Source organism: Eschrichtius robustus, chromosome 1, assembly GCF_028021215.1.
Source record: "Eschrichtius robustus isolate mEscRob2 chromosome 1, mEscRob2.pri, whole genome shotgun sequence".
Classification (NCBI taxonomy): domain Eukaryota; kingdom Metazoa; phylum Chordata; class Mammalia; order Artiodactyla; family Eschrichtiidae; genus Eschrichtius; species Eschrichtius robustus.
Genome location: NC_090824.1, coordinates 112,316,110 through 112,388,198, shown reverse-complemented (window position 1 = coordinate 112,388,198; position 72,089 = coordinate 112,316,110).

Genomic DNA, 72,089 nt, shown 5'->3' with positions numbered 1-72,089 from the left:
AGGGCATTTCCACTCATGGGCGTATAAATTGGGAAAACTAAAAATCAGCAAGACACAGGCACCCCAAAGTTTAGGGCTGCTCTGCTGACAAGAACCTCCACTTCGTTACTCCTTAAATATCCCAGGAAAGAGAAAAATGGATAAAGACGTTGTGGTCCTTATGTACAATGGAATATCACTCAGCCATGAAATCAACGTCATAAGGCTAGTGGCAGCATGATGAGTGGATTTAGGTACGACGATTCTAAGTGAAATAAGTCAAACAGAAAACGACACTTATCATAAGATATCACTTATAGAGGGAATGTAAAAACCGCTACACTTGAACTGAATTACAAAACAGAACAGAGTCACACGTTTAGAAAACACACTATGGCTGCTTAACGGGAAAGGTGAGGTGGGGTGATGCGTAAAAGAAGGGTTTCAAATTAGCTCAGATACCGTTCCATAAACCCAATATGTAATAGACAAGACCTACTCCTTGCTCAGTGAACTTGACTCAACACCCCCTATTCAACGCCCAAGAATATATCTGACTAGTAAGAATCTTAAAACCTATGTGTTGATATCCCTCTGTAAGTGAGTCAAGTGGGTGTAAAGCGGCCTAAACACAGCAGTGAAAAGCAGCTAAACCCCATTATAAAAATCAACTACTTTTAAAAAGCCGTGAAACAAAGACAGTGAAAGAGAGAGAAATTCTTACAAAATTCGTTCAGGGGCTGTGATGCCACCTGGATTGACCATATCTAGACCCACTGATGATTGAGACATAAGGGTGAACACTCTTGGGGCTGAGAGGTTTGGTGAGGTTGGGTGAGCAAACACAGACCCTTTAAAGTAATACTGCGTGGTGCCCATCCCATGGGTCCCAAATCTCCAGGTTCAAGGGCATTTTCCTACATCGAAAACATGCATGAGACACCCAGAAGATGGCACACCGTGTGATCGGGAAAGGTTTCTAAAACGCACGTCATTTCTCATCTCCTTGTGCTCGGGTTCGCCATTCCAGCCGCTTTACTAGCAATCTCCCTCCTTGGAGAATCAGCACCTTTAACCTCCTGTTCCGTCCAGGTTGCCATTTGTCCTGAGGATGAACGGGAAGAGGGTGAAACAATGAGAGACTAGCTCAAGAAGTTGGGGCAGGCACAGGTCACTCTATTTTCCCATCAGGAAGAAGAATTAACCACAGGCTCAGCCTGCCGCCCGGAACCAGAATAGGGCCTGAAGCAATCCTGCGCTTTTGCGGCCAGCTCCCAAAAAAGCGAGTTGAAAAATGGAGCTCAGGGGCACTGCAATTCACAAACCTGCAGAGTTATAACTGATAACTCTCGTCCACAAATATATTGAGGGAAGGCAACGAAGAGGATTTGAAAGCAAGGCAGAATTGCAGGAAACTGATTTCAGGAGGTAGATTCGAATCGCCTTTAAAGCACAGGAAAAGCGGCAAAACCTCGACAATGATGCCCTTGGCCAAAAAGGGCGTATGCGTTTTTTCCTGAATATATTCAGGAAAAAACGCATACGCCCTTTTTGGCCAACCAACCAACCTGAAAAGGCAAATCAGCGCTACAAAGAAGTCTCGCTTCCCATCGGTCAAAAGGACCATGCTGAATAAAGTGTCAAAACCAGAAATGCAGGGCAGGCCATGGAGAAACGGGAGCCTTGCTACGCTGATGGGCGGGAGGTAAATTGCCAACAGCCACTCTGGAGAAGTGTACGGTGTGTCCTGAAACACCTAAAAAACGCAGCTTAGAGAGCGAAGGGCACTTCCACTCATGGGCGTATAAATTGGGAAAACTAAAAATCAGCAAGACACAGGCACCCCAAAGTTTAGGGCTGCTCTGCTGACAAGAACCTCCACTTCGTTACTCCTTAAATATCCCAGGAAAGAGAAAAATGGATAAAGACGTTTTGGTCCTTATGTACAATGGAATATCACTCAGCCATGAAATCAACGTCATAAGGCTAGTGGCAGCATGATGAGTGGATTTAGGTACGACGATTCTAAGTGAAATAAGTCAAACAGAAAACGACACTTATCATAAGATATCACTTATAGAGGGAATGTAAAAACCGCTACACTGGAACTGAACTACAAAACAGAACAGAGCCACACGTTTAGAAAACACACTATGGCTGCTCAACGGGAAAGGGGAGGTGGGGAGATGCGTAAAAGAAGGGTTTCAAATTAGCTCCGATACCGTTCCATAAACCCAATATGTAATAGACAAGACCTACTCCTTGCTCAGTGAACTTGACTCAACACCCCCTATTCAACGCCCAAGAATATATCTGACTAGTAAGAATCTTAAAACCTATGTGTTGATATCCCTCTGTAAGTGAGTCAAGTGGGTGTAAAGCGGCCTAAACACAGCAGTGAAAAGCAGCTAAACCCCATTATAAAAATCAACTACTTTTAAAAAGCCGTGAAACAAAGACAGTGAAAAAGAGAGAAATTCTTACAAAATTCGTTCAGGGGCTGTGATGCCACCTGGATTGACCATATCAAGACCCACTGCTGATTGAGACATAAGGGTGAACACTCTTGGGGCTGAGAGGTTTGGCGAGGTTGGGTGAGCAAACGCAGACCCTTTAAAGTAATACTGCGTGGTACCCATCCCATGGGTCCCAAATCTCCAGGTTCAAGGGCATCTTCCTACATCGAAAACATGCATGAGACACCCAGAAGGTGGTACACCGTGTGATCGGGAAAGGTTTCTAAAACGCACCTCATTTCTCATCTCCTTGTGCTCGGGTTCGCCATTCCAGCCGCTTTACTAGCAATCTCCCTCCTTGGAGAATCAGCACCTTTAACCTCCTGTTCCGTCCAGGTTGCCATTTGTCCTGAGGATGAACGGGAAGAGGGTGAAACAATGAGAGACTAGCTCAAGAAGTTGGGGCAGGCACAGGTCACTCTATTTTCCCATCAGGAAGAAGAATTAACCACAGGCTCAGCCTGCCGCCCGGAACCAGAATAGGGCCTGAAGCAATCCTGCGCTTTTGCGGCCAGCTCCCAAAAAAGCGAGTTGAAAAATGGAGCTCAGGGGCACTGCAATTCACAAACCTGCAGAGTTATAACTGATAACTCTCGTCCACAAATATATTGAGGGAAGGCAACGAAGAGGATTTGAAAGCAAGGCAGAATTGCAGGAAACTTATTTCAGGAGGTAGATTCGAATCGCCTTTAAAGCACAGGAAAAGCGGCAAAACCTCGACAATGATGCCCTTGGCCAAAAAGGGCGTATGCGTTTTTTCCTGAATATATTCAGGAAAAAACGCATACGCCCTTTTTGGCCAACCAAGCAACCTGGAAAGGCAAATCAGCGCTACAAAGAAGTCTCGCTTCCCATCGGTCAAAAGGACCATGCTGAATAAAGTGTCAAAACCAGAAATGCAGGGCAGGCCATGGAGAAACGGGAGCCTTGCTACGCTGATGGGCGGGAGGTAAATTGCCAACAGCCACTCTGGAGAAGTGTACGGTGTGTCCTGAAACATCTAAAAAACGCAGCTTAGAGAGCGAAGGGCATTTCCACTCATGGGCGTATAAATTGGGAAAACTAAAAATCAGCAAGACACAGGCACCCCAAAGTTTAGGGCTGCTCTGCTGACAAGAACCTCCACTTCGTTACTCCTTAAATATCCCAGGAAAGAGAAAAATGGATAAAGACGTTGTGGTCCTTATGTAGAATGGAATATCACTGAGCCATGAAATCAACATCATAAGGCTACTGGCAGCATGATGAGTGGATTTAGGTACGACGATTCTACGTGAAATAAGTCAAACAGAAAACGACACTTATCATAAGATATCACTTATAGAGGGAATGTAAAAACCGCTACACTTGAACTGAATTACAAAACAGAACAGAGCCACACGTTTAGAAAACACACTATGGCTGCTTAACGGGAAAGGGGAGGTGGGGTGATGCGTAAAAGAAGGGTTTCAAATTAGCTCAGATACCGTTCCATAAACCCAATATGTAATAGACAAGACCTACTCCTTGCTCAGTGAACTTGACTCAACACCCCCTATTCAACGCCCAAGAATATATCTGACTAGTAAGAATCTTAAAACCTATGTGTTGATATCCCTCTGTAAGTGAGTCAAGTGGGTGTAAAGCGGCCTAAACACAGCAGTGAAAAGCAGCCAAACCCCATTATAAAAATCAACTACTTTTAAAAAGCCGTGAAACAAAGACAGTGAAAGAGAGAAATTCTTACAAAATTCGTTCAGGGGCTGTGATGCCACCTGGATTGACCATATCTAGACCCACTGCTGATTGAGACATAAGGGTGAACACTCTTGGGGCTGAGAGGTTTGGTGAGGTTGGGTGAGCAAACGCAGACCCTTTAAAGTAATACTGCGTGGTACCCATCCCATGGGTCCCAAATCTCCAGGTTCAAGGGCATCTTCCTACATGGAAAACATGCATGAGACACCCAGAAGATGGTACACCGTGTGATCGGGAAAGGTTTTTAAAACGCACCTCATTTCTCATCTCCTTGTGCTCGGGTTCGCCATTCCAGCCGCTTTACTAGCAATCTCCCTACTTGGAGAATCAGCACCTTTAACCTCCTGTTCCGTCCAGGTTGCCATTTCTCCTGAGGATGAACGGGAAGAGGGCGAAACAATGAGAGACTAGCTCAAGAAGTTGGGGCAGGCACAGGTCACTCTATTTTCCCATCAGGAAGAAGAATTAACCACAGGCTCAGCCTGCCGCCCGGAACAAGAAGAGGGCCTGAAGCAATCCTGCGCTTTTGCGGCCAGCTCCCAAAAAAGCGAGTTGAAAAATGGAGCTCAGGGGCACTGCAATTCACAAACCTGCAGAGTTATAACTGATAACTCTCGTCCACAAATATATTGAGGGAAGGCAACGAAGAGGATTTGAAAGCAAGGCAGAATTGCAGGAAACTGATTTCAGGAGGTAGATTCGAATCGCCTTTAAAGCACAGGAAAAGCGGCAAAACCTCGACAATGATGCCCTTGGCCAAAAAGGGCGTATGCGTTTTTTCCTGAATATATTCAGGAAAAAACGCATACGCCCTTTTTGGCCAACCAACCAACCTGAAAAGGCAAATCAGCGCTACAAAGAAGTCTCGCTTCCCATCGGTCAAAAGGACCATGCTGAATAAAGTGTCAAAACCAGAAATGCAGGGCAGGCCATGGAGAAACGGGAGCCTTGCTACGCTGATGGGCGGGAGGTAAATTGCCAACAGCCACTCTGGAGAAGTGTACGGTGTGTCCTGAAACACCTAAAAAACGCAGCTTAGAGAGCGAAGGGCACTTCCACTCATGGGCGTATAAATTGGGAAAACTAAAAATCAGCAAGACACAGGCACCCCAAAGTTTAGGGCTGCTCTGCTGACAAGAACCTCCACTTCGTTACTCCTTAAATATCCCAGGAAAGAGAAAAATGGATAAAGACGTTTTGGTCCTTATGTACAATGGAATATCACTCAGCCATGAAATCAACGTCATAAGGCTAGTGGCAGCATGATGAGTGGATTTAGGTACGACGATTCTAAGTGAAATAAGTCAAACAGAAAACGACACTTATCATAAGATATCACTTATAGAGGGAATGTAAAAACCGCTACACTGGAACTGAACTACAAAACAGAACAGAGCCACACGTTTAGAAAACACACTATGGCTGCTCAACGGGAAAGGGGAGGTGGGGAGATGCGTAAAAGAAGGGTTTCAAATTAGCTCAGATACCGTTCCATAAACCCAATATGTAATAGACAAGACCTACTCCTTGCTCAGTGAACTTGACTCAACACCCCCTATTCAACGCCCAAGAATATATCTGACTAGTAAGAATCTTAAAACCTATGTGTTGATATCCCTCTGTAAGTGAGTCAAGTGGGTGTAAAGCGGCCTAAACACAGCAGTGAAAAGCAGCTAAACCCCATTATAAAAATCAACTACTTTTAAAAAGCCGTGAAACAAAGACAGTGAAAGACAGAGAAATTCTTACAAAATTCGTTCAGGGGCTGTGATGCCACCTGGATTGACCATATCTAGACCCACTGCTGATTGAGACATAAGTGTGAACCCTCTTGGGGCTGAGAGGTTTGGTGAGGTTGGGTGAGCAAACACAGACCCTTTAAAGTAATACTGCGTGGTGCCCATCCCATGGGTCCGAAATCTCCAGGTTCAAGGGCATTTTCCTACATCGAAAACATGCATGAGACACCCAGAAGATGGTACACCGTGTGATCGGGAAAGGTTTCTAAAACGCACGTCATTTCTCATCTCCTTGTGCTCGGGTTCGCCATTCCAGCCGCTTTACTAGCAATCTCCCTCCTTGGAGAATCAGCACCTTTAACCTCCTGTTCCGTCCAGGTTGCCATTTGTCCTGAGGATGAACGGGAAGAGGGTGAAACAATGAGAGACTAGCTCAAGAAGTTGGGGCAGGCACAGGTCACTCTATTTTCCCATCAGGAAGAAGAATTAACCACAGGCTCAGCCTGCCGCCCGGAACCAGAATAGGGCCTGAAGCAATCCTGCGCTTTTGCGGCCAGCTCCCAAAAAAGCGAGTTGAAAAATGGAGCTCAGGGGCACTGCAATTCACAAACCTGCAGAGTTATAACTGATAACTCTCGTCCACAAATATATTGAGGGAAGGCAACGAAGAGGATTTGAAAGCAAGGCAGAATTGCAGGAAACTGATTTCAGGAGGTAGATTCGAATCGCCTTTAAAGCACAGGAAAAGCGGCAAAACCTCGACAATGATGCCCTTGGCCAAAAAGGGCGTATGCGTTTTTTACTAAATATATTCAGGAAAAAACGCATACGCCCTTTTTGGCCAACCAAGCAACCTGGAAAGGCAAATCAGCGCTACAAAGAAGTCTCGCTTCCCATCGGTCAAAAGGACCATGCTGAATAAAGTGTCAAAACCAGAAATGCAGGGCAGGCCATGGAGAAACGGGAGCCTTGCTACGCTGATGGGCGGGAGGTAAATTGCCAACAGCCACTCTGGAGAAGTGTACGGTGTGTCCTGAAACACCTAAAAAACTCAGCTTAGAGAGCATAGGGCACTTCCACTCATGGGCGTATAAATTGGAAAACTAAAAATCAGCAAGACACAGGCACCCCAAAGTTTAGGGCTGCTCTGCTGACAAGAACCTCCACTTCCTTACACCTGAAATATCCCAGGAAAGAGAAAAATGGATAAAGACGTTGTGGTCCTTATGTACAATGGAATATCACTCAGCCATGAAATCAACGTCATAAGGCTAGTGGCAGCATGATGAGTGGATTTAGGTACGACGATTCTAAGTGAAATAAGTCAAACAGAAAACGACACTTATCATAAGATATCACTTATAGAGGGAATGTAAAAACCGCTACACTTGAACTGAATTACAAAACAGAACAGAGTCACACGTTTAGAAAACACACTATGGCTGCTTAACGGGAAAGGTGAGGTGGGGTGATGCGTAAAAGAAGGGTTTCAAATTAGCTCAGATACCGTTCCATAAACCCAATATGTAATAGACAAGACCTACTCCTTGCTCAGTGAACTTGACTCAACACCCCCTATTCAACGCCCAAGAATATATCTGACTAGTAAGAATCTTAAAACCTATGTGTTGATATCCCTCTGTAAGTGAGTCAAGTGGGTGTAAAGCGGCCTAAACACAGCAGTGAAAAGCAGCTAAACCCCATTATAAAAATCAACTACTTTTAAAAAGCCGTGAAACAAAGACAGTGAAAGAGAGAGAAATTCTTACAAAATTCGTTCAGGGGCTGTGATGCCACCTGGATTGACCATATCTAGACCCACTGCTGATTGAGACATAAGTGTGAACACTCTTGGGGCTGAGAGGTTTGGTGAGGTTGGGTGAGCAAACGCAGACCCTTTAAAGTAATACTGCGTGGTACCCATCCCATGGGTCCCAAATCTCCAGGTTCAAGGGCATTTTCCTACATCGAAAACATGCATGAGACACCCAGAAGATGGTACACCGTGTGATCGGGAAAGGTTTCTAAAACGCACGTCATTTCTCATCTCCTTGTGCTCGGGTTCGCCATTCCAGCCGCTTTACTAGCAATCTCCCTCCTTGGAGAATCAGCACCTTTAACCTCCTGTTCCGTCCAGGTTGCCATTTGTCCTGAGGATGAACGGGAAGAGGGTGAAACAATGAGAGACTAGCTCAAGAAGTTGGGGCAGGCACAGGTCACTCTATTTTCCCATCAGGAAGAAGAATTAACCACAGGCTCAGCCTGCCGCCCGGAACCAGAATAGGGCCTGAAGCAATCCTGCGCTTTTGCGGCCAGCTCCCAAAAAAGCGAGTTGAAAAATGGAGCTCAGGGGCACTGCAATTCACAAACCTGCAGAGTTATAACTGATAACTCTCGTCCACAAATATATTGAGGGAAGGCAACGAAGAGGATTTGAAAGCAAGGCAGAATTGCAGGAAACTGATTTCAGGAGGTAGATTCGAATCGCATTTAAAGCACAGGAAAAGCGGCAAAACCTCGACAATGATGCTCTTGGCCAAAAAGGGCGTATGCGTTTTTTCCTGAATATATTCAGGAAAAAACGCATACGCCCTTTTTGGCCAACCAAGCAACCTGGAAAGGCAAATCAGCGCTACAAAGAAGTCTCGCTTCCCATCGGTCAAAAGGACCATGCTGAATAAAGTGTCAAAACCAGAAATGCAGGGCAGGCCATGGAGAAATGGGAGCCTTGCTACGCTGATGGGCGGGAGGTAAATTGCCAACAGCCACTCTGGAGAAGTGTACGGTGTGTCCTGAAACACCTAAAAAACTCAGCTTAGAGAGCATAGGGCATTTCCACTCATGGGCGTATAAATTGGAAAACTAAAAATCAGCAAGACACAGGCACCCCAAAGTTTAGGGCTGCTCTGCTGACAAGAACCTCCACTTCCTTACACCTGAAATATCCCAGGAAAGAGAAAAATGGATAAAGACGTTGTGGTCCTTATGTACAATGGAATATCACTCAGCCATGAAATCAACGTCATAAGGCTAGTGGCAGCATGATGAGTGGATTTAGGTACGACGATTCTAAGTGAAATAAGTCAAACAGAAAACGACACTTATCATAAGATATCACTTATAGAGGGAATGTAAAAACCGCTACACTTGAACTGAATTACAAAACAGAACAGAGTCACACGTTTAGAAAACACACTATGGCTGCTTAACGGGAAAGGTGAGGTGGGGTGATGCGTAAAAGAAGGGTTTCAAATTAGCTCAGATACCGTTCCATAAACCCAATATGTAATAGACAAGACCTACTCCTTGCTCAGTGAACTTGACTCAAAACCCCCTATTCAACGCCCAAGAATATATCTGACTAGTAAGAATCTTAAAACCTATGTGTTGATATCCCTCTGTAAGTGAGTCAAGTGGGTGTAAAGCGGCCTAAACACAGCAGTGAAAAGCAGCTAAACCCCATTATAAAAATCAACTACTTTTAAAAAGCCGTGAAACAAAGACAGTGAAAGAGAGAGAAATTCTTACAAAATTCGTTCAGGGGCTGTGATGCCACCTGGATTGACCATATCTAGACCCACTGCTGATTGAGACATAAGTGTGAACACTCTTGGGGCTGAGAGGTTTGGTGAGGTTGGGTGAGCAAACGCAGACCCTTTAAAGTAATACTGCGTGGTACCCATCCCATGGGTCCCAAATCTCCAGGTTCAAGGGCATTTTCCTACATCGAAAACATGCATGAGACACCCAGAAGATGGTACACCGTGTGATCGGGAAAGGTTTCTAAAACGCACCTCATTTCTCATCTCCTTGTGCTCGGGTTCGCCATTCCAGCCGCTTTACTAGCAATCTCCCTCCTTGGAGAATCAGCACCTTTAACCTCCTGTTCCGTCCAGGTTGCCATTTGTCCTGAGGATGAACGGGAAGAGGGTGAAACAATGAGAGACTAGCTCAAGAAGTTGGGGCAGGCACAGGTCACTCTATTTTCCCATCAGGAAGAAGAATTAACCACAGGCTCATCCTGCCGCCCGGAACCAGAATAGGGCCTGAAGCAATCCTGCGCTTTTGCGTCCAGCTCCCAAAAAAGCGAGTTGAAAAATGGAGCTCAGGGGCACTGCAATTCACAAACCTGCAGAGTTATAACTGATAACTCTCGTCCACAAATATATTGAGGGAAGGCAACGAAGAGGATTTGAAAGCAAGGCAGAATTGCAGGAAACTGATTTCAGGAGGTAGATTCGAATCGCCTTTAAAGCACAGGAAAAGCGGCAAAACCTCGACAATGATGCCCTTGGCCAAAAAGGGCGTATGCGTTTTTTAATAAATATATTCAGGAAAAAACGCATACGCCCTTTTTGGCCAACCAAGCAACCTGGAAAGGCAAATCAGCGCTACAAAGAAGTCTCGCTTCCCATCGGTCAAAAGGACCATGCTGAATAAAGTGTCAAAACCAGAAATGCAGGGCAGGCCATGGAGAAACGGGAGCCTTGCTACGCTGATGGGCGGGAGGTAAATTGCCAACAGCCACTCTGGAGAAGTGTACGGTGTGTCCTGAAACACCTAAAAAACTCAGCTTAGAGAGCATAGGGCACTTCCACTCATGGGCGTATAAATTGGAAAACTAAAAATCAGCAAGACACAGGCACCCCAAAGTTTAGGGCTGCTCTGCTGACAAGAACCTCCACTTCCTTACACCTGAAATATCCCAGGAAAGAGAAAAATGGATAAAGACGTTGTGGTCCTTATGTACAATGGAATATCACTCAGCCATGAAATCAACGTCATAAGGCTAGTGGCAGCATGATGAGTGGATTTAGGTACGACGATTCTAAGTGAAATAAGTCAAACAGAAAACGACACTTATCATAAGATATCACTTATAGAGGGAATGTAAAAACCGCTACACTTGAACTGAATTACAAAACAGAACAGAGTCACACGTTTAGAAAACACACTATGGCTGCTTAACGGGAAAGGTGAGGTGGGGTGATGCGTAAAAGAAGGGTTTCAAATTAGCTCAGATACCGTTCCATAAACCCAATATGTAATAGACAAGACCTACTCCTTGCTCAGTGAACTTGACTCAAAACCCCCTATTCAACGCCCAAGAATATATCTGACTAGTAAGAATCTTAAAACCTATGTGTTGATATCCCTCTGTAAGTGAGTCAAGTGGGTGTAAAGCGGCCTAAACACAGCAGTGAAAAGCAGCTAAACCCCATTATAAAAATCAACTACTTTTAAAAACCCGTGAAACAATGACAGTGAAAGAGAGAGAAATTCTTACAAAATTCGTTCAGGGGCTGTGATGCCACCTGGATTGACCATATCTAGACCCACTAATGATTGAGACATAAGTGTGAACACTCTTGGGGCTGAGAGGTTTGGTGAGGTTGGGTGAGCAAACGCAGACCCTTTAAAGTAATACTGCGTGGTACCCATCCCATGGGTCCCAAATCTCCAGGTTCAAGGGCATCTTCCTACATCGAAAACATGCATGAGACACCCAGAAGATGGTACACCGTGTGATCGGGAAAGGTTTCTAAAACGCACCTCATTTCTCATCTCCTTGTGCTCGGGTTCGCCATTCCAGCCGCTTTACTAGCAATCTCCCTCCTTGGAGAATCAGCACCTTTAACCTCCTGTTCCGTCCAGGTTGCCATTTGTCCTGAGGATGAACGGGAAGAGGGCGAAACAATGAGAGACTAGCTCAAGAAGTTGGGGCAGGCACAGGTCACTCTATTTTCCCATCAGGAAGAAGAATTAACCACAGGCTCAGCCTGCCGCCCGGAACCAGAATAGGGCCTGAAGCAATCCTGCGCTTTTGCGGCCAGCTCCCAAAAAAGCGAGTTGAAAAATGGAGCTCAGGGGCACTGCAATTCACAAACCTGCAGAGTTATAACTGATAACTCTCGTCCACAAATATATTGAGGGAAGGCAACGAAGAGGATTTGAAAGCAAGGCAGAATTGCAGGAAACTGATTTCAGGAGGTAGATTCGAATCGCCTTTAAAGCACAGGAAAAGCGGCAAAACCTCGACAATGATGCCCTTGGCCAAAAAGGGCGTATGCGTTTTTTCCTGAATATATTCAGGAAAAAACGCCTACGCCCTTTTTGGCCAACCAACCAACCTGGAAAGGCAAATCAGCGCTACAAAGAAGTCTCGCTTCCCATCGGTCAAAAGGACCATGCTGAATAAAGTGTCAAAACCAGAAATGCAGGGCAGGCCATGGAGAAACGGGAGCCTTGCTACGCTGATGGGCGGGAGGTAAATTGCCAACAGCCACTCTGGAGAAGTGTACGGTGTGTCCTGAAACACCTAAAAAACGCAGCTTAGAGAGCATAGGGCATTTCCACTCATGGGCGTATAAATTGGGAAAACTAAAAATCAGCAAGACACAGGCACCCCAAAGTTTAGGGCTGCTCTGCTGACAAGAACCTCCACTTCGTTACTCCTTAAATATCCCAGGAAAGAGAAAAATGGATAAAGACGTTGTGGTCCTTATGTACAATGGAATATCACTCAGCCATGAAATCAACGTCATAAGGCTAGTGGCAGCATGATGAGTGGATTTAGGTACGACGATTCTAAGTGAAATAAGTCAAACAGAAAACGACACTTATCATAAGATATCACTTATAGAGGGAATGTAAAAACCGCTACACTTGAACTGAATTACAAAACAGAACAGAGTCACACGTTTAGAAAACACACTATGGCTGCTTAACGGGAAAGGTGAGGTGGGGTGATGCGTAAAAGAAGGGTTTCAAATTAGCTCAGATACCGTTCCATAAACCCAATATGTAATAGACAAGACCTACTCCTTGCTCAGTGAACTTGACTCAACACCCCCTATTCAACGCCCAAGAATATATCTGACTAGTAAGAATCTTAAAACCTATGTGTTGATATCCCTCTGTAAGTGAGTCAAGTGGGTGTAAAGCGGCCTAAACACAGCAGTGAAAAGCAGCTAAACCCCATTATAAAAATCAACTACTTTTAAAAAGCCGTGAAACAAAGACAGTGAAAGAGAGAGAAATTCTTACAAAATTCGTTCAGGGGCTGTGATGCCACCTGGATTGACCATATCTAGACCCACTGATGATTGAGACATAAGGGTGAACACTCTTGGGGCTGAGAGGTTTGGTGAGGTTGGGTGAGCAAACACAGACCCTTTAAAGTAATACTGCGTGGTGCCCATCCCATGGGTCCCAAATCTCCAGGTTCAAGGGCATTTTCCTACATCGAAAACATGCATGAGACACCCAGAAGATGGTACACCGTGTGATCGGGAAAGGTTTCTAAAACGCACGTCATTTCTCATCTCCTTGTGCTCGGGTTCGCCATTCCAGCCGCTTTACTAGCAATCTCCCTCCTTGGAGAATCAGCACCTTTAACCTCCTGTTCCGTCCAGGTTGCCATTTGTCCTGAGGATGAACGGGAAGAGGGTGAAACAATGAGAGACTAGCTCAAGAAGTTGGGGCAGGCACAGGTCACTCTATTTTCCCATCAGGAAGAAGAATTAACCACAGGCTCAGCCTGCCGCCCGGAACCAGAATAGGGCCTGAAGCAATCCTGCGCTTTTGCGGCCAGCTCCCAAAAAAGCGAGTTGAAAAATGGAGCTCAGGGGCACTGCAATTCACAAACCTGCAGAGTTATAACTGATAACTCTCGTCCACAAATATATTGAGGGAAGGCAACGAAGAGGATTTGAAAGCAAGGCAGAATTGCAGGAAACTGATTTCAGGAGGTAGATTCGAATCGCCTTTAAAGCACAGGAAAAGCGGCAAAACCTCGACAATGATGCCCTTGGCCAAAAAGGGCGTATGCGTTTTTTCCTGAATATATTCAGGAAAAAACGCATACGCCCTTTTTGGCCAACCAACCAACCTGAAAAGGCAAATCAGCGCTACAAAGAAGTCTCGCTTCCCATCGGTCAAAAGGACCATGCTGAATAAAGTGTCAAAACCAGAAATGCAGGGCAGGCCATGGAGAAACGGGAGCCTTGCTACGCTGATGGGCGGGAGGTAAATTGCCAACAGCCACTCTGGAGAAGTGTACGGTGTGTCCTGAAACACCTAAAAAACGCAGCTTAGAGAGCGAAGGGCACTTCCACTCATGGGCGTATAAATTGGGAAAACTAAAAATCAGCAAGACACAGGCACCCCAAAGTTTAGGGCTGCTCTGCTGACAAGAACCTCCACTTCGTTACTCCTTAAATATCCCAGGAAAGAGAAAAATGGATAAAGACGTTTTGGTCCTTATGTACAATGGAATATCACTCAGCCATGAAATCAACGTCATAAGGCTAGTGGCAGCATGATGAGTGGATTTAGGTACGACGATTCTAAGTGAAATAAGTCAAACAGAAAACGACACTTATCATAAGATATCACTTATAGAGGGAATGTAAAAACCGCTACACTGGAACTGAACTACAAAACAGAACAGAGCCACACGTTTAGAAAACACACTATGGCTGCTCAACGGGAAAGGGGAGGTGGGGAGATGCGTAAAAGAAGGGTTTCAAATTAGCTCCGATACCGTTCCATAAACCCAATATGTAATAGACAAGACCTACTCCTTGCTCAGTGAACTTGACTCAACACCCCCTATTCAACGCCCAAGAATATATCTGACTAGTAAGAATCTTAAAACCTATGTGTTGATATCCCTCTGTAAGTGAGTCAAGTGGGTGTAAAGCGGCCTAAACACAGCAGTGAAAAGCAGCTAAACCCCATTATAAAAATCAACTACTTTTAAAAAGCCGTGAAACAAAGACAGTGAAAAAGAGAGAAATTCTTACAAAATTCGTTCAGGGGCTGTGATGCCACCTGGATTGACCATATCAAGACCCACTGCTGATTGAGACATAAGGGTGAACACTCTTGGGGCTGAGAGGTTTGGCGAGGTTGGGTGAGCAAACGCAGACCCTTTAAAGTAATACTGCGTGGTACCCATCCCATGGGTCCCAAATCTCCAGGTTCAAGGGCATCTTCCTACATCGAAAACATGCATGAGACACCCAGAAGGTGGTACACCGTGTGATCGGGAAAGGTTTCTAAAACGCACCTCATTTCTCATCTCCTTGTGCTCGGGTTCGCCATTCCAGCCGCTTTACTAGCAATCTCCCTCCTTGGAGAATCAGCACCTTTAACCTCCTGTTCCGTCCAGGTTGCCATTTGTCCTGAGGATGAACGGGAAGAGGGTGAAACAATGAGAGACTAGCTCAAGAAGTTGGGGCAGGCACAGGTCACTCTATTTTCCCATCAGGAAGAAGAATTAACCACAGGCTCAGCCTGCCGCCCGGAACCAGAATAGGGCCTGAAGCAATCCTGCGCTTTTGCGGCCAGCTCCCAAAAAAGCGAGTTGAAAAATGGAGCTCAGGGGCACTGCAATTCACAAACCTGCAGAGTTATAACTGATAACTCTCGTCCACAAATATATTGAGGGAAGGCAACGAAGAGGATTTGAAAGCAAGGCAGAATTGCAGGAAACTGATTTCAGGAGGTAGATTCGAATCGCCTTTAAAGCACAGGAAAAGCGGCAAAACCTCGACAATGATGCCCTTGGCCAAAAAGGGCGTATGCGTTTTTTCCTGAATATATTCAGGAAAAAACGCATACGCCCTTTTTGGCCAACCAAGCAACCTGGAAAGGCAAATCAGCGCTACAAAGAAGTCTCGCTTCCCATCGGTCAAAAGGACCATGCTGAATAAAGTGTCAAAACCAGAAATGCAGGGCAGGCCATGGAGAAACGGGAGCCTTGCTACGCTGATGGGCGGGAGGTAAATTGCCAACAGCCACTCTGGAGAAGTGTACGGTGTGTCCTGAAACATCTAAAAAACGCAGCTTAGAGAGCGAAGGGCATTTCCACTCATGGGCGTATAAATTGGGAAAACTAAAAATCAGCAAGACACAGGCACCCCAAAGTTTAGGGCTGCTCTGCTGACAAGAACCTCCACTTCGTTACTCCTTAAATATCCCAGGAAAGAGAAAAATGGATAAAGACGTTGTGGTCCTTATGTAGAATGGAATATCACTGAGCCATGAAATCAACATCATAAGGCTACTGGCAGCATGATGAGTGGATTTAGGTACGACGATTCTACGTGAAATAAGTCAAACAGAAAACGACACTTATCATAAGATATCACTTATAGAGGGAATGTAAAAACCGCTACACTTGAACTGAATTACAAAACAGAACAGAGCCACACGTTTAGAAAACACACTATGGCTGCTTAACGGGAAAGGGGAGGTGGGGTGATGCGTAAAAGAAGGGTTTCAAATTAGCTCAGATACCGTTCCATAAACCCAATATGTAATAGACAAGACCTACTCCTTGCTCAGTGAACTTGACTCAACACCCCCTATTCAACGCCCAAGAATATATCTGACTAGTAAGAATCTTAAAACCTATGTGTTGATATCCCTCTGTAAGTGAGTCAAGTGGGTGTAAAGCGGCCTAAACACAGCAGTGAAAAGCAGCCAAACCCCATTATAAAAATCAACTACTTTTAAAAAGCCGTGAAACAAAGACAGTGAAAGAGAGAAATTCTTACAAAATTCGTTCAGGGGCTGTGATGCCACCTGGATTGACCATATCTAGACCCACTGCTGATTGAGACATAAGGGTGAACACTCTTGGGGCTGAGAGGTTTGGTGAGGTTGGGTGAGCAAACGCAGACCCTTTAAAGTAATACTGCGTGGTACCCATCCCATGGGTCCCAAATCTCCAGGTTCAAGGGCATCTTCCTACATGGAAAACATGCATGAGACACCCAGAAGATGGTACACCGTGTGATCGGGAAAGGTTTTTAAAACGCACCTCATTTCTCATCTCCTTGTGCTCGGGTTCGCCATTCCAGCCGCTTTACTAGCAATCTCCCTCCTTGGAGAATCAGCACCTTTAACCTCCTGTTCCGTCCAGGTTGCCATTTCTCCTGAGGATGAACGGGAAGAGGGCGAAACAATGAGAGACTAGCTCAAGAAGTTGGGGCAGGCACAGGTCACTCTATTTTCCCATCAGGAAGAAGAATTAACCACAGGCTCAGCCTGCCGCCCGGAACAAGAAGAGGGCCTGAAGCAATCCTGCGCTTTTGCGGCCAGCTCCCAAAAAAGCGAGTTGAAAAATGGAGCTCAGGGGCACTGCAATTCACAAACCTGCAGAGTTATAACTGATAACTCTCGTCCACAAATATATTGAGGGAAGGCAACGAAGAGGATTTGAAAGCAAGGCAGAATTGCAGGAAACTGATTTCAGGAGGTAGATTCGAATCGCCTTTAAAGCACAGGAAAAGCGGCAAAACCTCGACAATGATGCCCTTGGCCAAAAAGGGCGTATGCGTTTTTTCCTGAATATATTCAGGAAAAAACGCATACGCCCTTTTTGGCCAACCAACCAACCTGGAAAGGCAAATCAGCGCTACAAAGAAGTCTCGCTTCCCATCGGTCAAAAGGACCATGCTGAATAAAGTGTCAAAACCAGAAATGCAGGGCAGGCCATGGAGAAACGGGAGCCTTGCTACGCTGATGGGCAGGATGTAAATTGCCAACAGCCACTCTGGAGAAGTGTACGGTGTGTCCTGAAACACCTAAAAAACGCAGCTTAGAGAGCATAGGGCATTTCCACTCATGGGCGTATAAATTGGGAAAACTAAAAATCAGCAAGACACAGGCACCCCAAAGTTTAGGGCTGCTCTGCTGACAAGAACCTCCACTTCGTTACTCCTTAAATATCCCAGGAAAGAGAAAAATGGATAAAGACGTTGTGGTCCTTATGTACAATGGAATATCACTCAGCCATGAAATCAACGTCATAAGGCTAGTGGCAGCATGATGAGTGGATTTAGGTACGACGATTCTAAGTGAAATAAGTCAAACAGAAAACGACACTTATCATCAGATATCACTTATAGAGGGAATGTAAAAACCGCTACACTGGAACTGAATTACAAAACAGAACAGAGCCACACGTTTAGAAAACACACTATGGCTGCTTAACGGGAAAGGGGAGGTGGGGTGATGCGTAAAAGAAGGGTTTCAAATTAGCTCAGATACCGTTCCATAAACCCAATATGTAATAGACAAGACCTACTCCTTGCTCAGTGAACTTGACTCAACACCCCCTATTCAACGCCCAAGAATATATCTGACTAGTAAGAATCTTAAAACCTATGTGTTGATATCCCTCTGTAAGTGAGTCAAGTGGGTGTAAAGCGGCCTAAACACAGCAGTGAAAAGCAGCTAAACGCCATTATTAAATTCAATTACTTTTAAAACTCCGTGAAACAAAGACAGTGAAAGAGAGAGAAATTCTTACAAAATTCGTTCAGGGGCTGTGATGCCACCTGGATTGACCATATCTAGACCCACAGCTGATTGAGACATAAGAGTGGACACTCTTGCGCCTTAGAGTTTTGGTGAGGTTGGGTGAGCAAACGCAGACCCTTTAAAGTAATACTGCGGGGTACCCATCCCATGGGTCCCAAATCTCCAGGTTCAAGGGCATCTTCCTACATCGAAAACATGCATGAGAAACCCAGAAGATGGTACACCGTGTGATCGGGAAAGGTTTCCAAAACGCACCTCATTTCTCATCTCCTTGTGCTCGGGTTCGCCATTCCAACCCCTTTACTAGCAATCTCCCTCCTTGGAGAATCAGCACCTTTCACCTCTTGTTCCGTACAGGTAGCCATTTGTCCTGAGGATGAACGGGAAGAGGGGGAACCAATGAGAGACTAGCTCTAGGTGTTGGGACAGGCACAGGTCACTCTATTTTCCCATCAGGAAGAAGAATTAACCACAGGCTCAGCCTGCCCCCCCGGAACCAGAATAGGGCCTGAAGCAATCCTGCTCTTTTGCGGTCTGCTCACAAAAATGCGAGTTGAAAAACGTAGCCCAGGGGCACTGCAATTCACAAACCTGCAGAGTTATCAATTGATAACTCTCGTCCACAAATATATTGAGGGAAGGCAACGAAGAGGATTTGAAAGCAAGGCAGAATTGCAGGAAACAGATTGCAGGAGGTAGATTCGAATCGCCTTTAAAGCACAGGAAAAGCGGCAAAACCTCGGCAATGATGCCCTTGGCCAAAAAGGGCGTATGCGTTTTTTCCTGAATATATTCAGGAAAAAACGCATACGCCCTTTTTGGCCAACCAAGCAACCTGGAAAGGCAAATCAGCGCTACAAAGAGGTCTCGCTTCCCATCGGTCAAAAGGGCCATGCTGAATAAAGTGTCAAAACCAGGAATGCAGGACAGGCCATGGAGAAACGGGAGCCTTGCTACGCTGATGGGCGGGATGTAAATTGCCAACAGCCACTCTGGAGAAGTGTACGGTGTTTCCTGAAACACCTAAAAAACTCAGCTTAGAGAGCATAGGGCACTTCCACTCATGGGCGTATAAATTGGGAAAACTAAAAATCTGCAAGACACAGGCACCCCAAAGTTTAGGGCTGCTCTGCTGACAAGAACCTCCACTTCCTTACACCTTAAATATCCCAGGAAAGAGAAAAATGGTTAAAGACGTTGTGGTCCTTATGTACAATGGAATATCACTCAGCCATGAAAACAACGTCATAAGGCTAGTAGCAGCATGATGAGTGGATTTAGGTATGACGATTCTAAGTGAAATACGTCACACAGAAAAAGACACTTATCATAAGATATCACTTATAGAGGGAATGTAAAAACTGCTACACTTGAACTGAATTACAAAACAGAACAGAGTCACACGTTTAGAAAACACACTATGGCTGCTTAACGGGAAAGGGGACGTGGGGTGATGCATAAAACAAGGGTTTCAATTTAGCTCAGATACCGTTCCATAAACCCAATATGTATTAGACAAGACCTACTCCTTGCTCAGTGAACTGGACTCAACACCCCCTATTCACCGCCGAAGAATATATCTGACTAGTAAGAATCTTAAAACATATATATTGATATCTCTCTTTAAGTGAGTCAAGTGGGTGTAAAGCGATATAAACACAGCAGTGAAAAGCACCTAAACCCCATTATAAAATTAAATTACTTTTAAAAACCCGTGAAACAAAGACAGTGAAAGAGAGAGAAATTCTTACAAAATTCGTTCAGGGACTGTGATGCCACCTGGATTGACCATATCTAGACCCACTGCTGATTGAGACATAAGGGTGAACACTCTTGGGGCTGAGAGGTTTGGTGAGGTTGGGTGAGCAAACGCAGACCCTTTAAAGTAATACTGCGTGGTACCCATCCCATGGGTCCCAAATCTCCAGGTTCAAGGGCATCTTCCTACATCGAAAACATGCATGAGACACCCAGAAGATGGTACACCGTGTGATCGGGAAAGGTTTCTAAAACGCACCTCATTTCTCATCTCCTTGTGCTCGGGTTCGCCATTCCAGCCGCTTTACTAGCAATCTCCCTCCTTGGAGAATCAGCACCTTTAACCTCCTGTTCCGTCCAGGTTGCCATTTGTCCTGAGGATGAACGGGAAGAGGGCGAAACAATGAGAGACTAGCTCTAGGCGTTGGGGCAGGCACAGGTCACTCTATTTTCCCATCAGGAAGAAGAATTAACCACAGGCTCAGGCTGACGCCAGGAACCAGAATACGGCCTGAAGCAATCCTGCGCTTTTGCGGCCAGCTCCCAAAAAAGCGAGTTGAAAAATGGAGCTCAGGGGCACTGCAATTCACAAACCTGCAGAGTTATAAATGATAACTCTCGTCCACAAATATATTGAGGGAAGGCAACGAAGAGGATTTGAAAGCAAGGCAGAATTGCAGGAAACTGATTTCAGGAGGTAGATTCGAATCGCCTTTAAAGCACAGGAAAAGCAGCAAAACCTCGACAATGATGCCCTTGGCCAAAAAGGGCGTATGCCTTTTTTCCTGAATATATTCAGGAAAAAACGCATACGCCCTTTTTGGCCAACCAAGCAACCTGGAAATGCAAATCAGCGCTACAAAGAAGTCTCGCTTTCCATCGGTCAAAAGGGCCATGGTGAATAAAGTGTCAACACCAGAAATGCAGGGCAGGCCATGGAGAAACGGGAGCCTTGCTACGCTGATGGGCGGGATGTAAATTGACAACAGCCACTCTGGAGAAGTGTACAGTGTGTCCTGAAACATCTAAAAAACTCAGCTTAGAGAGCATAGGGCACTTCCACTCATGGGCGTTTAAATTGGGAAAACTAAAAATCTGCAAGAAAAAGGCACCCCAAAGTTTAGGGCTGCTCTGCTGACAAGAACCTCCACTTCCTTACACCTTAAATATCCCAGGAAAGAGAAAAATGGATAAAGACGTTGTGGTCCTTATGTACAAAGGAATATCACTCAGCCATGAAATCAACGTCATAAGGCTAGTAGCAACATGATGAGTGGATTTAGGTACGACGATTCTAAGTGAAATAAGTCAAACAGAAAAAGACATTATCATAAGCTATCACTTATAGAGGGAATGTAAAAACCGCTACACTTGAACTGAATTACAAAACAGAACAGAGTCACACGTTTAGAAAACACACTATGGCTGCTTAACGGGAAAGGGGAGGTGGGGTGATGCATAAAAGAAGGGTTTCAAATTAGCTCAGATACCGTTCCATAAACCCAATATGTAATAGACAAGACCTACTCCTTGCTCAGTGAACTGGACTCAACACCCCCTATTCAACGCCCAAGAATATATCTGACTAGTAAGAATCTTAAAACCTATGTGTTGATATCCCTCTGTAAGTGAGTCAAGTGGTTGTAAAGCGGCCTAAACACAGCAGTGAACAGCAGCTAAACCCCATTATAAAAATCAACTACTTTTAAAAACCCGTGAAACAAAGACAGTGAAAGAGAGAGAAATTCTTACAAAATTCGTTCAGGGGCTGTGATGCCACCTGGATTGACCATATCTAGACCCACTGCTGATTGAGACATAAGGGTGAACACTCTTGGGGCTGAGAGGATTGGTGAGGTTGGGTGAGCAAACGCAGACCCTTTAAAGTAATACTGCGTGGTACCCATCCCATGGGTCCCAAATCTCCAGGTTCAAGGGCATCTTCCTACATCGAAAACATGCAGGAGAAACCCAGAAGATGGTACACCGTGTGATCGGGAAAGGTTTCCAAAACGCACCTCTTTTCTCATCTCCTTGTTCTCGGGTTCGCCATTCCAGCCGCTTTACTAGCAATCTCCCTCCTTGGAGAATCAGCACCTTTCACCTCCTGTTCCGTACAGGTTGCCATTTGTTCTGAGGATGAACGGGAAGAGGGGGAACCAATGAGAGACTATCTCTAGGTGTTGGGACAGGCACAGGTCACTCTGTTTTCCCATCAGGAAGAAGAATTAACCACAGGCTCAGCCTGCCGCCCGGAACCAGAATAGGGCCTGAAGCAATCCTGCGCTTTTGCGGCCAGCTCCCAAGAAAGCGAGTTGAAAAATGGAGCTCAGGGGCACTGCAATTCACAAACCTGCAGAGTTATAAATGATAACTCTCGTCCACAAATATATTGAGGGAAGGCAACGAAGAGGTTTTGAAAGCAAGGCAGAATTGCAGGAAACTGATTTCAGGAGGTAGATTCGAATCGCCTTTAAAGCACAGGAAAAGCGGCAAAACCTCGACAATGATGCCCTTGGCCAAAAAGGGCGTATGCGTTTTTTCCTGAATATATTCAGGAAAAAACGCATACGCCCTTTTTGGCCAATCAAGCAACCTGGAAAGACAAATCAGCGCTACAAAGAAGTCTCGCTTCCCATCGGTCAAAAGGACCATGCTGAATAAAGTGTCAAAACCAGAAATACACGGCAGGCCATCTAGAAACGGGAGCCTTGCTACGCCGATGGGCGGGATGTCAATTGCCAACAGCCACTCTGGAGAAGTGTACGGTGTGTCCTGAAACACCTAAAAAACTCAGCTTAGAGAGCATAGGGCACTTCCACTCATGGGCGTATAAATTGGGAAAACTGAAAATCAGCAAGACACAGGCACCCCAAAGTTTAGGGCTGCTCTGCTGACAAGAACCTCCACTTCCTTACACCTTAAATATCCCAGGAAAGAGAAAAATGGATAAAGACGTTGTGGTCCTTATGTACAATGGAATATCACTCAGCCATGAACTCAACGTCATAAGGCTAGTAGCAGCATGATGAGTGGATTTAGGTACTACGATTCGAAGTGAAATAAGTCACACAGAAAGAGACACCTATGATAAGATATCACTTATAGAGGGAATGTAAAAACCGCTACACGTGAACTGAATTACAAAACAGAACAGAGTCACACGTTTAGAAAACACACTATGGCTGCTTATCGGGAAAGGTGAGGTGGGGTGACGCATAAAACAAGGGTTTCAAATTAGCTCAGATACCGTTCCATAAACCCAATATGTAATAGACAAGACCTACTCCTTGCTCAGTGAACTGGACTCAACAACCCCTATTCACCGCCCAAGAATACATCTGACTAGTAAGAATCTTACAACCTATGTATTGATATCTCTCTGTAAGTGAGTGAAGTGGGTGTAAAGCGGCCTAAACACAGCAGTGAAACGCAGCTAAACTCCATTATTAAATTCAATTACTTTTAAAACTCCGTGAAACAAAGACAGTGAAAGAGAGTGAAATTCTTACAAAATTCGTTCAGGGGCTGTGATGCCACCTGGATTGACCATATCTAGACCCACTGCTGATTGAGACATAAGGGTGAACACTCTTGGGGCTGAGAGGATTGGTGAGGTTGGGTGAGCAAACGCAGACCCTTTAAAGTAATACTGCGTGGTACCCATCCCATGGGTCCCAAATCTCCAGGTTCAAGGGCATCTTCCTACATCGAAAACATGCAGGAGAAACCCAGAAGATGGTACACCGTGTGATCGGGAAAGGTTTCCAAAACGCACCTCTTTTCTCATCTCCTTGTTCTCGGGTTCGCCATTCCAGCCGCTTTACTAGCAATCTCCCTCCTTGGAGAATCAGCACCTTTCACCTCCTGTTCCGTACAGGTTGCCATTTGTTCTGAGGATGAACGGGAAGAGGGGGAACCAATGAGAGACTATCTCTAGGTGTTGGGACAGGCACAGGTCACTCTGTTTTCCCATCAGGAAGAAGAATTAACCACAGGCTCAGCCTGCCGCCCGGAACCAGAATAGGGCCTGAAGCAATCCTGCGCTTTTGCGGCCAGCTCCCAAGAAAGCGAGTTGAAAAATGGAGCTCAGGGGCACTGAAATTCACAAACCTGCAGAGTTATAAATGATAACTCTCGTCCACAAATATATTGAGGGAAGGCAACGAAGAGGATTTGAAAGCAAGGCAGAATTGCAGGAAACAGATTGCAGGAGGTAGATTCGAATCGCCTTTAAAGCACAGGAAAAGCGGCAAAACCTCGGCAATGATGCCCTTGGTCAAAAAGGGCGTATGCGTTTTTTCCTGAATATATTCAGGAAAAAACGCATACGCCCTTTTTGGCCAACCAAGCAACCTGGAAAGGCAAATCAGCGCTACAAAGAAGTCTCGCTTCCCATCGGTCAAAAGGGCCATGCTGAATAAAGTGTCAAAACCAGGAATGCAGGACAGGCCATGGAGAAACGGGAACCTTGCTACGCTGATGGGTGGGATGTCAATTGCCAACAGCCACTCTGGAGAAGTGTACGGTGTGTCCTGAAACATCTAAAAAACTCAGCTTACAGAGCATAGGGCACTTCCACTCATGGGCGTATAAATTGGGAAAACTGAAAATCAGCAAGACACAGGCACCCCAAAGTTTAGGGTTGCTCTGTTGACAAGAACCTCCACATCGATACACCTTAAATATCCCAGAAAAGAGAAAAATGGATAAAGACGTTGTGGTCCTTATGTACAATGGAATATCACTCAGCCATGAACTCAACGTCATAAGGCTAGTAGCAGCATGATGAGTGGATTTAGGTACTACGATTCTAAGTGAAATAAGTCACACAGAAAGAGACACCTATGATAAGATATCACTTATAGAGGGAATGTAAAAACCGCTACACTTGAACTGAATTACAAAACAGAACAGAGTCACACGTTTAGAAAACACACTATGGCTGCTTATCGGGAAAGGTGAGGTGGGGTGACGCATAAAACAAGGGTTTCAAAATAGCTCAGATACCGTTCCGTAAACCCAATATGTAATAGACAAGACCTACTCCTTGCTCAGTGAACTGGACTCAACACCCCCTATTCAACGCCCAAGAATATATCTGACTAGTAAGAAGCTTAAAACCTATCTATTGATATCTCTCTGTAAGTGAGTGAAGTGGGTGTAAAGCGGCATAAACACAGCAGTGAAACGCAGCTAAACGCCATTATTAAATTCAATTACTTTTAAAACTCCGTGAAACAAAGACAGTGAAAGAGAGAGAAATTCTTACAAAATTCGTTCAGGGGCTGTGATGCCACCTGGATTGACCATATCTAGACCCACAGCTGATTGAGACATAAGGGTGGACACTCTTGCGCCTTAGAGTTTTGGTGAGGTTGGGTGAGCAAACGCAGACCCTTTAAAGTAATACTGCGGGGTACCCATCCCATGGGTCCCAAATCTCCAGGTTCAAGGGCATCTTCCTACATCGAAAACATGCATGAGAAACCCAGAAGATGGTACACCGTGTGATCGGGAAAGGTTTCCAAAACGCACCTCATTTCTCATCTCCTTGTGCTCGGGTTCGCCATTCCAACCGCTTTACTATCAATCTCCCTCCTTGGAGAATCAGCACCTTTCACCTCCTGTTCCGTACAGGTAGCCATTTGTCCTGAGGATGAACGGGAAGAGGGGGAACCAATGAGAGACTAGCTCTAGGTGTTGGGACAGGCACAGGTCACTCTATTTTCCCATCAGGAAGAAGAATTAACCACAGACTCAGCCTGCCACCCCGGAACCAAAATAGGGCCTGAAGCAATCCTGCGCTTTTGCGGCCTGCTCCCAAAAATGCGAGTTGAAAAACGTAGCTCAGGGGCACTGCAATTTACAAACCTGCAGAGTTATCAATGATAACTCTCGTCCACAAATATATTGAGGGAAGGCAACGAAGAGGATTTGAAAGCAAGGCAGAATTGCAGGAAACTGATTTCAGGAGGTAGATTCGAATCGCCTTTAAAGCACAGGAAAAGCGGCAAAACCTCGACAATGATGCCCTTGGCCAAAAAGGGCGTATGCGTTTTTTCCTGAATATATTCAGGAAAAAACGCATACGCCCTTTTTGGCCAACCAAGCAACCTGGAAAGGCAAATCAGCGCTACAAAGAAGTCTCGCTTCCCATCGGTCAAAAGGACCATGCTGAATAAAGTGTCAAAACCAGAAATGCAGGGCAGGCCATGGAGAAACGGGAGCCTTGCTACGCTGATGGGTGGGATGTAAATTGCCAACAGCCACTCTGGAGAAGTGTACGGTGTGTCCTGAAACATCTAAAAAACTCAGCTTAGAGAGCATAGGGCACTTCCGCTCATGGGCGTATAAATTGGGAAAACTAAAAATCAGCAAGACACAGGCAGCCCAAAGATTAGGGCTGCTCTGTTGACAAGAACCTCCACTTCGTCACACCTTAAATATCCCAGGAAAGAGAAAAATGGATAAAGAAGTTGTGGTCCTTATGTACAATGGAATATCACTCAGCCATGACATCAACGTCATAAGGCTAGTAGCAGCATGAGGAGTGGATTTAGGTACGACGATTCTAAGTGAAATAGTCACACAGAAAAAGACACTTATCATAAGATATCACTTATAGAGGGAATGTAAAAACCGCTACACTTGAACTGAATTACAAAACAGAACAGATTCACACGTTTAGAAAACACACTATGGCTGCTTAACGGGAAAGGTGAGGTGGGGTGATGCATAAAACAAAGGTTTCAAATTAGCTCAGATACCGTTCCATAAACCCAATATGTAATAGACAAGACCTACTCCTTGCTCAGTGAACTGGACTCAACACCCCCTATTCAACGCCCAAGAATATATCTGACTAGTAAGAATCTTAAAACCTATGTGTTGATATCGCTCTGTAAGTGAGTCAAGTGGGAGTAAAGCGGCCTAAACACAGCAGTGAAAAGCAGCTAAACCCCATTATAAAAATCAACTACTTTTAAAAACCCGTGAAACAAAGACAGTGAAAGAGAGACAAATTCTTACAAAATTCGTTCAGGGGCTGTGATGCCACCTGGATTGACCATATCAAGACCCACTGCTGATTGAGACATAAGGGTGAACACTCTTGGGGCTGAGAGGATTGGTGAGGTTGTGTGAGCAAACGCAGACCCTTTAAAGTAATACTGCGTGGTACCCATCCCATGGGTCCCAAATCTCCAGGTTCAAGGGCATCTTCCTACATCGAAAACATGCAGGAGAAACCCAGAAGATGGTACACCGTGTGATCGGGAAAGGTTTCTAAAACGCACCTCATTTCTCATCTCCTTGTGCTCGGGTTCGCCATTCCAGCCGCTTTACTAGCAATCTCCCTCCTTGGAGAATCAGCACCTTTCACCTCCTGTTCCGTACAGGTTGCCATTTGTTCTGAGGATGAACGGGAAGAGGGGGAACCAATGAGAGACTATCTCTAGGTGTTGGGACAGGCACAGGTCACTCTGTTTTCCCATCAGGAAGAAGAATTAACCACAGGCTCAGCCTGCCGCCCGGAACCAGAATAGGGCCTGAAGCAATCCTGCGCTTTTGCGGCCAGCTCCCAAGAAAGCGAGTTGAAAAATGGAGCTCAGGGGCACTGCAATTCACAAACCTGCAGAGTTATAAATGATAACTCTCGTCCACAAATATATTGAGGGAAGGCAACGAAGAGGATTTGAAAGCAAGGCAGAATTGCAGGAAACAGATTGCAGGAGGTAGATTCGAATCGCCTTTAAAGCACAGGAAAAGCGGCAAAACCTCGGCAATGATGCCCTTGGCCAAAAAGGGCGTATGCGTTTTTTCCTGAATATATTCAGGAAAAAACGCATACGCCCTTTTTGGCCAACCAAGCAACCTGGAAAGGCAAATCAGCGCTACAAAGAAGTCTCGCTTCCCATCGGTCAAAAGGGCCATGCTGAATAAAGTGTCAAAACCAGGAATGCAGGACAGGCCATGGAGAAACGGGAGCCTTGCTACGCTGATGGGTGGGATGTCAATTGCCAACAGCCACTCTGGAGAAGTGTACGGTGTGTCCTGAAACATCTAAAAAACTCAGCTTACAGAGCATAGGGCACTTCCACTCATGGGCGTATAAATTGGGAAAACTGAAAATCAGCAAGACACAGGCACCCCAAAGTTTAGGGTTGCTCTGTTGACAAGAACCTCCACATCGATACACCTTAAATATCCCAGGAAAGAGAAAAATTGATAAAGACGTTGTGGTCCTTATGTACAATGGAATATCACTCAGCCATGAACTCAACGTCATAAGGCTAGTAGCAGCATGATGAGTGGATTTAGGTACTACGATTCTAAGTGAAATAAGTCACACAGAAAGAGACACCTATGATAAGATATCACTTATAGAGGGAATGTAAAAACCGCTACACTTGAACTGAATTACAAAACAGAACAGAGTCACACGTTTAGAAAACACACTATGGCTGCTTATCGGGAAAGGTGAGGTGGGGTGACGCATAAAACAAGGGTTTCAAAATAGCTCAGATACCGTTCCGTAAACCCAATATGTAATAGACAAGACCTACTCCTTGCTCAGTGAACTGGACTCAACACCCCCTATTCAAAGCCCAAGAATATATCTGACTAGTAAGAAGCTTAAAACCTATCTATTGATATCTCTCTGTAAGTGAGTGAAGTGGGTGTAAAGCGGCATAAACACAGCAGTGAAACGTAGCTAAACGCCATTATTAAATTCAATTACTTTTAAAACTCCGTGAAACAAAGACAGTGAAAGAGAGAGAAATTCTTACAAAATTCGTTCAGGGGCTGTGATGCCACCTGGATTGACCATATCTAGACCCACAGCTGATTGAGACATAAGAGTGGACACTCTTGCGGCTTAGAGTTTTGGTGAGGTTGGGTGAGCAAACGCAGACCCTTTAAAGTAATACTGCGGGGTACCCATCCCATGGGTCCCAAATCTCCAGGTTCAAGGGCATCTTCCTACATCGAAAACATGCATGAGAAACCCAGAAGATGGTACACCGTGTGATCGGGAAAGGTTTCCAAAACGCACCTCATTTCTCATCTCCTTGTGCTCGGGTTCGCCATTCCAACCCCTTTACTAGCAATCTCCCTCCTTGGAGAATCAGCACCTTTCACATCCTGTTCCGTACAGGTAGCCATTTGTCCTGAGGATGAACGGGAAGAGGGGGAACCAATGAGAGACTAGCTCTAGGTGTTGGGACAGGCACAGGTCACTCTATTTTCCCATCAGGAAGAAGAATTAACCACAGACTCAGCCTGCCACCCCGGAACCAAAATAGGGTCTGAAGCAATCCTGCGCTTTTGCGGCCTGCTCCCAAAAATGCGAGTTGAAAAACGTAGCTCAGGGGCACTGCAATTCACAAACCTGCAGAATTATCAATGATAACTCTCGTCCACAAATATATTGAGGGAAGGCAACGAAGAGGATTTGAAAGCAAGGCAGAATTGCAGGAAACTGATTTCAGGAGGTAGATTCGAATCGCCTTTAAAGCACAGGAAAAGCGGCAAAACCTCGACAATGATGCCCTTGGCCAAAAAGGGCGTATGCGTTTTTTCCTGAATATATTCAGGAAAAAACGCATACGCCCTTTTTGGCCAACCAAGCAACCTGGAAAGGCAAATCAGCGCTACAAAGAAGTCTCGCTTCCCATCGGTCAAAAGGACCATGCTGAATAAAGTGTCAAAACCAGAAATGCAGGGCAGGCCATGGAGAAACGGGAGCCTTGCTACGCTGATGGGTGGGATGTAAATTGCCAACAGCCACTCTGGAGAAGTGTACGGTGTGTCCTGAAACATCTAAAAAACTCAGCTTAGAGAGCATAGGGCACTTCCGCTCATGGGCGTATAAATTGGGAAAACTAAAAATCAGCAAGACACAGGCAGCCCAAAGATTAGGGCTGCTCTGTTGACAAGAACCTCCACTTCGTCACACCTTAAATATCCCAGGAAAGAGAAAAATGGATAAAGAAGTTGTGGTCCTTATGTACAATGGAATATCACTCAGCCATGACATCAACGTCATAAGGCTAGTAGCAGCATGAGGAGTGGATTTAGGTACGACGATTCTAAGTGAAATAGTCACACAGAAAAAGACACTTATCATAAGATATCACTTATAGAGGGAATGTAAAAACCGCTACACTTGAACTGAATTACAAAACAGAACAGATTCACACGTTTAGAAAACACACTATGGCTGCTTAACGGGAAAGGTGAGGTGGGGTGATGCATAAAACAAAGGTTTCAAATTAGCTCAGATACCGTTCCATAAACCCAATATGTAATAGACAAGACCTACTCCTTGCTCAGTGAACTGGACTCAACACCCCCTATTCAACGCCCAAGAATATATCTGACTAGTAAGAATCTTAAAACCTATGTGTTGATATCGCTCTGTAAGTGAGTCAAGTGGGAGTAAAGCGGCCTAAACACAGCAGTGAAAAGCAGCTAAACCCCATTATAAAAATCAACTACTTTTAAAAACCCGTGAAACAAAGACAGTGAAAGAGAGACAAATTCTTACAAAATTCGTTCAGGGGCTGTGATGCCACCTGGATTGACCATATCTAGACCCACTGCTGATTGAGACATAAGGGTGAACACTCTTGGGGCTGAGAGGATTGGTGAGGTTGCGTGAGCAAACGCAGACCCTTTAAAGTAATACTGCGTGGTACCCATCCCATGGGTCCCAAATCTCCAGGTTCAAGGGCATCTTCCTACATCGAAAACATGCAGGAGAAACCCAGAAGATGTTACACCGTGTGATCGGGAAAGGTTTCTAAAACGCACCTCATTTCTCATCTCCTTGTGCTCGGGTTCGCCATTCCAGCCGCTTTACTAGCAATCTCCCTCCTTGGAGAATCAGCACCTTTCACCTCCTGTTCCGTACAGGTTGCCATTTGTTCTGAGGATGAACGGGAAGAGGGGGAACCAATGAGAGACTATCTCTAGGTGTTGGGACAGGCACAGGTCACTCTGTTTTCCCATCAGGAAGAAGAATTAACCACAGGCTCAGCCTGCCGCCCGGAACCAGAATAGGGCCTGAAGCAATCCTGCGCTTTTGCGGCCAGCTCCCAAGAAAGCGAGTTGAAAAATGGAGCTCAGGGGCACTGCAATTCACAAACCTGCAGAGTTATAAATGATAACTCTCGTCCACAAATATATTGAGGGAAGGCAACGAAGAGGATTTGAAAGCAAGGCAGAATTGCAGGAAACAGATTGCAGGAGGTAGATTCGAATCGCCTTTAAAGCACAGGAAAAGCGGCAAAACCTCGGCAATGATGCCCTTGGCCAAAAAGGGCGTATGCGTTTTTTCCTGAATATATTCAGGAAAAAACGCATACGCCCTTTTTGGCCAACCAAGCAACCTGGAAAGGCAAATCAGCGCTACAAAGAAGTCTCGCTTCCCATCGGTCAAAAGGGCCATGCTGAATAAAGTGTCAAAACCAGGAATGCAGGACAGGCCATGGAGAAACGGGAGCCTTGCTACGCTGATGGGTGGGATGTCAATTGCCAACAGCCACTCTGGAGAAGTGTACGGTGTGTCCTGAAACATCTAAAAAACTCAGCTTACAGAGCATAGGGCACTTCCACTCATGGGCGTATAAATTGGGAAAACTGAAAATCAGCAAGACACAGGCACCCCAAAGTTTAGGGTTGCTCTGTTGACAAGAACCTCCACATCGATACACCTTAAATATCCCAGGAAAGAGAAAAATTGATAAAGACGTTGTGGTCCTTATGTACAATGGAATATCACTCAGCCATGAACTCAACGTCATAAGGCTAGTAGCAGCATGATGAGTGGATTTAGGTACTACGATTCTAAGTGAAATAAGTCACACAGAAAGAGACACCTATGATAAGATATCACTTATAGAGGGAATGTAAAAACCGCTACACTTGAACTGAATTACAAAACAGAACAGAGTCACACGTTTAGAAAACACACTATGGCTGCTTATCGGGAAAGGTGAGGTGGGGTGACGCATAAAACAAGGGTTTCAAAATAGCTCAGATACCGTTCCGTAAACCCAATATGTAATAGACAAGACCTACTCCTTGCTCAGTGAACTGGACTCAACACCCCCTATTCAAAGCCCAAGAATATATCTGACTAGTAAGAAGCTTAAAACCTATCTATTGATATCTCTCTGTAAGTGAGTGAAGTGGGTGTAAAGCGGCATAAACACAGCAGTGAAACGTAGCTAAACGCCATTATTAAATTCAATTACTTTTAAAACTCCGTGAAACAAAGACAGTGAAAGAGAGAGAAATTCTTACAAAATTCGTTCAGGGGCTGTGATGCCACCTGGATTGACCATATCTAGACCCACAGCTGATTGAGACATAAGAGTGGACACTCTTGCGGCTTAGAGTTTTGGTGAGGTTGGGTGAGCAAACGCAGACCCTTTAAAGTAATACTGCGGGGTACCCATCCCATGGGTCCCAAATCTCCAGGTTCAAGGGCATCTTCCTACATCGAAAACATGCATGAGAAACCCAGAAGATGGTACACCGTGTGATCGGGAAAGGTTTCCAAAACGCACCTCATTTCTCATCTCCTTGTGCTCGGGTTCGCCATTCCAACCCCTTTACTAGCAATCTCCCTCCTTGGAGAATCAGCACCTTTCACCTCCTGTTCCGTACAGGTAGCCATTTGTCCTGAGGATGAACGGGAAGAGGGGGAACCAATGAGAGACTAGCTCTAGGTGTTGGGACAGGCACAGGTCACTCAATTTTCCCATCAGGAAGAAGAATTAACCACAGGCTCAGCCTGCCCCCCCGGAACCAGAATAGGGCCTGAAGCAATCTTGCGCTTTTGCGGCCTGCTCCCAAAAATGCGAGTTGAAAAACGTAGCTCAGGGGCACTGCAATTCACAAACCTGCAGAGTTATCAATGATAACTCTCGTCCACAAATATATTGAGGGAAGGCAACGAAGAGGATTTGAAAGCAAGGCAGAATTGCAGGAAACTGATTTCAGGAGGTAGATTCGAATCGCCTTTAAAGCACAGGAAAAGCGGCAAAACCTCGACAATGATGCCCTTGGCCAAAAAGGGCGTATGCGTTTTTTCCTGAATATATTCAGGAAAAAACGCATACGCCCTTTTTGGCCAACCAAGCAACCTGGAAAGGCAAATCAGCGCTACAAAGAAGTCTTGCTTCCCATCGGTCAAAAGAGCCCTGCTGAATAAACTGTCAAAACCAGGAATGCAGGACAGGCCATGGAGAAACGGGAGCCTTCCTACACTGATGGGCGGGATGTCAATTGCCAACAGCCACTCTGGAGAAGTGTACGGTGTGTCCTGAAACATCTAAAAAACTCAGCTTAGAGAGCATAGGGCACTTCCACTCATGGGCGTATAAATTGGGAAAACTAAAAATCAGCAAGACACAGGCACCCCAAAGATTAGGGCTGCTCTGTTGACAAGAACCTCCACTTCGTTACACCTTAAATATCCCAGGAAAGAGAAAAAATGGATAAAGAAGTTGTGGTCCTTATGTACAATGGAATATCACTCAGCCATGACATCAACGTCATAAGGCTAGTAGCAGCATGAGGAGTGGATTTAGGTACGACGATTCTAAGTGAAATAGTCACACAGAAAAAGACACTTATCATAAGATATCACTTATAGAGGGAATGTAAAAACCGCTACACTTGAACTGAATTACAAAACAGAACAGATTCACACGTTTAAAAAACACACTATGGCTGCTTAATGGGAAAGGTGAGGTGGGGTGATGCATAAAACAAAGGTTTCAAATTAGCTCAGATACCGTTCCATAAACCCAATATGTAATAGATAAGACCTACTCCTTGCTCAGTGAACTGAACTCAACACCCCCTATTCAACGCCCAAGAATATATCTGAATAGTAAAAATCTTAAAACTTATGTGTTGATATCCCTCTGTAAGTGAGTCAAGTGGGTGTAAAGCGGCCTAAACACAGCAGTGAACAGCAGCTAAACCCCATTATAAAAATCAACTACTTTTAAAAACCCGTGAAACAAAGACAGTGAAAGAGAGAGAAATTCTTACAAAATTCGTTCAGGGGCTGTGATGCCACCTGGATTGACCATATCTAGACCCACTGCTGATTGAGACATAAGGGTGAACACTCTTGGGGCTGAGAGTTTTGGTGAGCTTGGGTGAGCAAACGCAGACCCTTTATAGTAATACTGCGTGTTACCCATCCCATGGGTCCCAAATCTCCAGGTTCAAGGGCATCTTCCTACAACGAAAACATGCATGAGACACCCAGATGATGGTACACCGTGTGATCGGGAAAGGATTCTAAAACGCACCTCATTTCTCATCTCCTTGTGCTCGGGTTCGCCATTTCAGCCGCTTTACTAGCAATCTCCCTCCTTGGAGAATCAGCACCTTTAACTTCCTGTTCCGTCCAGGTTGCCATTTGTCCTGAGGATGAACGGAAAGAGGGCGAAACAATGAGAGACTAGCTCTAGGTGTTGGGAAAGGCACAGGTCACTCTATTTTCCCATCAGGAAGAAGAATTAACCAGAGGCTCAGCCTGCCGCCCGGAACCAGAATAGGGCCTGAAGCAATCCTGCGCTTTTGCGGCCAGCTCCCAAAAAAGCGAGTTGAAAAATGGAGCTCAGGGGCACTGCAATTCACAAACCTGCAGAGTTATAAATGATAACTCTCGTCCACAAATATATTGAGGGAAGGCAACGAAGAGGATTTGAAAGCAAGGCAGAATTGCAGGAAACTGATTTCAGGAGGTAGATTCGAATCGCCTTTAAAGCACAGGAAAAGCAGCAAAACCTCGACAATGATGCCCTTGGCCAAAAAGGGCGTATGCCTTTTTTCCTGAATATATTCAGGAAAAAACGCATACGCCCTTTTTGGCCAACCAAGCAACCTGGAAATGCAAATCAGCGCTACAAAGAAGTCTCGCTTCCCATCGGTCAAAAGGGCCATGGTGAATAAAGTGTCAACACCAGAAATGCAGGGCAGGCCATGGAGAAACGGGAGCCTTGCTACGCTGATGGGCGGGATGTAAATTGACAACAGCCACTCTGGAGAAGTGTACAGTGTGTCCTGAAACACCTAAAAAACTCAGCTTACAGAGCATAGGGCACTTCCACTCATGGGCGTATAAATTGGGAAAACTGAAAATCAGCAAGACACAGGCACCCCAAAGTTTAGGGCTGCTCTGCTGACAAGAACCTCCACTTCCTTACACCTTAAATATCCCAGGAAAGAGAAAAATGGATAAAGACGTTGTGGTCCTTACGTACAATGGAATATCACTCAGCCATGAAATCAACGTCATAAGGCTAGTAGCAACATGATGAGTGGATTTAGGTACGACGATTCTAAGTGAAATAAGTCAAACAGAAAAAGACATTATCATAAGCTATCACTTATAGAGGGAATGTAAAAACCGCTACACTTGAACTGAATTACAAAACAGAACAGAGTCACACGTTTAGAAAACACACTATGGCTGCTTAACGGGAAAGGGGAGCTGGGGTGATGCATAAAAGAAGGGTTTCAAATTAGCTCAGATACCGTTCCATAAACCCAATATGTAATAGACAAGACCTACTCCTTGCTCAGTGAACTGGACTCAACACCCCCTATTCAACGCCCAAGAATATATCTGACTAGTAAGAATCTTAAAACCTATGTGTTGATATCCCTCTGTAAGTGAGTCAAGTGGTTGTAAAGCGGCCTAAACACAGCAGTGAACAGCAGCTAAACCCCATTATAAAAATCAACTACTTTTAAAAACCCGTGAAACAAAGACAGTGAAAGAGAGAGAAATTCTTACAAAATTCGTTCAGGGGCTGTGATGCCACCTGGATTGACCATATCTAGACCCACTGAAGATTGAGACATAAGGGTGAACACTCTTGGGGCTGAGAGTTTTGGTGAGGTTGGGTGAGCAAACGCAGACCCTTTATAGTAATACTGCGTGGTACCCATCCCATGGGTCCCAAATCTCCAGGTTCAAGGGCATCTTCCTACATCGAAAACATGCATGAGACACCCAGAAGATGGTACACCGTGTGATCGAGAAAGGTTTCTAAAACGCACCTCATTTCTCATCTCCTTGTGCTCGGGTTCGCCATTCCAGCCGCTTTACTAGCAATCTCCCTCCTTGGAGAATCAGCACCTTTAACCTCCTGTTCCGTCCAGGTTGCCATTTGTCCTGAGGATGAACGGGAAGAGGGCGAAACAATGAGAGACTAGCTCTAGGCGTTGGGGCAGGCACAGGTCACTCTATTTTCCCATCAGGAAGAAGAATTAACCAGAGGCTCAGCCTGCCGCCCGGAACCAGAATAGGGCCTGAAGCAATCTTGCGCATTTGCGGCCAGCTCCCAAAAAAACGAGTTGAAAAATGGAGCTCAGGGGCACTGAAATTCACAAACCTGCAGAGTTATAAATGATAACTCTCGTCCACAAATATATTGAGGGAAGGCAACGAAGAGGTTTTGAAAGCAAGGCCGAATTGCAGGAAACTGATTTCAGGAGGTAGATTCGAATCGCCTTTAAAGCACAGGAAAAGCGGCAAAACCTCGACAATGACGCCCTTGGCCAAAAAGGGCGTATGCGTTTTTTCCTGAATATATTCAGGAAAAAACGCATACGCCCTTTTTGGCCAATCAAGCAACCTGGAAAGACAAATCAGCGCTACAAAGAAGTCTCGCTTCCCATCGGTCAAAAGGACCATGCTGAATAAAGTGTCAAAACCAGAAATACACGGCAGGCCATCTAGAAACGGGAGCCTTGCTACGCCGATGGTCGGGATGTCAATTGCCAACAGCCACTCTGGAGAAGTGTACGGTGTGTCCTGAAACACCTAAAAAACTCAGCTTAGAGAGCATAGGGCACATCCACTCATGGGCGTATAAATTGGGAAAACTGAAAATCAGCAAGACACAGGCACCCCAAAGTTTAGGGCTGCTCTGCTGACAAGAACCTCCACTTCCTTACACCTTAAATATCCCAGGAAAGAGAAAAATGGATAAAGACGTTGTGGTCCTCATGTACAATGGAATATCACTCAGCCATGAACTCAACATCATAAGGCTAGTAGCAGCATGATGAGTGGATTTAGGTACTACGATTCGAAGTGAAATAAGTCACACAGAAAGAGACACCTATGATAAGATATCACTTATAGAGGGAATGTAAAAACCGCTACACGTGAACTGAATTACAAAACAGAACAGAGTCACACGTTTAGAAAACACACTATGGCTGCTTATCGGGAAAGGTGAGGTGGGGTGACGCATAAAACAAGGGTTTCAAATTAGCTCAGATACCGTTCCATAAACCCAATATGTAATAGACAAGACCTACTCCTTGCTCAGTGAACTGGAATCAACAACCCCTATTCACCGCCCAAGAATATATCTGACTAGTAAGAATCTTACAACCTATGTATTGATATCTCTCTGTAAGTGAGTGAAGTGGGTGTAAAGCGGCCTAAACACAGCAGTGAAACGCAGCTAAACTCCATTATTAAATTCAATTACTTTTAAAACTCCGTGAAACAAAGACAGTGAAAGAGAGTGAAATTCTTACAAAATTCGTTCAGGGGCTGTGGTGCCACCTGGATTGACCATATCTAGACCCACTGCTGATTGAGACATAAGGGTGAACACTCTTGGGGCTGAGAGGATTGGTGAGGTTGGGTGAGCAAACGCAGACCCTTTAAAGTAATACTGCGTGGTACCCATCCCATGGGTCCCAAATCTCCAGGTTCAAGGGCATCTTCCTACATCGAAAACATGCAGGAGAAACCCAGAAGATGGTACACCGTGTGATCGGGAAAGGTTTCCAAAACGCACCTCTTTTCTCATCTCCTTGTGCTCGGGTTCGCCATTCCAGCCGCTTTACTAGCAATCTCCCTCCTTGGAGAATCAGCACCTTTCACCTCCTGTTCCATACAGGTTGCCATTTGTTCTGAGGATGAACGGGAAGAGGGGGAACCAATGAGAGACTATCTCTAGGTGTTGGGACAGGCACAGGTCACTCTGTTTTCCCATCAGGAAGAAGAATTAACCACAGGCTCAGCCTGCCGCCCGGAACCAGAATAGGGCCTGAAGCAATCCTGCGCTTTTGCGGCCAGCTCCCAAGAAAGCGAGTTGAAAAATGGAGCTCAGGGGCACTGCAATTCACAAACCTGCAGAGTTATAAATGATAACTCTCGTCCACAAATATATTGAGGGAAGGCAACGAAGAGGATTTGAAAGCAAGGCAGAATTGCAGGAAACAGATTGCAGGAGGTAGATTCGAATCGCCTTTAAAGCACAGGAAAAGCGGCAAAACCTCGGCAATGATGCCCTTGGTCAAAAAGGGCGTATGCGTTTTTTCCTGAATATATTCAGGAAAAAACGCATACGCCCTTTTTGGCCAACCAAGCAACCTGGAAAGGCAAATCAGCGCTACAAAGAAGTCTCGCTTCCCATCGGTCAAAAGGGCCATGCTGAATAAAGTGTCAAAACCAGGAATGCAGGACAGGCCATGGAGAAACGGGAACCTTGCTACGCTGATGGGTGGGATGTCAATTGCCAACAGCCACTCTGGAGAAGTGTACGGTGTGTCCTGAAACATCTAAAAAACTCAGCTTACAGAGCATAGGGCACTTCCACTCATTGGCGTATAAATTGGGAAAACTGAAAATCAGCAAGACACAGGCACCCCAAAGTTTAGGGTTGCTCTGTTGACAAGAACCTGCACATCGATACACCTTAAATATCCCAGAAAAGAGAAAAATGGATAAAGACGTTGTGGTCCTTATGTACAATGGAATATCACTCAGCCATGAACTCAACGTCATAAGGCTAGTAGCAGCATGATGAGTGGATTTAGGTACTACGATTCTAAGTGAAATAAGTCACACAGAAAGAGACACCTATGATAAGATATCACTTATAGAGGGAATGTAAAAACCGCTACACTTGAACTGAATTACAAAACAGAACAGAGTCACACGTTTAGAAAACACACTATGGCTGCTTATCGGGAAAGGTGAGGTGGGGTGACGCATAAAACAAGGGTTTCAAAATAGCTCAGATACCGTTCCGTAAACCCAATATGTAATAGACAAGACCTACTCCTTGCTCAGTGAACTGGACTCAACACCCCCTATTCAACGCCCAAGAATATATCTGACTAGTAAGAAGCTTAAAACCTATCTATTGATATCTCTCTGTAAGTGAGTGAAGTGGGTGTAAAGCGGCATAAACACAGCAGTGAAACGCAGCTAAACGCCATTATTAAATTCAATTACTTTTAAAACTCCGTGAAACAAAGACAGTGAAAGAGAGAGAAATTCTTACAAAATTCGTTCAGGGGCTGTGATGCCACCTGGATTGACCATATCTAGACCCACAGCTGATTGAGACATAAGGGTGGACACTCTTGCGCCTTAAAGTTTTGGTGAGGTTGGGTGAGCAAACGCAGACCCTTTAAAGTAATACTGCGGGGTACCCATCCCATGGGTCCCAAATCTCCAGGTTCAAGGGCATCTTCCTACATCGAAAACATGCATGAGAAACCCAGAAGATGGTACACCGTGTGATCGGGAAAGGTTTCCAAAACGCACCTCATTTCTCATCTCCTTGTGCTCGGGTTCGCCATTCCAACCGCTTTACTATCAATCTCCCTCCTTGGAGAATCAGCACCTTTCACCTCCTGTTCCGTACAGGTAGCCATTTGTCCTGAGGATGAACGGGAAGAGGGGGAACCAATGAGAGACTAGCTCTAGGTGTTGGGACAGGCACAGGTCACTCTATTTTCCCATCAGGAAGAAGAATTAACCACAGACTCAGCCTGCCACCCCGGAACCAAAATAGGGCCTGAAGCAATCCTGCGCTTTTGCGGCCTGCTCCCAAAAATGCGAGTTGAAAAACGTAGCTCAGGGGCACTGCAATTCACAAACCTGCAGAGTTATCAATGATAACTCTCGTCCACAAATATATTGAGGGAAGGCAACGAAGAGGATTTCAAAGCAAGGCAGAATTGCAGGAAACTGATTTCAGGAGGTAGATTCGAATCGCCTTTAAAGCACAGGAAAAGCGGCAAAACCTCGACAATGATGCCCTTGGCCAAAAAGGGCGTATGCGTTTTTTCCTGAATATATTCAGGAAAAAACGCATACGCCCTTTTTGGCCAACCAAGCAACCTGGAAAGGCAAATCAGCGCTACAAAGAAGTCTCGCTTCCCATCGGTCAAAAGGACCATGCTGAATAAAGTGTCAAAACCAGAAATGCAGGGCAGGCCATGGAGAAACGGGAGCCTTGCTACGCTGATGGGTGGGATGTAAATTGCCAACAGCCACTCTGGAGAAGTGTACGGTGTGTCCTGAAACATCTAAAAAACTCAGCTTAGAGAGCATAGGGCACTTCCGCTCATGGGCGTATAAATTGGGAAAACTAAAAATCAGCAAGACACAGGCAGCCCAAAGATTAGGGCTGCTCTGTTGACAAGAACCTCCACTTCGTCACACCTTAAATATCCCAGGAAAGAGAAAAATGGATAAAGAAGTTGTGGTCCTTATGTACAATGGAATATCACTCAGCCATGACATCAACGTCATAAGGCTAGTAGCAGCATGAGGAGTGGATTTAGGTACGACGATTCTAAGTGAAATAGTCACACAGAAAAAGACACTTATCATAAGATATCACTTATAGAGGGAATGTAAAAACCGCTACACTTGAACTGAATTACAAAACAGAACAGATTCACACGTTTAGAAAACACACTATGGCTGCTTAACGGGAAAGGTGAGGTGGGGTGATGCATAAAACAAAGGTTTCAAATTAGCTCAGATACCGTTCCATAAACCCAATATGTAATAGACAAGACCTACTCCTTGCTCAGTGAACTGGACTCAACACCCCCTATTCAACGCCCAAGAATATATCTGACTAGTAAGAATCTTAAAACCTATGTGTTGATATCGCTCTGTAAGTGAGTCAAGTGGGAGTAAAGCGGCCTAAACACAGCAGTGAAAAGCAGCTAAACCCCATTATAAAAATCAACTACTTTTAAAAACCCGTGAAACAAAGACAGTGAAAGAGAGACAAATTCTTACAAAATTCGTTCAGGGGCTGTGATGCCACCTGGATTGACCATATCTAGACCCACTGCTGATTGAGACATAAGGGTGAACACTCTTGGGGCTGAGAGGATTGGTGAGGTTGCGTGAGCAAACGCAGACCCTTTAAAGTAATACTGCGTGGTACCCATCCCATGGGTCCCAAATCTCCAGGTTCAAGGGCATCTTCCTACATCGAAAACATGCAGGAGAAACCCAGAAGATGGTACACCGTGTGATCGGGAAAGGTTTCTAAAACGCACCTCATTTCTCATCTCCTTGTGCTCGGGTTCGCCATTCCAGCCGGTTTACTAGTAATCTCCCTCCTTGGAGAATCAGCACCTTTCACCTCCTGTTCCGTACAGGTTGCCATTTGTTCTGAGGATGAACGGGAAGAGGGGGAACCAATGAGAGACTATCTCTAGGTGTTGGGACAGGCACAGGTCACTCTGTTTTCCCATCAGGAAGAAGAATTAACCACAGGCTCAGCCTGCCGCCCGGAACCAGAAGAGGGCCTGAAGCAATCCTGCGCTTTTGCGGCCAGCTCCCAAGAAAGCGAGTTGAAAAATGGAGCTCAGGGGCACTGCAATTCACAAACCTGCAGAGTTATAAATGATAACTCTCGTCCACAAATATATTGAGGGAAGGCAACGAAGAGGATTTGAAAGCAAGGCAGAATTGCAGGAAACAGATTGCAGGAGGTTGATTCGAATCGCCTTTAAAGCACAGGAAAAGCGGCAAAACCTCGGCAATGATGCCCTTGGCCAAAAAGGGCGTATGCGTTTTTTCCTGAATATATTCAGGAAAAAACGCATACGCCCTTTTTGGCCAACCAAGCAACCTGGAAAGGCAAATCAGCGCTACAAAGAAGTCTCGCTTCCCATCGGTCAAAAGGGCCATGCTGAATAAAGTGTCAAAACCAGGAATGCAGGACAGGCCATGGAGAAACGGGAGCCTTGCTACGCTGATGGGTGGGATGTCAATTGCCAACAGCCACTCTGGAGAAGTGTACGGTGTGTCCTGAAACATCTAAAAAACTCAGCTTACAGAGCATAGGGCACTTCCACTCATGGGCGTATAAATTGGGAAAACTGAAAATCAGCAAGACACAGGCACCCCAAAGTTTAGGGTTGCTCTGTTGACAAGAACCTCCACATCGATACACCTTAAATATCCCAGGAAAGAGAAAAATGGATAAAGACGTTGTGGTCCTTATGTACAATGGAATATCACTCAGCCATGAACTCAACGTCATAAGGCTAGTAGCAGCATGATGAGTGGATTTAGGTACTACGATTCTAAGTGAAATAAGTCACACAGAAAGAGACACCTATGATAAGATATCACTTATAGAGGGAATGTAAAAACCGCTACACTTGAACTGAATTACAAAACAGAACAGAGTCACACGTTTAGAAAACACACTATGGCTGCTTATCGGGAAAGGTGAGGTGGGGTGACGCATAAAACAAGGGTTTCAAAATAGCTCAGATACCGTTCCGTAAACCCAATATGTAATAGACAAGACCTACTCCTTGCTCAGTGAACTGGACTCAACACCCCCTATTCAAAGCCCAAGAATATATCTGACTAGTAAGAAGCTTAAAACCTATCTATTGATATCTCTCTGTAAGTGAGTGAAGTGGGTGTAAAGCGGCATAAACACAGCAGTGAAACGTAGCTAAACGCCATTATTAAATTCAATTACTTTTAAAACTCCGTGAAACAAAGACAGTGAAAGAGAGAGAAATTCTTACAAAATTCGTTCAGGGGCTGTGATGCCACCTGGATTGACCATATCTAGACCCACAGCTGATTGAGACATAAGAGTGGACACTCTTGCGGCTTAGAGTTTTGGTGAGGTTGGGTGAGCAAACGCAGACCCTTTAAAGTAATACTGCGGGGTACCCATCCCATGGGTCCCAAATCTCCAGGTTCAAGGGCATCTTCCTACATCGAAAACATGCATGAGAAACCCAGAAGATGGTACACCGTGTGATCGGGAAAGGTTTCCAAAACGCACCTCATTTCTCATCTCCTTGTGCTCGGGTTCGCCATTCCAACCCCTTTACTAGCAATCTCCCTCCTTGGAGAATCAGCACCTTTCACCTCCTGTTCCGTACAGGTAGCCATTTGTCCTGAGGATGAACGGGAAGAGGGGGAACCAATGAGAGACTAGCTCTAGGTGTTGGGACAGGCACAGGTCACTCTATTTTCCCATCAGGAAGAAGAATTAACCACAGGCTCAGCCTGCCCCCCCGGAACCAGAATAGGGCCTGAAGCAATCTTGCGCTTTTGCGGCCTGCTCCCAAAAATGCGAGTTGAAAAACGTAGCTCAGGGGCACTGCAATTCACAAACCTGCAGAGTTATCAATGATAACTGTCGTCCACAAATATATTGAGGGAAGGCAACGAAGAGGATTTGAAAGCAAGGCAGAATTGCAGGAAACTGATTTCAGGAGGTAGATTCGAATCGCCTTTAAAGCACAGGAAAAGCGGCAAAACCTCGACAATGATGCCCTTGGCCAAAAAGGGCGTATGCGTTTTTTCCTGAATATATTCAGGAAAAAACGCATACGCCCTTTTTGGCCAACCAAGCAACCTGGAAAGGCAAATCAGCGCTACAAAGAAGTCTTGCTTCCCATCGGTCAAAAGGGCCCTGCTGAATAAACTGTCAAAACCAGGAATGCAGGACAGGCCATGGAGAAACGGGAGCCTTCCTACGCTGATGGGCGGGATGTCAATTGCCAACAGCCACTCTGGAGAAGTGTACGGTGTGTCCTGAAACATCTAAAAAACTCAGCTTAGAGAGCATAGGGCACTTCCACTCATGGGCGTATAAATTGGGAAAACTAAAAATCAGCAAGACACAGGCACCCCAAAGATTAGGGCTGCTCTGTTGACAAGAACCTCCACTTCGTTACACCTTAAATATCCCAGGAAAGAGAAAAAATGGATAAAGAAGTTGTGGTCCTTATGTACAATGGAATATCACTCAGCCATGACATCAACGTCATAAGGCTAGTAGCAGCATGACGAGTGGATTTAGGTACGACGATTCTAAGTGAAATAGTCACACAGAAAAAGACACTTATCATAAGATATCACTTATAGAGGGAATGTAAAAACCGCTACACTTGAACTGAATTACAAAACAGAACAGATTCACACGTTTAGAAAACACACTATGGCTGCTTAATGGGAAAGGTGAGGTGGGGTGATGCATAAAACAAAGGTTTCAAATTAGCTCAGATACCGTTCCATAAACCCAATATGTAATAGATAAGACCTACTCCTTGCTCAGTGAACTGAACTCAACACCCCCTATTCAACGCCCAAGAATATATCTGACTAGTAAAAATCTTAAAACTTATGTGTTGATATCCCTCTGTAAGTGAGTCAAGTGGGTGTAAAGCGGCCTAAACACAGCAGTGAACAGCAGCTAAACCCCATTATAAAAATCAACTACTTTTAAAAACCCGTGAAACAAAGACAGTGAAAGAGAGAGAAATTCTTACAAAATTCGTTCAGGGGCTGTGATGCCACCTGGATTGACCATATCTAGACCCACTGCTGATTGAGACATAAGGGTGAACACTCTTGGGGCTGAGAGTTTTGGTGAGCTTGGGTGAGCAAACGCAGTCCCTTTATAGTAATACTGCGTGTTACCCATCCCATGGGTCCCAAATCTCCAGGTTCAAGGGCATCTTCCTACAACGAAAACATGCATGAGACACCCAGATGATGGTACACCGTGTGATCGGGAAAGGATTCTAAAACGCACCTCATTTCTCATCTCCTTGTGCTCGGGTTCGCCATTTCAGCCGCTTTACTAGCAATCTCCCTCCTTGGAGAATCAGCACCTTTAACTTCCTGTTCCGTCCAGGTTGCCATTTGTCCTGAGGATGAACGGAAAGAGGGCGAAACAATGAGAGACTAGCTCTAGGTGTTGGGACAGGCACAGGTCACTCTATTTTCCCATCAGGAAGAAGAATTAACCAGAGGCTCAGCCTGCCGCCCGGAACCAGAATAGGGCCTGAAGCAATCCTGCGCTTTTGCGGCCAGCTCCCAAAAAAGCGAGTTGAAAAATGGAGCTCAGGGGCACTGCAATTCACAAACCTGCAGAGTTATAAATGATAACTCTCGTCCACAAATATATTGAGGGAAGGCAACGAAGAGGATTTGAAAGCAAGGCAGAATTGCAGGAAACTGATTTCAGGAGGTAGATTCGAATCGCCTTTAAAGCACAGGAAAAGCAGCAAAACCTCGACAATGATGCCCTTGGCCAAAAAGGGCGTATGCCTTTTTTCCTGAATATATTCAGGAAAAAACGCATACGCCCTTTTTGGCCAACCAAGCAACCTGGAAATGCAAATCAGCGCTACAAAGAAGTCTCGCTTCCCATCGGTCAAAAGGGCCATGGTGAATAAAGTGTCAACACCAAAAATGCAGGGCAGGCCATGCAGAAACGGGAGCCTTGCTACGCTGATGGGCGGGATGTAAATTGACAACAGCCACTCTGGAGAAGTGTACAGTGTGTCCTGAAACACCTAAAAAACTCAGCTTAGAGAGCATAGGGCACTTCCACTCATGGGCGTATAAATTGGGAAAACTAAAAATCTGCAAGACACAGGCACCCCAAAGTTTAGGGCTGCTCTGCTGACAAGAACCTCCACTTCCTTACACCTTAAATATCCCAGGAAAGAGAAAAATGGATAAAGACGTTGTGGTCCTTATGTACAATGGAATATCACTCAGCCATGAAATCAACGTCATAAGGCTAGTAGCAACATGATGAGTGGATTTAGGTACGACGATTCTAAGTGAAATAAGTCAAACAGAAAAAGACATTATCATAAGCTATCACTTATAGAGGGAATGTAAAAACCGCTACACTTGAACTGAATTACAAAACAGAACAGAGTCACACGTTTAGAAAACACACTATGGCTGCTTAACGGGAAAGGGGAGGTGGGGTGATGCATAAAAGAAGGGTTTCAAATTAGCTCAGATACCGTTCCATAAACCCAATATGTAATAGACAAGACCTACTCCTTGCTCAGTGAACTGGACTCAACACCCCCTATTCAACGCCCAAGAATATATCTGACTAGTAAGAATCTTAAAACCTATGTGTTGATATCCCTCTGTAAGTGAGTCAAGTGGTTGTAAAGCGGCCTAAACACAGCAGTGAACAGCAGCTAAACCCCATTATAAAAATCAACTACTTTTAAAAACCCGTGAAACAAAGACAGTGAAAGAGAGAGAAATTCTTACAAAATTCGTTCAGGGGCTGTGATGCCACCTGGATTGACCATATCTAGACCCACTGATGATTGAGACATAAGGGTGAACACTCTTGGGGCTGAGAGTTTTGGTGAGGTTGGGTGAGCAAACGCAGACCCTTTATAGTAATACTGCGTGGTACCCTTCCCATGGGTCCCAAATCTCCAGGTTCAAGGGCATCTTCCTACATCGAAAACATGCATGAGACACCCAGAAGATGGTACACCGTGTGATCGGGAAAGGTTTCTAAAACGCACCTCATTTCTCATCTCCTTGTGCTCGGGTTCGCCATTCCAGCCGCTTTACTAGCAATCTCCCTCCTTGGAGAATCAGCACCTTTAACCTCCTGTTCCGTCCAGGTTGCCATTTGTCCTGAGGATGAACGGGAAGAGGGCGAAACAATGAGAGACTAGCTCTAGGCGTTGGGGCAGGCACAGGTCACTCTATTTTCCCATCAGGAAGAAGAATTAACCAGAGGCTCAGCCTGCCGCCCGGAACCAGAATAGGGCCTGAAGCAATCTTGCGCATTTGCGGCCAGCTCCCAAAAAAACGAGTTGAAAAATGGAGCTCAGGGGCACTGCAATTCACAAACCTGCAGAGTTATAAATGATAACTCTCGTCCACAAATATATTGAGGGAAGGCAACGAAGAGGTTTTGAAAGCAAGGCAGAATTGCAGGAAACTGATTTCAGGAGGTAGATTCGAATCGCCTTTAAAGCACAGGAAAAGCGGCAAAACCTCGACAATGACGCCCTTGGCCAAAAAGGGCGTATGGGTTTTTTCCTGAATATATTCAGGAAAAAACGCATACGCCCTTTTTGGCCAATCAAGCAACCTGGAAAGACAAATCAGCGCTACAAAGAAGTCTCGCTTCCCATCGGTCAAAAGGACCATGCTGAATAAAGTGTCAAAACCAGAAATACACGGCAGGCCATCTAGAAACGGGAGCCTTGCTACGCCGATGGGCGGGATGTCAATTGCCAACAGCCACTCTGGAGAAGTGTACGGTGTGTCCTGAAACACCTAAAAAACTCAGCTTAGAGAGCATAGGGCACTTCCACTCATGGGCGTATAAATTGGGAAAACTGAAAATCAGCAAGACACAGGCACCCCAAAGTTTAGGGCTGCTCTGCTGACAAGAACCTCCACTTCCTTACACCTTAAATATCCCAGGAAAGAGAAAAATGGATAAAGACGTTGTGGTCCTTATGTACAATGGAATATCACTCAGCCATGAACTCAACGTCATAAGGCTAGTAGCAGCATGATGAGTGGATTTAGGTACTACGATTCGAAGTGAAATAAGTCACACAGAAAGAGACACCTATGATAAGATATCACTTATAGAGGGAATGTAAAAACCGCTACACGTGAACTGAATTACAAAACAGAACAGAGTCACACGTTTAGAAAACACACTATGGCTGCTTATCGGGAAAGGTGAGGTGGGGTGACGCATAAAACAAGGGTTTCAAATTAGCTCAGATACCGTTCCATAAACCCAATATGTAATAGACAAGACCTACTCCTTGCTCAGTGAACTGGAATCAACAACCCCTATTCACCGCCCAAGAATATATCTGACTAGTAAGAATCTTACAACCTATGTATTGATATCTCTCTGTAAGTGAGTGAAGTGGGTGTAAAGCGGCCTAAACACAGCAGTGAAACGCAGCTAAACTCCATTATTAAATTCAATTACTTTTAAAACTCCGTGAAACAAAGACAGTGAAAGAGAGTGAAATTCTTACAAAATTCGTTCAGGGGCTGTGATGCCACCTGGATTGACCATATCTAGACCCACTGCTGATTGAGACATAAGGGTGAACACTCTTGGGGCTGAGAGGATTGGTGAGGTTGGGTGAGCAAACGCAGACCCTTTAAAGTAATACTGCGTGGTACCCATCCCATGGGTCCCAAATCTCCAGGTTCAAGGGCATCTTCCTACATCGAAAACATGCAGGAGAAACCCAGAAGATGGTACACCGTGTGATCGGGAAAGGTTTCCAAAACGCACCTCTTTTCTCATCTCCTTGTGCTCGGGTTCGCCATTCCAGCCGCTTTACTAGCAATCTCCCTCCTTGGAGAATCAGCACCTTTCACCTCCTGTTCCGTACAGGTTGCCATTTGTTCTGAGGATGAACGGGAAGAGGGGGAACCAATGAGAGACTATCTCTAGGTGTTGGGACAGGCACAGGTCACTCTGTTTTCCCATCAGGAAGAAGAATTAACCACAGGCTCAGCCTGCCGCCCGGAACCAGAATAGGGCCTGAAGCAATCCTGCGCTTTTGCGGCCAGCTCCCAAGAAAGCGAGTTGAAAAATGGAGCTCAGGGGCACTGCAATTCACAAACCTGCAGAGTTATAAATGATAACTCTCGTCCACAAATATATTGAGGGAAGGCAACGAAGAGGATTTGAAAGCAAGGCAGAATTGCAGGAAACAGATTGCAGGAGGTAGATTCGAATCGCCTTTAAAGCACAGGAAAAGCGGCAAAACCTCGGCAATGATGCCCTTGGTCAAAAAGGGCGTATGCGTTTTTTCCTGAATATATTTAGGAAAAAACGCATACGCCCTTTTTGGCCAACCAAGCAACCTGGAAAGGCAAATCAGCGCTACAAAGAAGTCTCGCTTCCCATCGGTCAAAAGGGCCATGCTGAATAAAGTGTCAAAACCAGGAATGCAGGACAGGCCATGGAGAAACGGGAACCTTGCTACGCTAATGGGTGGGATGTCAATTGCCAACAGCCACTCTGGAGAAGTGTACGGTGTGTCCTGAAACATCTAAAAGACTCAGCTTACAGAGCATAGGGCACTTCCACTCATGGGCGTATAAATTGGGAAAACTGAAAATCAGCAAGACACAGGCACCCCAAAGTTTAGGGTTGCTCTGTTGACAAGAACCTCCACATCGATACACCTTAAATATCCCAGAAAAGAGAAAAATGGATAAAGACGTTGTGGTCCTTATGTACAATGGAATATCACTCAGCCATGAACTCAACGTCATAAGGCTAGTAGCAGCATGATGAGTGGATTTAGGTACTACGATTCTAAGTGAAATAAGTCACACAGAAAGAGACACCTATGATAAGATATCACTTATAGAGGGAATGTAAAAACCGCTACACTTGAACTGAATTACAAAACAGAACAGAGTCACACGTTTAGAAAACACACTATGGCTGCTTATCGGGAAAGGTGAGGTGGGGTGACGCATAAAACAAGGGTTTCAAAATAGCTCAGATACCGTTCCGTAAACCCAATATGTAATAGACAAGACCTACTCCTTGCTCAGTGAACTGGACTCAACACCCCCTATTCAACGCCCAAGAATATATCTGACTAGTAAGAATCTTAAAACCTATGTGTTGATATCCCTCTGTAAGTGAGTCAAGTGGGTGTAAAGCGGCCTAAACACAGCAGTGAAAAGCAGCTAAACCCCATTATAAAAATCAACTACTTTTAAAAAGCCGTGAAACAAAGACAGTGAAAGAGTGAAATTCTTACAAAATTCGTTCAGGGGCTGTGATGCCACCTGGATTGACCATATCTAGACCCACTGCTGATTGAGACATAAGGGTGAACACTCTTGGGGCTGAGAGGTTTGGTGAGGTTGGGTGAGCAAACGCAGACCCTTTAAAGTAATACTGCGTGGTACCCATCCCATGGGTCCCAAATCTCCAGGTTCAAGGGCATCTTCCTACATGGAAAACATGCATGAGACACCCAGAAGATGGTACACCGTGTGATCGGGAAAGGTTTCTAAAACGCACCTCATTTCTCATGTCCTTGTGCTCGGGTTCGCCATTCCAGCCGCTTTACTAGCAATCTCCCTCCTTGGAGAATCAGCACCTTTCACCTCCTGTTCCGTACAGGTAGCCATTTGTCCTGAGGATGAACGGGAAGAGGGGGAACCAATGAGAGACTAGCCTTAGGTGTTGGGAAAGGCACAGGTCACTCTATTTTCCCATCAGGAAGAAGAATTAACCACAGGCTCACCCTGCCCCCCCGGAACCAGAATAGGGCCTGAAGCAATCCTGCGCTTTTGCGGCCTGCTCCCAAAAAAGCGAGTGGAAAAATGGAGCTCAGGGGCACGGCAATTCACAAACCTGCAGAGTTATCAATGATAACTCTCGTCCACAAATATATTGAGGGAAGGCAACGAAGAGGATTTGAAAGCAAGGCAGAATTGCAGGAAACTGATTTCAGGAGGTAGATTCGAATCGCTTTTAAATCACAGGAAAAGCGGCAAAACCTCGACAATGATGCCCTTGGCCAAAAAGGGCGTATGCGTTTTTTCCTGAATATATTCAGGAAAAAACGCATACGCACTTTTTGGCCAACCAAGCAACCTGGAAAGGCAAATCGGCGCTACAAAGAAGTCTCGCTTCCCATTGGTCAAAAGGGCCGTGCTGAATAAAGTGTCCAAACCAGAAAGGCAGGACAGCCATGGAGAAACGGCAGCCTTGCTACGCTGATGGGCTGGATGTAAATTGCCAACAGCCACTCTGGAGAAGTGTTCGGTGTGTCCTGAAACATCTAAAAAACTCAGCTTACAGAGCATAGGGCACTTCCACTCATGGGCGTATAAATTGGGAAAACTGAAAATCAGCAAGACACAGGCACCCCAAAGTTTAGGGTTGCTCTGTTGACAAGAACTTCCACATCGATACACCTTAAATATCCCAGGAAAGAGAAAAATGGATAAAGACGTTGTGGTCCTTATGTACAATGGAATATCACTCAGCCATGAAATCAACGTCATAAGGCTACTAGCAGCATGATGAGTGGATTTAGGGACGACGATTCTAAGTGAAATAAGTCACACAGAAAGAGACACCTATGATAAGATATCACTTATAGAGGGAATGTAAAAACCGCTACACTTGAACTGAATTACAAAACAGAACAGAGTCACACGTTCAAAAAACACACTATGGCTGCTTAACGGGAAAGGTGAGGTGGGGTGATGCATAAAACAAGGGTTTCAAATTAGCTCAGATACCGTTCCGTAAACCCAATATGAAATAGACAAGACCTACTCCTTGCTCAGTGAACTGGACTCAACACCCCGTATTCACCGCACAAGAATATATCTGACTAGTAAGAATCTTAAAACCTATGTATTGATATCTCTCCGTAAGTGACTCAAGTGGGTGTAAAGCGGCATAAACACAGCAGTGAAAAGCAGCTAAACCCCATTATAAAAATCAACTACTTTTAAAAACCCGTGAAACAAAGACAGTGAAAGAGAGAGAAATTCTTACGAAATTCGTTCAGGGGCTGTGATGCCACCTGGATTGACCATATCTAGACCCACTGCTGATTGAGACATAAGGGTGAACACTCTTGGGGCTGAGAGGTTTGGTGAGGTTGGGTGAGCAAACGCAGACCCTTTAAAGTAATACTGCGTGGTACCCATCCCATGGGTCCCAAATCTCCAGGTTCAAGGGCATCTTCCTACATCGAAAACATGCATGAGAAACCCAGAAGATGGTACACCGTGTGATCGGGAAAGGTTTCCAAAACGCACCTCATTTCTCATCTCCTTGTGCTCGGGTTCGCCATTCCAACCGCTTTACTAGCAATCTCCCTCCTTGGAGAATCAGCACCTTTCACCTCCTGTTCCGTACAGGTAGCCATTTGTCCTGAGGATGAACGGGAAGAGGGGGAACCAATGAGAGACTAGCTCTAAGTGTTGGGAAAGGTACAGGTCACTCTATTTTCCCATCAGGAAGAAGAATTAACCACAGGCTCACCCTGCCCCCCCGGAACCAGAATAGGGCCTGAAGCAATCCTGCGCTTTTGCGGCCTGCTCCCAAAAAAGCGAGTTGAAAAATGGAGCTCAGGGGCACTGCAATTCACAAACCTGCAGAGTTATCAATGATAACTCTCGTCCACAAATATATTGAGGGAAGGCAACGAAGAGGATTTGAAAGCAAGGCAGAATTGCAGGAAACTGATTTCAGGAGGTAGATTCGAATCGCCTTTAAAGCACAGGAAAAGCGGAAAAACCTCGACAATGATGCCCTTGGCCAAAAAGGGCGTATGCGTTTTTTCCTGAATATATTCAGGAAAAAACGCATACGCCCTTTTTGGCCAACCAAGCAACCTGGAAAGGCAAATCGGCGCTACAAAGAAGTCTCGCTTCCCATCGGTCAAAAGGGCCGTGCTGAATAAAGTGTCCAAACCAGAAAGGCAGGACAGCCATGGAGAAATGGGAGCCTTGCTACGCTGATGGGCTGGATGTAAATTGCCAACAGCCACTCTGGAGAAGTGTTCGGTGTGTCCTGAAACATCTAAAAAACTCAGCTTACAGAGCATAGGGCACTTCCACTCACGGGCGTATAAATTGGGAAAACTGAAAATCAGCAAGACACAGGCACCCCAAAGTTTAGGGTTGCTCTGTTGACAAGAACCTCCACATCGATACACCTTAAATATCCCAGGAAAGAGAAAAATGGATAAAGACGTTGTGGTCCTTATGTACAATGGAATATCACTCAGCCATGAAATCAACGTCATAAGGCTACTAGCAGCATGATGAGTGGATTTAGGGACGACGATTCTAAGTGAAATAAGTCACACAGAAAGAGACACCTATGATAAGATATCACTTATAGAGGGAATGTAAAAACCGCTACACTTGAACTGAATTACAAAACAGAACAGAGTCACACGTTTAGAAAACACACTATGGCTGCTTAACGGGAAAGGTGAGGTGGGGTGATGCATAAAACAAGGGTTTCAAATTAGCTCAGATACCGTTCGGTAAACCCAATATGAAATAGACAAGACCTACTCCTTGCTCAGTGAACTGGACTCAACACCCCATATTCACCGCACAAGAATATATCTGACTAGTAAGAATCTTAAAATCTATGTATTGATATCTCTCCGTAAGTGAATCAAGTGGGTGTAAAGCGGCATAAACACAGCAGTGAAAAGCAGCTAAACCCCATTATAAAAATCAACTACTTTTAAAAACCCGTGAAACAAAGACAGTGAAAGAGAGAGAAATTCTTACAAAATTCGTTCAGGGGCTGTGATACCACCTGGATTGACCATATCTAGACCCACAGCTGATTGAGACATAAGGGTGGACACTCTTGCGGCTTAGACGTTTGGTGAGGTTGGGTGAGCAAACGCAGACCCTTTAAAGTAATACTGCGTGGTACCCATCCCATGGGTCCCAAATCTCCAGGTTCAAGGGCATCTTCCTACATCGAAAACATGCATGAGAAACCCAGAAGATGGTACACCGTGTGATCGGGAAAGGTTTCCAAAACGCACCTCATTTCTCATCTCCTTGTGCTCGGGTTCGCCATTCCAACCGCTTTACTAGCAATCTCCCTCCTTGGAGAACCAGCACCTTTCACCTCCTGTTCCGTACAGGTAGCCATTTGTCCTGAGGATGAACGGGAAGAGGGGGAACCAATGAGAGACTAGCTCTAGGTGTTGGGAAAGGCACAGGTCACTCTATTTTCCCATCAGGAAGAAGAATTAACCACAGGCTCACCCTGCCCCCCCGGAACCAGAATAGGGCCTGAAGCAATCCTGCGCTTTTGCGGCCTGCTCCCAAAAAAGCGAGTTGAAAAATGGAGCTCAGGGGCACTGCAATTCAAAAACCTGCAGAGTTATCAATGATAACTCTCGTCCACAAATATATTGAGGGAAGGCAACGAAGAGGATTTGAAAGCAAGGCAGAATTGCAGGAAACTGATTTCAGGAGGTAGAGTCGAATCGCCTTTAAAACACAGGAAAAGCGGAAAAACCTCGACAATGATGCCCTTGGCCAAAATGGGCGTATGCGTTTTTTCCTGAATATATTCAGGAAAAAACGCATACGCCCTTTTTGGCCAACCAAGCAACCTGGAAAGGCAAATCGGCGCTACAAATAAGTCTCGCTTCCCATCGGTCAAAAGGGCCGTGCTGAAAAAGGTGTCCAAACCAGAAAGGCAGGACAGCCATGGAGAAACGGGAGCCTTGCTACGCTGATGGGCTGGATGTAAATTGCCAACAGCCACTCTGGAGAAGTGTTCGGTGTGTCCTGAAACATCTAAAAAACTCAGCTTACAGAGCATAGGGCACTTCCACTCATGGGCGTATAAATTGGGAAAACTGAAAATCAGCAAGACACAGGCACCCCAAAGTTTAGGGTTGCTCTGTTGACAAGAACCTCCACATCGATACACCTTCAATATCCCAGGAAAGAGAAAAATGGATAAAGACGTTGTGGTCCTTATGTACAATGGAATATCACTCAGCCATGAAATCAACGTCATAAGGCTACTAGCAGCATGATGAGTGGATTTAGGTACGACGATTCTAAGTGAAATAAGTCACACAGAAAGAGACACCTATGATAAGATATCACTTATAGAGGGAATGTAAAAACCGCTACACTTGAACTGAATTACAAAACAGAACAGAGTCACACGTTTAGAAAACACACTATGGCTGCTTAACGGGAAAGGTGAGGTGGGGTGATGCATAAAACAAGGGTTTCAAACTAGCTCAGATACCGTTCCGTAAACCCAATATGAAATAGACAAGACCTACTCCTTGCTCAGTGAACTGGACTCAACACCCCATATTCACCGCACAAGAATATATCTGACTAGTAAGAATCTTAAAACCTATGTATTGATATCTCTCCATAAGTGAGTCAAGTGGGTGTAAAGCGGCATAAACACAGCAGTGAAAAGCAGCTAAACCCCATTATAAAAATCAACTACTTTTAAAAACCCGTGAAGCAAAGACAGTGAAAGAGAGAGAAATTCTTACGAAATTCGTTCAGGGGCTGTGATACCACCTGGATTGATCATATCTAGACCCACAGCTGATTGAGACATAAGGATGTACACTCTTGCGGCTTAGAGGTTTGGTGAGGTTGGGTGAGCAAACGCAGACCCTTTAAAGTAATACTGCGGGGTACCCATCCCATGGGTCCCAAATCTCCAGGTTCAAGGGCATCTTCCTACATCGAAAACATGCATGAGAAACCCAGAAGATGGTACACCGTGTGATCGGGAAAGGTTTTCAAAACGCACCTCATTTCTCATCTCCTTGTGCTCGGGTTCGCCATTCCAACCGCTTTACTAGCAATATCCCTCCTTGGAGAACCAGCACCTTTCACCTCCTGTTCCGTACAGGTAGCCATTTGTCCTGAGGATGAACGGGAAGAGGGGGAACCAATGAGAGACTAGCTCTAGGTGTTGGGAAAGGCACAGGTCACTCTATTTTCCCATCAGGAAGAAGAATTAACCACAGGCTCAGCCTGCCCCCCCGGAACCAGAATAGGGCCTGAAGCAATCCTGTGCTTTTGCGGCCTGCTCCCAAAAAAGCGAGTTGAAAAATGGAGCTCAGGGGCACTGCAATTCACAAACCTGCAGAGTTATCAATGATATCTCTGGTCCACAAATATATTGAGGGAAGGCAACGAAGAGGATTTGAAAGCAAGGCAGAATTGCAGGAAACTGATTTCAGGAGGTAGATTCGAATCGCTTTTAAAGCACAGGAAAAGCGGCAAAACCTCGACAATGATGCCCTTGGCCAAAAAGGGCGTATGCGTTTTTTCCTGAATATATTCAGGAAAAAACGCATACGCCCTTTTTGGCCAACCAAGCAACCTGGAAAGGCAAATCGGCGCTACAAAGAAGTCTCGCTTCCCATCGGTCAAAAGGGCCGTGCTGAATAAAGTTTCCAAACCAGAAAGGCAGGACAGCCATGGAGAAAAGGGAGCCTTGCTACGCTGATGGGCTGGATGTAAATTGCCAACAGCCACTCTGGAGAAGTGTTCGGTGTGTCCTGAAACATCTAAAAAACTCAGCTTACAGAGCATAGGGCACTTCCACTCACGGGCGTATAAATTGGGAAAACTGAAAATCAGCAAGACACAGGCACCCCAAAGTTTAGGGTTGCTCTGTTGACAAGAACCTCCACATCGATACACCTTAAATATCCCAGGAAAGAGAAAAATGGATAAAGACGTTGTGGTCCTTATGTACAATGGAATATCACTCAGCCATGAAATCAACGTCATAAGGCTACTAGCAGCATGATGAGTGGATTTAGGTACGACGATTCTAAGTGAAATAAGTCACACAGAAAGAGACACCTATGATAAGATATCACTTATAGAGGGAATGTAAAAACCGCTACACTTGAACTGAATTACAAAACAGAACAGAGTCACACGTTTAGAAAACACACTATGGCTGCTTAACGGGAAAGGTGAGGTGGGGTGATGCATAAAACAAGGGTTTCAAATTAGCTCAGATACCGTTCCGTAAACCCAATATGAAATAGACAAGACCTACTCCTTGCTCAGTGAACTGGACTCAACACCCCATATTCACCGCACAAGAATATATCTGACTAGTAAGAATCTTAAAATCTATGTATTGATATCTCTCCGTAAGTGAATCAAGTGGGTGTAAAGCGGCATAAACACAGCAGTGAAAAGCAGCTAAACCCCATTATAAAAATCAACTACTTTTAAAAACCCGTGAAACAAAGACAGTGAAAGAGAGAGAAATTCTTACAAAATTCGTTCAGGGGCTGTGATGCCACCTGGATTGACCATATCTAGACCCACTGCTGATTGAGACATAAGGGTGTACACTCTTGCGGCGTAGAGTTTTGGTGAGGTTGGGTGAGCAAACACAGACCCTTTAAAGTAATACTGCGGGGTACCCATCCCATGGGTCCCAAATCTCCAGGTTCAAGGGCATCTTCCTACATCGAAAACATGCATGAGAAACCCAGAAGATGGTACACCGTGTGATCGGGAAAGGTTTTCAAAACGCACCTCATTTCTCATCTCCTTGTGCTCGGGTTCGCCATTCCAACCGCTTTACTAGCAATCTCCCTCCTTGGAGAATCAGCACCTTTCACCTCCTGTTCCGTACAGGTAGCCATTTGTCCTGAGGATGAACGGGAAGAGGGGGAACCAATGAGAGACTAGCCTTAGGTGTTGGGAAAGGCACAGGTCACTCTATTTTCCCATCAGGAAGAAGAATTAACCACAGGCTCACCCTGCCCCCCCGGAACCAGAATAGGGCCTGAAGCAATCCTGCGCTTTTGCGGCCTGCTCCCAAAAAAGCGAGTTGAAAAATGGAGCTCAGGGGCACGGCAATTCACAAACCTGCAGAGTTATCAATGATAACTCTCGTCCACAAATATATTGAGGGAAGGCAACGAAGAGGATTTGAAAGCAAGGCAGAATTGCAGGAAACTGATTTCAGGAGGTAGATTCGAATCGCTTTTAAATCACAGGAAAAGCGGCAAAACCTCGACAATGATGCCCTTGGCCAAAAAGGGCGTATGCGTTTTTTCCTGAATATATTCAGGAAAAAACGCATACGCCCTTTTTGGCCAACCAAGCAACCTGGAAAGGCAAATCGGCGCTACAAAGAAGTCTCGCTTCCCATTGGTCAAAAGGGCCGTGCTGAATAAAGTGTCCAAACCAGAAAGGCAGGACAGCCATGGAGAAACGGCAGCCTTGCTACGCTGATGGGCTGGATGTAAATTGCCAACAGCCACTCTGGAGAAGTGTTCGGTGTGTCCTGAAACATCTAAAAAACTCAGCTTACAGAGCATAGGGCACTTCCACTCATGGGCGTATAAATTGGGAAAACTGAAAATCAGTAAGACACAGGCACCCCAAAGTTTAGGGTTGCTCTGTTGACAAGAACCTCCACATCGATACACCTTAAATATCCCAGGAAAGAGAAAAATGGATAAAGACGTTGTGGTCCTTATGTACAATGGAATATCACTCAGCCATGAAATCAATGTCATAAGGCTAGTAGCAGCATGATGAGTGGATTTAGGTACGACGATTCTAAGTGAAATAAGTCACACAGAAAGAGACACCTATGATAAGATATCACTTATAGAGGGAATGTAAAAACCGCTACACTTGAACTGAATTACAAAACAGAACAGAGTCACACGTTTAGAAAACACACTATGGCTGCTTAACGGGAAAGGTGAGGTGGGGTGATGCATAAAACAAGGGTTTCAAATTAGCTCAGATACCGTTCCGTAAACCCAATATGAAATAGACAATACCTACTCCTTGCTCAGTGAACTGGACTCAACACCCCGTATTCACCGCACAGGAATATATCTGACTAGTAAGAATCTTAAAACCTATGTATTGATATCTCTCCGTAAGTGAGTCAAGTGGGTGTAAAGCGGCATAAACACAGCAGTGAAAAGCAGCTAAACCCCATTATAAAAATCAACTACTTTTAAAAACCCGTGAAACAAAGACAGTGAAAGAGAGAGAAATTCTTACGAAATTCGTTCAGGGGCTGTGATGCCACCTGGATTGACCATATCTAGACCCACTGCTGATTGAGACATAAGGGTGAACACTCTTGGGGCTGAGAGGTTTGGTGAGGTTGGGTGAGCAAACGCAGACCCTTTAAATTAATACTGCGTGGTATCCATCCCATGGGTCCCAAATCTCCAGGTTCAAGGGCATCTTCCTACATCAAAAACATGCATGAGAAACCCAGAAGATGGTACACCGTGTGATCGGGAAAGGTTTCCAAAACGCACCTCATTTCTCATCTCCTTGTGCTCGGGTTCGCCATTCCAACCGCTTTACTAGCAATCTCCCTCCTTGGAGAATCAGCACCTTTCACATCCTGTTCCGTACAGGTAGCCATTTGTCCTGAGGATGAACGGGAAGAGGAGGAACCAATGAGAGACTAGCTCTAGGTGTTGGGAAAGGTACAGGTCACCCTATTTTCCCATCAGGAAGAAGAATTAACCACAGGCTCACCCTGTCCCCCCGGAACCAGAATAGGGCCTGAAGCAATCCTGCGCTTTTGCGGCCTGCTCCCAAAAAAGCGAGTTGAAAAATGGAGTTCAGGGGCACTGCAATTCAAAAACCTGCAGAGTTATCAATGATAACTCTCGTCCACAAATATATTGAGGGAAGGCAACGAAGAGGATTTGAAAGCAAGGCAGAATTGCAGGAAACTGATTTCAGGAGGTAGATTCGAATCGCCTTTAAAGCACAGGAAAAGCGGAAAAACCTCGACAATGATGCCCTTGGCCAAAAAGGGCGTATGCATTTTTTCCTGAATATATTCAGGAAAAAACGCATACGCCCTTTTTGGCCAACCAAGCAACCTGGAAATGCAAATCGGCGCTACAAAGAAGTCTCGCTTCCATCGGTCAAAAGGGCCGTGCTGAATAAAGTGTCCAAACCAGAAAGGCAGGACAGCCATGGAGAAACGGGAGCCTTGCTACGCTGATGGGCTGGATGTAAATTGCAAACAGCCACTCTGGAGAAGTGTTCGGTGTGTCCTGAAACATCTAAAAAACTCAGCTTACAGAGCATAGGGCACTTCCACTCATGGGCGTATAAATTGGGAAAACTGAAAATCAGCAAGACACAGGCACCCCAAAGTTTAGGGTTGCTCTGTTGACAAGAACTTCCACATCGATACACCTTAAATATCCCAGGAAAGAGAAAAATGGATAAAGACGTTGTGGTCCTTATGTACAATGGAATATCACTCAGCCATGAAATCAACGTCATAAGGCTACTAGCAGCATGATGAGTGGATTTAGGGACAACGATTCTAAGTGAAATAAGTCACACAGAAAGAGACACCTATGATAAGATATCACTTATAGAGGGAATGTAAAAACTGCTACACTTGAACTGAATTACAAAACAGAACAGAGTCACACGTTCAAAAAACACACTATGGCTGCTTAACGGGAAAGGTGAGGTGGGGTGATGCATAAAACAAGGGTTTCAAATTAGCTCAGATACCGTTCCGTAAACCCAATATGAAATAGACAAGACCTACTCCTTGCTCAGTGAACTGGACTCAACACCCCGTATTCACCGCACAAGAATATATCTGACTAGTAAGAATCTTAAAACCTATGTATTGATATCTCTCCGTAAGTGAGTCAAGTGGGTGTAAAGCGGCATAAACACAGCAGTGAAAAGCAGCTAAACCCCATTATAAAAATCAACTACTTTTAAGAACCCGTGAAACAAAGACAGTGAAAGAGAGAGAAATTCTTACGAAATTCGTTTAGGGGCTGTGATGCCACCTGGATTGACCATATCTAGACCCACTGCTGATAGAGACATAAGGGTGAACACTCTTGGGGCTGAGAGGTTTGGTGAGGTTGGGTGAGCAAACGCAGACCCTTTAAAGTAATACTGCGTGGTACCCATCCCATGGGTCCCAAATCTCCAGGTTTAAGGGCATCTTCCTACATCGAGAACATGCATGAGAAACCCAGAAGATGGTACACCGTGTGATCGGGAAAGGTTTCCAAAACGCACCTCATTTCTCATCTCCTTGTGCTCGGGTTCGCCATTCCAACCGCTTTACTAGCAATCTCCCTCCTTGGAGAATCAGCACCTTTCACATCCTGTTCCGTACAGGTAGCCATTTGTCCTGAGGATGAACGGGAAGAGGGGGAACCAATGAGAGACTAGCTCTAGGTGTTGGGAAAGGTACAGGTCACTCTATTTTCCCATCAGGAAGAAGAATTAACCACAGGCTCAGCCTGCCCCCCCGAAACCAGAATAGGGCCTGAAGCAATCCTGCGCTTTTGCGGCCTGCTCCCAAAAAAGCGAGTTGAAAAATGGAGCTCAGGGGCACGGCAATTCAAAAACCTGCAGAGTTATCAATGATAACTCTCGTCCACAAATATATTGAGGGAAGGCAACGAAGAGGATTTGAAAGCAAGACAGAATTGCAGGAAACTGATTTCAGGAGGTAGATTCGAATCGCCTTTAAAGCACAGGAAAAGCGGAAAAACCTCGACAATGATGCCCTTGGCCAAAAAGGGCGTATGCGTTTTTTCCTGCATATATTCAGGAAAAAACGCATACGCCCTTTTTGGCCAACCAAGCAACCTGGAAAGGCAAATCGGCGCTACAAAGAAGTCTCGCTTCCCATCGGTCAAAAGGGCCGTGCTGAATAAAGTGTCCAAACCAGAAAGGCAGGACAGCCATGGAGAAATGGGAGCCTTGCTACGCTGATGGGCTGGATGTAAATTGCCAACAGCCACTCTGGAGAAGTGTTCGGTGTGTCCTGAAACATCTAAAAAACTCAGCTTACAGAGCATAGGGCACTTCCACTCACGGGCGTATAAATTGGGAAAACTGAAAATCAGCAAGACACAGGCACCCCAAAGTTTAGGGTTGCTCTGTTGACAAGAACCTCCACATCGATACACCTTAAATATCCCAGGAAAGAGAAAAATGGATAAAGACGTTGTGGTCCTTATGTACAATGGAATATCACTCAGCCATGAAATCAACGTCATAAGGCTACTAGCAGCATGATGAGTGGATTTAGGGACGACGATTCTAAGTGAAATAAGTCACACAGAAAGAGACACCTATGATAAGATATCACTTATAGAGGGAATGTAAAAACCGCTACACTTGAACTGAATTACAAAACAGAACAGAGTCACACGTTTAGAAAACACACTATGGCTGCTTAACGGGAAAGGTGAGGTGGGGTGATGCATAAAACAAGGGTTTCAAATTAGCTCAGATACCGTTCGGTAAACCCAATATGAAATAGACAAGACCTACTCCTTGCTCAGTGAACTGGACTCAACACCCCATATTCACCGCACAAGAATATATCTGACTAGTAAGAATCTTAAAATCTATGTATTGATATCTCTCCGTAAGTGAATCAAGTGGGTGTAAAGCGGCATAAACACAGCAGTGAAAAGCAGCTAAACCCCATTATAAAAATCAACTACTTTTAAAAACCCGTGAAACAAAGACAGTGAAAGAGAGAGAAATTCTTACAAAATTCGTTCAGGGGCTGTGATACCACCTGGATTGACCATATCTAGACCCACAGCTGATTGAGACATAAGGGTGGACACTCTTGCGGCTTAGACGTTTGGTGAGGTTGGGTGAGCAAACGCAGACCCTTTAAAGTAATACTGCGTGGTACCCATCCCATGGGTCCCAAATCTCCAGGTTCAAGGGCATCTTCCTACATCGAAAACATGCATGAGAAACCCAGAAGATGGTACACCGTGTGATCGGGAAAGGTTTCCAAAACGCACCTCATTTCTCATCTCCTTGTGCTCGGGTTCGCCATTCCAACCGCTTTACTAGCAATCTCCCTCCTTGGAGAACCAGCACCTTTCACCTCCTGTTCCGTACAGGTAGCCATTTGTCCTGAGGATGAACGGGAAGAGGGGGAACCAATGAGAGACTAGCTCTAGGTGTTGGGAAAGGCACAGGTCACTCTATTTTCCCATCAGGAAGAAGAATTAACCACAGGCTCACCCTGCCCCCCCGGAACCAGAATAGGGCCTGAAGCAATCCTGCGCTTTTGCGGCCTGCTCCCAAAAAAGCGAGTTGAAAAATGGAGCTCAGGGGCACTGCAATTCAAAAACCTGCAGAGTTATCAATGATAACTCTCGTCCACAAATATATTGAGGGAAGGCAACGAAGAGGATTTGAAAGCAAGGCAGAATTGCAGGAAACTGATTTCAGGAGGTAGAGTCGAATCGCCTTTAAAACACAGGAAAAGCGGAAAAACCTCGACAATGATGCCCTTGGCCAAAATGGGCGTATGCGTTTTTTCCTGAATATATTCAGGAAAAAACGCATACGCCCTTTTTGGCCAACCAAGCAACCTGGAAAGGCAAATCGGCGCTACAAATAAGTCTCGCTTCCCATCGGTCAAAAGGGCCGTGCTGAAAAAGGTGTCCAAACCAGAAAGGCAGGACAGCCATGGAGAAACGGGAGCCTTGCTACGCTGATGGGCTGGATGTAAATTGCCAACAGCCACTCTGGAGAAGTGTTCGGTGTGTCCTGAAACATCTAAAAAACTCAGCTTACAGAGCATAGGGCACTTCCACTCATGGGCGTATAAATTGGGAAAACTGAAAATCAGCAAGACACAGGCACCCCAAAGTTTAGGGTTGCTCTGTTGACAAGAACCTCCACATCGATACACCTTCAATATCCCAGGAAAGAGAAAAATGGATAAAGACGTTGTGGTCCTTATGTACAATGGAATATCACTCAGCCATGAAATCAACGTCATAAGGCTACTAGCAGCATGATGAGTGGATTTAGGTACGACGATTCTAAGTGAAATAAGTCACACAGAAAGAGACACCTATGATAAGATATCACTTATAGAGGGAATGTAAAAACCGCTACACTTGAACTGAATTACAAAACAGAACAGAGTCACACGTTTAGAAAACACACTATGGCTGCTTAACGGGAAAGGTGAGGTGGGGTGATGCATAAAACAAGGGTTTCAAACTAGCTCAGATACCGTTCCGTAAACCCAATATGAAATAGACAAGACCTACTCCTTGCTCAGTGAACTGGACTCAACACCCCATATTCACCGCACAAGAATATATCTGACTAGTAAGAATCTTAAAACCTATGTATTGATATCTCTCCATAAGTGAGTCAAGTGGGTGTAAAGCGGCATAAACACAGCAGTGAAAAGCAGCTAAACCCCATTATAAAAATCAACTACTTTTAAAAACCCGTGAAGCAAAGACAGTGAAAGAGAGAGAAATTCTTACGAAATTCGTTCAGGGGCTGTGATACCACCTGGATTGATCATATCTAGACCCACAGCTGATTGAGACATAAGGATGTACACTCTTGCGGCTTAGAGGTTTGGTGAGGTTGGGTGAGCAAACGCAGACCCTTTAAAGTAATACTGCGGGGTACCCATCCCATGGGTCCCAAATCTCCAGGTTCAAGGGCATCTTCCTACATCGAAAACATGCATGAGAAACCCAGAAGATGGTACACCGTGTGATCGGGAAAGGTTTTCAAAACGCACCTCATTTCTCATCTCCTTGTGCTCGGGTTCGCCATTCCAACCGCTTTACTAGCAATATCCCTCCTTGGAGAACCAGCACCTTTCACCTCCTGTTCCGTACAGGTAGCCATTTGTCCTGAGGATGAACGGGAAGAGGGGGAACCAATGAGAGACTAGCTCTAGGTGTTGGGAAAGGCACAGGTCACTCTATTTTCCCATCAGGAAGAAGAATTAACCACAGGCTCAGCCTGCCCCCCCGGAACCAGAATAGGGCCTGAAGCAATCCTGTGCTTTTGCGGCCTGCTCCCAAAAAAGCGAGTTGAAAAATGGAGCTCAGGGGCACTGCAATTCACAAACCTGCAGAGTTATCAATGATATCTCTGGTCCACAAATATATTGAGGGAAGGCAACGAAGAGGATTTGAAAGCAAGGCAGAATTGCAGGAAACTGATTTCAGGAGGTAGATTCGAATCGCTTTTAAAGCACAGGAAAAGCGGCAAAACCTCGACAATGATGCCCTTGGCCAAAAAGGGCGTATGCGTTTTTTCCTGAATATATTCAGGAAAAAACGCATACGCCCTTTTTGGCCAACCAAGCAACCTGGAAAGGCAAATCGGCGCTACAAAGAAGTCTCGCTTCCCATCGGTCAAAAGGGCCGTGCTGAATAAAGTTTCCAAACCAGAAAGGCAGGACAGCCATGGAGAAAAGGGAGCCTTGCTACGCTGATGGGCTGGATGTAAATTGCCAACAGCCACTCTGGAGAAGTGTTCGGTGTGTCCTGAAACATCTAAAAAACTCAGCTTACAGAGCATAGGGCACTTCCACTCACGGGCGTATAAATTGGGAAAACTGAAAATCAGCAAGACACAGGCACCCCAAAGTTTAGGGTTGCTCTGTTGACAAGAACCTCCACATCGATACACCTTAAATATCCCAGGAAAGAGAAAAATGGATAAAGACGTTGTGGTCCTTATGTACAATGGAATATCACTCAGCAATGAAATCAACGTCATAAGGCTACTAGCAGCATGATGAGTGGATTTAGGTACGACGATTCTAAGTGAAATAAGTCACACAGAAAGAGACACCTATGATAAGATATCACTTATAGAGGGAATGTAAAAACCGCTACACTTGAACTGAATTACAAAACAGAACAGAGTCACACGTTTAGAAAACACACTATGGCTGCTTAACGGGAAAGGTGAGGTGGGGTGATGCATAAAACAAGGGTTTCAAATTAGCTCAGATACCGTTCCGTAAACCCAATGTGAAATAGACAAGACCTACTCCTTGCTCAGTGAACTGGACTCAACACCCCATATTCACCGCACAAGAATATATCTGACTAGTAAGAATCTTAAAATCTATGTATTGATATCTCTCCGTAAGTGAATCAAGTGGGTGTAAAGCGGCATAAACACAGCAGTGAAAAGCAGCTAAACCCCATTATAAAAATCAACTACTTTTAAAAACCCGTGAAACAAAGACAGTGAAAGAGAGAGAAATTCTTACAAAATTCGTTCAGGGGCTGTGATGCCACCTGGATTGACCATATCTAGACCCACTGCTGATTGAGACATAAGGGTGTACACTCTTGCGGCGTAGAGTTTTGGTGAGGTTGGGTGAGCAAACACAGACCCTTTAAAGTAATACTGCGGGGTACCCATCCCATGGGTCCCAAATCTCCAGGTTCAAGGGCATCTTCCTACATCGAAAACATGCATGAGAAACCCAGAAGATGGTACACCGTGTGATCGGGAAAGGTTTTCAAAACGCACCTCATTTCTCATCTCCTTGTGCTCGGGTTCGCCATTCCAACCGCTTTACTAGCAATCTCCCTCCTTGGAGAATCAGCACCTTTCACCTCCTGTTCCGTACAGGTAGCCATTTGTCCTGAGGATGAACGGGAAGAGGGGGAACCAATGAGAGACTAGCCTTAGGTGTTGGGAAAGGCACAGGTCACTCTATTTTCCCATCAGGAAGAAGAATTAACCACAGGCTCACCCTGCCCCCCCGGAACCAGAATAGGGCCTGAAGCAATCCTGCGCTTTTGCGGCCTGCTCCCAAAAAAGCGAGTTGAAAAATGGAGCTCAGGGGCACGGCAATTCACAAACCTGCAGAGTTATCAATGATAACTCTCGTCCACAAATATATTGAGGGAAGGCAACGAAGAGGATTTGAAAGCAAGGCAGAATTGCAGGAAACTGATTTCAGGAGGTAGATTCGAATCGCTTTTAAATCACAGGAAAAGCGGCAAAACCTCGACAATGATGCCCTTGGCCAAAAAGGGCGTATGCGTTTTTTCCTGAATATATTCAGGAAAAAACGCATACGCCCTTTTTGGCCAACCAAGCAACCTGGAAAGGCAAATCGGCGCTACAAAGAAGTCTCGCTTCCCATTGGTCAAAAGGGCCGTGCTGAATAAAGTGTCCAAACCAGAAAGGCAGGACAGCCATGGAGAAACGGCAGCCTTGCTACGCTGATGGGCTGGATGTAAATTGCCAACAGCCACTCTGGAGAAGTGTTCGGTGTGTCCTGAAACATCTAAAAAACTCAGCTTACAGAGCATAGGGCACTTCCACTCATGGGCGTATAAATTGGGAAAACTGAAAATCAGTAAGACACAGGCACCCCAAAGTATAGGGTTGCTCTGTTGACAAGAACCTCCACATCGATACACCTTAAATATCCCAGGAAAGAGAAAAATGGATAAAGACGTTGTGGTCCTTATGTACAATGGAATATCACTCAGCCATGAAATCAACGTCATAAGGCTAGTAGCAGCATGATGAGTGGATTTAGGTACGACGATTCTAAGTGAAATAAGTCACACAGAAAGAGACACCTATGATAAGATATCACTTATAGAGGGAATGTAAAAACCGCTACACTTGAACTGAATTACAAAACGGAACAGAGTCACACGTTTAGAAAACACACTATGGCTGCTTAACGGGAAAGGTGAGGTGGGGTGATGCATAAAACAAGGGTTTCAAATTAGCTCAGATACCGTTCCGTAAACCCAATATGAAATAGACAATACCTACTCCTTGCTCAGTGAACTGGACTCAACACCCCGTATTCACCGCACAGGAATATATCTGACTAGTAAGAATCTTAAAACCTATGTATTGATATCTCTCCGTAAGTGAGTCAAGTGGGTGTAAAGCGGCATAAACACAGCAGTGAAAAGCAGCTAAACCCCATTATAAAAATCAACTACTTTTAAAAACCCGTGAAACAAAGACAGTGAAAGAGAGAGAAATTCTTACGAAATTCGTTCAGGGGCTGTGATGCCACCTGGATTGACCATATCTAGACCCACTGCTGATTGAGACATAAGGGTGAACACTCTTGGGGCTGAGAGGTTTGGTGAGGTTGGGTGAGCAAACGCAGACCCTTTAAATTAATACTGCGTGGTATCCATCCCATGGGTCCCAAATCTCCAGGTTCAAGGGCATCTTCCTACATCAAAAACATGCATGAGAAACCCAGAAGATGGTACACCGTGTGATCGGGAAAGGTTTCCAAAACGCACCTCATTTCTCATCTCCTTGTGCTCGGGTTCGCCATTCCAACCGCTTTACTAGCAATCTCCCTCCTTGGAGAATCAGCACCTTTCACATCCTGTTCCGTACAGGTAGCCATTTGTCCTGAGGATGAACGGGAAGAGGAGGAACCAATGAGAGACTAGCTCTAGGTGTTGGGAAAGGTACAGGTCACCCTATTTTCCCATCAGGAAGAAGAATTAACCACAGGCTCACCCTGTCCCCCCGGAACCAGAATAGGGCCTGAAGCAATCCTGCGCTTTTGCGGCCTGCTCCCAAAAAAGCGAGTTGAAAAATGGAGCTCAGGGGCACTGCAATTCAAAAACCTGCAGAGTTATCAATGATAACTCTCGTCCACAAATATATTGAGGGAAGGCAACGAAGAGGATTTGAAAGCAAGGCAGAATTGCAGGAAACTGATTTCAGGAGGTAGATTCGAATCGCCTTTAAAGCACAGGAAAAGCGGAAAAACCTCGACAATGATGCCCTTGGCCAAAAAGGGCGTATGCGTTTTTTCCTGAATATATTCAGGAAAAAACGCATACGCCCTTTTTGGCCAACCAAGCAACCTGGAAATGCAAATCGGCGCTACAAAGAAGTCTCGCTTCCATCGGTCAAAAGGGCCGTGCTGAATAAAGTGTCCAAACCAGAAAGGCAGGACAGCCATGGAGAAACGGGAGCCTTGCTACGCTGATGGGCTGGATGTAAATTGCCAACAGCCACTCTGGAGAAGTGTTCGGTGTGTCCTGAAACATCTAAAAAACTCAGCTTACAGAGCATAGGGCACTTCCACTCATGGGCGTATAAATTGGGAAAACTGAAAATCAGCAAGACACAGGCACCCCAAAGTTTAGGGTTGCTCTGTTGACAAGAACTTCCACATCGATACACCTTAAATATCCCAGGAAAGAGAAAAATGGATAAAGACGTTGTGGTCCTTATGTACAATGGAATATCACTCAGCCATGAAATCAACGTCATAAGGCTACTAGCAGCATGATGAGTGGATTTAGGGACGACGATTCTAAGTGAAATAAGTCACACAGAAAGAGACACCTATGATAAGATATCACTTATAGAGGGAATGTAAAAACCGCTACACTTGAACTGAATTACAAAACAGAACAGAGTCACACGTTCAAAAAACACACTATGGCTGCTTAACGGGAAAGGTGAGGTGGGGTGATGCATAAAACAAGGGTTTCAAATTAGCTCAGATACCGTTCCGTAAACCCAATATGAAATAGACAAGACCTACTCCTTGCTCAGTGAACTGGACTCAACACCCCGTATTCACCGCACAAGAATATATCTGACTAGTAAGAATCTTAAAACCTATGTATTGATATCTCTCCGTAAGTGAGTCAAGTGGGTGTAAAGCGGCATAAACACAGCAGTGAAAAGCAGCTAAACCCCATTATAAAAATCAACTACTTTTAAGAACCCGTGAAACAAAGACAGTGAAAGAGAGAGAAATTCTTACGAAATTCGTTTAGGGGCTGTGATGCCACCTGGATTGACCATATCTAGACCCACTGCTGATAGAGACATAAGGGTGAACACTCTTGGGGCTGAGAGGTTTGGTGAGGTTGGGTGAGCAAACGCAGACCCTTTAAAGTAATACTGCGTGGTACCCATCCCATGGGTCCCAAATCTCCAGGTTTAAGGGCATCTTCCTACATCGAGAACATGCATGAGAAACCCAGAAGATGGTACACCGTGTGATCGGGAAAGGTTTCCAAAACGCACCTCATTTCTCATCTCCTTGTGCTCGGGTTCGCCATTCCAACCGCTTTACTAGCAATCTCCCTCCTTGGAGAATCAGCACCTTTCACATCCTGTTCCGTACAGGTAGCCATTTGTCCTGAGGATGAACGGGAAGAGGGGGAACCAATGAGAGACTAGCTCTAGGTGTTGGGAAAGGTACAGGTCACTCTATTTTCCCATCAGGAAGAAGAATTAACCACAGGCTCAGCCTGCCCCCCCGGAACCAGAATAGGGCCTGAAGCAATCCTGCGCTTTTGCGGCCTGCTCCCAAAAAAGCGAGTTGAAAAATGGAGCTCAGGGGCACGGCAATTCAAAAACCTGCAGAGTTATCAATGATAACTCTCGTCCACAAATATATTGAGGGAAGGCAACGAAGAGGATTTGAAAGCAAGACAGAATTGCAGGAAACTGATTTCAGGAGGTAGATTCGAATCGCCTTTAAAGCACAGGAAAAGCGGAAAAACCTCGACAATGATGCCCTTGGCCAAAAAGGGCGTATGCGTTTTTTCCTGCATATATTCAGGAAAAAACGCATACGCCCTTTTTGGCCAACCAAGCAACCTGGAAAGGCAAATCGGCGCTACAAAGAAGTCTCGCTTCCCATCGGTCAAAAGGGCCGTGCTGAATAAAGTGTCCAAACCAGAAAGGCAGGACAGCCATGGAGAAATGGGAGCCTTGCTACGCTGATGGGCTGGATGTAAATTGCCAACAGCCACTCTGGAGAAGTGTTCGGTGTGTCCTGAAACATCTAAAAAACTCAGCTTACAGAGCATAGGGCACTTCCACTCACGGGCGTATAAATTGGGAAAACTGAAAATCAGCAAGACACAGGCACCCCAAAGTTTAGGGTTGCTCTGTTGACAAGAACCTCCACATCGATACACCTTAAATATCCCAGGAAAGAGAAAAATGGATAAAGACGTTGTGGTCCTTATGTACAATGGAATATCACTCAGCCATGAAATCAACGTCATAAGGCTACTAGCAGCATGATGAGTGGATTTAGGGACGACGATTCTAAGTGAAATAAGTCACACAGAAAGAGACACCTATGATAAGATATCACTTATAGAGGGAATGTAAAAACCGCTACACTTGAACTGAATTACAAAACAGAACAGAGTCACACGTTTAGAAAACACACTATGGCTGCTTAACGGGAAAGGTGAGGTGGGGTGATGCATAAAACAAGGGTTTCAAATTAGCTCAGATACCGTTCGGTAAACCCAATATGAAATAGACAAGACCTACTCCTTGCTCAGTGAACTGGACTCAACACCCCATATTCACCGCACAAGAATATATCTGACTAGTAAGAATCTTAAAATCTATGTATTGATATCTCTCCGTAAGTGAATCAAGTGGGTGTAAAGCGGCATAAACACAGCAGTGAAAAGCAGCTAAACCCCATTATAAAAATCAACTACTTTTAAAAACCCGTGAAACAAAGACAGTGAAAGAGAGAGAAATTCTTACAAAATTCGTTCAGGGGCTGTGATACCACCTGGATTGACCATATCTAGACCCACAGCTGATTGAGACATAAGGGTGGACACTCTTGCGGCTTAGACGTTTGGTGAGGTTGGGTGAGCAAACGCAGACCCTTTAAAGTAATACTGCGTGGTACCCATCCCATGGGTCCCAAATCTCCAGGTTCAAGGGCATCTTCCTACATCGAAAACATGCATGAGAAACCCAGAAGATGGTACACCGTGTGATCGGGAAAGGTTTCCAAAACGCACCTCATTTCTCATCTCCTTGTGCTCGGGTTCGCCATTCCAACCGCTTTACTAGCAATCTCCCTCCTTGGAGAACCAGCACCTTTCACCTCCTGTTCCGTACAGGTAGCCATTTGTCCTGAGGATGAACGGGAAGAGGGGGAACCAATGAGAGACTAGCTCTAGGTGTTGGGAAAGGCACAGGTCACTCTATTTTCCCATCAGGAAGAAGAATTAACCACAGGCTCACCCTGCCCCCCCGGAACCAGAATAGGGCCTGAAGCAATCCTGCGCTTTTGCGGCCTGCTCCCAAAAAAGCGAGTTGAAAAATGGAGCTCAGGGGCACTGCAATTCAAAAACCTGCAGAGTTATCAATGATAACTCTCGTCCACAAATATATTGAGGGAAGGCAACGAAGAGGATTTGAAAGCAAGGCAGAATTGCAGGAAACTGATTTAAGGAGGTAGAGTCGAATCGCCTTTAAAACACAGGAAAAGCGGAAAAACCTCGACAATGATGCCCTTGGCCAAAATGGGCGTATGCGTTTTTTCCTGAATATATTCAGGAAAAAACGCATACGCCCTTTTTGGCCAACCAAGCAACCTGGAAAGGCAAATCGGCGCTACAAATAAGTCTCGCTTCCCATCGGTCAAAAGGGCCGTGCTGAAAAAGGTGTCCAAACCAGAAAGGCAGGACAGCCATGGAGAAACGGGAGCCTTGCTACGCTGATGGGCTGGATGTAAATTGCCAACAG